A 72,089-nucleotide genomic window follows, 5' to 3' on the forward strand; every position below is an offset into this window, starting at 1 on the left:
GTAAATCCCAACAGCCCATAGTGGGTAAATCCCAACAGCCCATTGTGGGTAAATCCCAACAGCACAACAGCCCATAGTGTGTAAATCCCAACAGCCCAACAGCCCATAGTGTGTAAATCCCAACAGTCCAACAGCCCATAGTGTGTAAATCCCTACAGCCCAACAGCCCATAGTGTGTAAATCCCAACAGCCCAACAGCCCATAGTGTGTAAATCCCTACAGCCCCACAGCCCATGGTGTGTAAATCCCAACAGCCCATAGTGTGTAAATCCCAACAGCCCAACAGCCCATAGTGTGTAAATCCCAACAACCCAACAGCCCATGGTGTGTAAATCCCTACAGCCCAACAGCCCATGGTGTGTAAATCCCAACAGCCCAACAGCCCATGGTGTGTAAATCCCTACAGCCCAACAGCCCATGGTGTGTAAATCCCAACAGCCCAACAGCCCATAGTGTGTAAATCCCAAAAGCCCATGGTGTGTACATCCCAACAGCCCAACAGCCCTTGGTGTGTAAATCCCAACAGCCCAACAGCCCATGGTGTGTACATCCCAACAGCCCAACAGCCCATAGTGTGTAAATCCCTACAGCCCAACAGCCCATGGTGTGTAAATCCCAAAAGCCCATGGTGTGTACATCCCAACAGCCCAACAGCCCATGGTGTGTAAATCCCAACAGCCCAACAGCCCATGGTGTGTACATCCCAACAGCCCAACAGCCCATAGTGTGTAAATCCCTACAGACCAACAGCCCATGGTGTGTAAATCCCAACAGCCAATAGTGTGTAAATCCCAACAGCCCATAGCGTGTAAATCCCAACAGCCCATAGTGTGTAAATCCCAACAGCCTAACAGCCTGTGGTGTGTAAATCCCAACAGCACAACAGCCCATAGTGTGTAAAACCCAACAGCCTAACAGCCCATGGTGTGTAAATCCCAACAGCCCAACAGCCCATGGTGTGTAAATCCCAACAGCCCATAGTGGGTAAATCCCAACAGCCCATTGTGGGTAAATCCCAACAGCACAACAGCCCATGGTGTGTAAATCCCAACAGCCCATAGTGTGTAAATCCCTACAGCCCAACAGCCCATGGTGTGTAAATCCCAACAGCCCAACAGCCCATAGTGTGTAAATCCCAACAGCCCAACAGCCCATGGTGTGTAAATCCCTACAGCCCAACAGCCCATGGTGTGTAAATCCCAACAGCCCAACAGCCCATGGTGTGTAAATCCCTACAGCCCAACAGCCCATGGTGTGTAAATCCCAACAGTCCATGGTGTGTAAATCCCAACAGCCCAACAGCCCATTGTGTGTAAATCCCAACAGCCCATAATGTGTAAATCCCAACAGCTCATAGTGTGTAAATCCCTACAGCCCAACAGCCCATGGTGTGTAAATCCCTACAGCCCAACAGCCCATGGTGTGTAAATCCCAAAAGCCCATGGTGTGTACATCTCAACAGCCCAACAGCCCATGGTGTGTACATCCCAACAGCCCAAAAGCCCATGGTGTGTACATCCCAACAGCCCAAAAGCCCATGGTGTGTACATCCTAACTGCCCATGGTGTGTACATCCCAACAGCCCATGGTGTGTACATCCCAACAGCCCAACAGCCCATGGTGTGTAAATCCCTACAGCCCAACAGCCCATAGTGTGTAAATCCCTACAGCCCAACAGCCTATAGTGTGTAAATCCCTACAGCCCATGGTGTGTACATCCCAACAGCCCAACAGCCCATGGTGTGTAAATCCCTACAGCCCAACAGCCCATGGTGTGTAAATCCCAACAGCCCATGGTGTGTGAGGGAACACTCCCCACTTTCCTGGATGAGTGTGGCTCCAACAACTCTTGAGAAGCTCAACACCGTATGGTCATCAAATCATAGAGCAGTACAGCACAGAAACAGCCACTTTGGCCTATCTAGTCTGCTACGAACATTTAAACTGCCTAGTCCCATCGACCTGCACCTAGACCATCCATATCCCTCTCATCCATATACCGATCCAAATTTCTCTTCAATGTTGCAATCAACCCCTCATCCACCACTTCCACTGCAAGATCATTCCACACTCTCAACACCCTGAGAATGGTCCCCCTCATTGTTCCCTTAAACATTTCACCTTCACCTTTAACCCAGGTCCTCTAGTTGTAGTCTCACCCCACAGTAGAAAAAGCTAGCTTGCATTTACCCTATCTATACCAGTCATAATTTTGTACACCTCTATCAGATCTTTCCTTAATCTTCTGCATTCTGTGGAATGAAGCCCCAACCTATTCAATCTTCCCATATAACTCGGGTCCTCCAGTCACATCAACTGCTTTGTAAATCTGTTTTACATCCTTCCAGTACATCTTTCTGGTACCCTTCACCTGTCCCACTGAGGACAAGGGCAGTGAGGGGGAACACCTCAACCTGCAGGTTCACCTCCCAGTCACAGAGTAACTGGAGAAACTTATCACCTCTCCTTCATCACTACTCCATCCAAACCCTGGAAACCCCTTCCTACCAACCCTTTCCCCACACGGACTGGAGTGGGCTGGGGAGGCTTCAACACAAGGGCCATGAGTGATAAACCATGCAGACACAACCAGCCCTGAAAATGAATCATGACAACTCCCTCGTATTCACCAATTAAACATTACTGTCTTACAATTCACTAATTCCCAGCCTGGGGTCCTGTAGACGGCACTGTCTCAGTCCTGAGCTGACTGTGAACATTGAACTTTACTACACAGTGCATGACCTTTGACCCACAATGTTGTACTGACCTTTAACCTACTGATATTTAAAGAAAACCTGAGGGGAAATGTCTTCACTCGGAGGATGGTGAGAGTGTGGAATGAGCTGAGAGTACAAGTAGTGGACGTGTTCCAATGCAACATTTAGGAGAGGTTTGAATAGGTAAATGGATAGGAGGGGTACAAGGACTATGGTTGAAGTGTAGCTCGATGGGAGATGACAGACGACCAGCTTAGCGTGTACTAGGTAGGCCAAAAGGCCTGCTTCCATGCTGTGGTGCTTTAATCCTCTACAATTAATATAATATTTCCCTTTCACATCACCCTCCATTTTTCTATCATTCATGTGCCTATCTAAGAGTTTCTTAAATGTCCCTAATGTATCTGCCTCTACCATCAGAGTTGACATGGATAGGCGTTTTCTGTTGAGAGCAGGGGAGATTCAAACAAGAGGATATGAGTTGAGAGTTAGGGGGCAAACGTTTAAGGGTAACACGAAGAGGAATTTCTTTACTCAGAGTGGTAGCTGTGTGGAATGAGCTTCCAGTAGAAGTGGTAGAGGCAGGTTTGGTATTGTCATTTAAAGTAAAATTGGATAGGTATATGGACAGGAAAGGAATGGAGGGTCATGGGCTGAGTGTGGGTCAGTGGGACTAGGTGAGAGTGAGCATTCGGCACGGACTAGAAGGGCTGAGATAGCCTGTTTCCCTGCTGTAATTGTTATATGGTTATCACCCCTGGCAGGGTGTTCCACACACCCATCACCCTCTGTGTAAATACCTAACTCTGACATCCCTCCTATACTTTCCGCCAATCACACTAAAATTATGCCCCTCGTATTAGCCACTTCCACCCTGGGGAAAAGTCTCTGGCTGTCCACTTGATCTATGCCTTTATCATCTTGTACTCCTCTGTTTAGTCACCTCTTATCCTCCTTCATTCCAAAGAGAAAAACCCTAACTCACTCAACCTATCCTCATAAGACATGATCTCTAATCCAGGCAAATCTCCTGTGCATCATCTTGAAAGCTTCCACATCTTTCTTACAATGGGGTGACTCAAACTGAACACAGTATTCCAAATGTGGTCTAACCAGGGTTTTATAGAGCTGAAAATGGGTACCGAGGGAATGTCTGGGGTAAACTTTTCACACAGAGTGGTGGGTACGTGGAATGGGCTACCAGTAGCGGTGGTGGAAGTGAGTACAATGATGTCTTTTAAGACCCCCTTAGATAGGTACATGGAGCTTAGAAAAATCGAGGGCTATGTGGTAGGTTAATTCTAGACAGTTTCTAGAGTAGGTTATATGATTGCCACAACATTGTGGGCTGAAGGGCCTGTAATGTGCTGTAGATTTCTTTGTTCTATGTTCTATCTTCTATGCAACCTTACCTCATGGCCCTTCAACTCAATCCCCAGATGAATAAAGACAACAGTACATGCCTTCTTAACTATCCTGTCACTTTGAGGTATCTGTGGACCTGTACCCAAGATTCCCCTGTTCCTCCTCACTGTTAGGAATCCTGTTATTAACCTTGTACTCAGCCTTCAAGAATGATCTTCCAAAATGAATCACTTCACACTTTTCTGCTTTGAACCAATGTCACCTATGTCAACCTTCTACACTATAAGACGATTAGAACACATTTCAGCATGGCTGATCCAATTTTCCTCTCAGCTCCAATCTCTTGCCTTCTCCCCATATCCTTTCATGCCCTGACCAATCAAAAATCTAAGAACCACTGCCTTAACGATACATAAAGACTTGGCCTCCACAGCTGCCTGTGGCAACGAATTCCACAGATTCACCACTCTGGCTAAAGAAATAGCACCTCATTTCCATTCTAAAAGGACACCCTCTATTCTGAAGCTGGGTTCTCTGGTCTTAGACCCTCCTACCACAGGAATCATCCTTTCCGCATACACTCTATCAAGGCCTTTCACCATCAATAGGTTTCAATAAGGTCGCCCCTCATTCTCTGAATTCTAGTGAATACAGGCCCGGAGCCATCAACCATTCCTCATATGATAAGCCATTCATTCTGGAATCATTTTCACAAACCTCGTTTGAACTCTCTCTAGTTTCAGCACATCCTTTCTAAGGTAAGGGGCCCAAATCTGCTCACAATACTCCAAATGAGGCCTCACCAGTGCTTTTATATTCTAGACCTCTTGAAATGAATGCAAACATCACATTTGCCTTCCTCACCACAGACTCAATCTGCAAAGTAGCATTTAGGGAATCTTGCACGAGGTCTCCCAAGTCCCTTGGCATCTCAGTTTTCTGTATTTTCTCTCTTAGAAAGGTCAACTCTTTCATTTCTTCTACCAAAGTGCATGACCATACATTTCCCAACACCGTATTCCATTTGACATTTCTTTGCCCTTTCTCCTGATATATCAATCTAAGTCCTCTGTGACCTCTCTACTTCCTCAAAACTACCTGTCCCTCCTCATAGTTTCATATTATCTGCAAACTTTGCAACAAAGCCATCAATTCCATCATCCAAATAAATGACATGCATCATAAAAAGAATCAGTCCCAACACAGACCCCTGTGAAACACCTCTAGTCACTGGCAGCCAACCAGAAAAGGTTCCCTTTATTCCCACTCTTTGCCTTTTGCCAATCATCCACTCCTTTATCTATGCTAGAATTGTTCCTCTAATACCATGGGCTCGTACCTTGTTGAGCAGCCTCGTGTGTGACGCCTTGTCAAAGACCTTCTGAAAATCCAAACCCATCAACTGATTTTCCTTTGTCTATCCTGCTTGTTATTTAGAAACATAAAAACATAGAAAACCTACAGCACAATACAGGCCCTTCAGCCTACAATGCTGTGCGGAATATCAAGTCAAGTCAAGTCATGTACTTACTTTAGAAATTACCTAGGGTTACCCATGGCTTTCTATTTTCCTAAGCTCATCCAGGAATCTCTTAAAAGAACCTATCGTATCCACCTCCACCACCATCACCGGCAGCCCACTCCACACACCCATCACTCTCTGTGTCTAAAAAAAACCCAAAAAAACAAACTTACCCCTGACATCTCCTCTGTACCTACTTCCAAGCACCTTAAAACAGTGCCCTCTCATGTTAGCCATTTCAGCCCTGGGAAAAAGCCTCTGACTATCCACACGATTAACATCTCTGATCATCTTATACACCTCTATCAGGTTACCTCTCGTCCTCCGTTGCTCCAAGGAGAAAAGGCCAAGTTCACTCAATCTATTCTCATAGGGCATGCTCCCCTATCAAGGCAACATCCTTGTAAATCTCCTTAGCACACTTTCTATGGTTTCCACATCTTTCCTGTAGTGTTGACCAGAACTGAACACAGTACTCTAAGTGGGGTCTGACCAGGGTCCTATATAGCTGTAACATTACCTCTCGGCTCTTAAACTCAATTCCATGGTGGATGAAGGCCAATGCATACACCTTCTTAACCACAGAGTCAACCTGTACGGCAGCTTTGAGTGTCCTAAGGACTCGAACCCCAAGATCCCTCTGATCCTCCACACTGCCAAGAGTCTTACCATTAATACTCTATTCTGCCATCATATTTGATCTACTAAAATGAACCACTTCACACTTATCTGGGTTGAACTCCATCTGCCACTTCTCAGCCCAGTTTTGAATCTATATTGATGTCCCACTGTAACCTCTGACAGCCCTCCATACTATCTACAACACCTCCAACCTTTATGTCATCAGAAAATTTACTAACCCATCCCTTCACTTCTTCATCCAGGTCATTTATAAAAATCACAAAGAGTAGGGGCCCCAGAACAGATCCCTGAGGTACACCACTGGTCACCGACCTCCATGCAGAATATGACCCATCTACAACCACTCTGCCTTCTGTGGTCAAGCCAGTTCTGGATCCACAAAGCAATGTCCCCTTGGATCCCATGCCTCCTTACTTTCTCAATAAGCCTTGCATGGGGTACCTGGTCAAATGACTTGCTGAAATCCATATGCACTACTTCAAAGAATTCCAACAGATTTGCCAGGCGAGGCTTTCCCTTGAGGAAACCATGCTGATTACGGCCTATTTTATCATGTGCCTCCAGGTAACCTGCGACCTCATCCTCGGTAATTGACTCCAACATCTTCCCAACCACTGAGGTCAGACTAACTGCCCTATACGTATTTTCCTTTCTTCTGCCTCTCTCCCTTCTTGAAGACTGGAGTGACATTTGCAATTTTCCAGTCTCCTGAACCGTTCCAGAATCTGGTGATTCTTGAAAGCTGATTACTAAAGCCTCCACGATCTCTTCAGTCACAGAAGGCACAGTTTCAGAACTCTGGGGTGTACACCATCTGGTCCAGGTGTGTTATCTACCTTCAGACCTTTCAGAACTCTGGGGTGTACACCATCTGGTCCAGGTGACTAATCTACCTTCAGACTTTACAGTTTTCCCGGAACCTTCTCTCTCGTTATGGTAACTTCACACATTTTATGCCCTCTGACACTTGGAACTTCCACCATCCTGTTAGTGTCCTCCACAGAGAGACTGATGCCAAATACTTCTAAATAAATAAATAAATAAAACACAAAATGCTGGCAGAACTAAGCAGGCCAGACAGCATCTATGGGAGGAGGTAGTGAGGACATTTCGGGCTGAAACCCTTCATCAGGAGGAATAAATACTTATTCAGTTTGTTTGCTATTTCGTAGTCCTCATCACTACCTCTCCAGGATCATTTTCCAGCAGTCCACTACCCACTCTCACATCTTACACTTCCTGTATCTGAAAAAACTTTTGGCATTATTGGTATTCCATCTTAATGACATTTTTAGTTGCCTTCTGTTGGATTTAAAAGCTTCCCAATGCTCTAACTTTTCACTAATTTTTGCTCTGTTATATGCCCTTTCTTTGGCTTTTATGTTGTCTTTGACTTCTCTTGTTAGCCATGGTTGTGTCATCTTTCCTTTATACAATAGACAGTTGGTGCAGGAGTAGGCCATTTGGCCCTTCTAGCCAGCATTGCCATTCACAGTGATCATGGCTGATCATACACAATCAGTACCCTGTTCCTGCCCTCTCCCTATATCCCTTGACCCCACTATCTATAAGAACTCTCTCTTGAATGCATCCAGAGACTTGGCCTCCACTGCCTTCTGGGGCAGAGCATTCCACATATCCACCACTCTCTGGGTGAAAAAGTTTTTCTGCATCTCTGTTCTAAATGGCCTACCCCTTATTCTTAAACTGTGGCCTCGAGTTCTGGACTCACCCATCAGCGGGAACATGCTTCCTGCCTCCAGTGTGTCCAATCCCTTAATAATCTTATATGTTTCAATCAGATCCCCTCTGATCCTTCTAAATTCTAGTGTATACAAGCCCAGTCGCTCCAATCTTTCAACATTTGACAGTCCCACCATTCTGGGAATTAACCTTGTGAACCTACGCTGCACTCCCTCAATAGTAAGAATGTCCTTCCTCAAATTTGGAGACCAAAACTGCACACAATACTCCAGGTGGGGTCTCACCAGGGCCCTGTACAGCTGCAGAAGGACCTCTTTACTCCTATACTCAATTCCTCTTGTTATATAGGCCAGCATGCCATTAGCTTTCTTCACTGCCTTCTGTACCTGCATGCTTGCTTTCATTGACTGATGTACAAGAACACCTAGATCTCGTTGTACTTCCCCTTTTCCTAACTTGACTCCATTTAGATAGTAATCTGCCTTCCTGTTCTTGCCACCAAAGTGGATAACCTCACATTTATCCACATTAAACTGCATCTGCCATACATTTGCCCACTCACCCAACCTGTCCAAGTCACCCTGCATTCTCAATACATCCTCCTGACATTTCACACTGCCACCCAGCTTTGTGTCATCAGCAAATTTGCTAATGTTACTTTTAATCCCTTCATCTAAATCATTAATGTATATTGTAAACAGCTGCAGTCTCAGCACCGAACCTTGCGGTACCCCACTGGTCACAGCCTTCCATTCCGGAAGGGACCCGTTAATCGCTACTCTTTGTTTCCTGTCAGCCAGCCAATTTTCAATCCATGTCAGTACTCTGCCCCCAATACCATATGCCCTAATTTTGCCCACTAATCTCCTATGTGGGACTTTATCAAAGCTTTCTGGAAGTCCAGGTACACTACATCCACTGGCTCTCCCTTGTCCATTTTCGTAGTTACATCCTCAAAAAACTCCAGAAGATTAGTCAGGTATGATTTTCCCTTCATAAATCCATGCTGACTCGGACTGATCCTCCTACTGCTATCCAAATGTGTCGTAATTTCCTCTTTTATAATTGACTCCAGCGTCTTTCCCACCACTGACGTCAGGCTAACCGGTCTATAATTCCCTGTTTTCTCTCTCCTTCCTTTCTTAAAAAGTGGTACATTAGCCACCCTCCAATCAGCAGGAACTGTTCCTGAATCTATAGAACATTGGAAAATGATTACAAATGCATCCACGATTTCTAGAACCACCTCTTTAAGTACCCTGTGGTGCAGACCATCAGGTCCCGGGGACTTATCAGACTTCAGACTCAACAGTCTATCCAACACCGTTTCTTGCCTAATATAAATTTCCTTCAGTTCATCCTTCACCCTAGTTCCTTTGGCCACTATTACATCTGGGAGTTTGTTTGTGTCTTCCCTAGTGAAGACAGACCCAAAGTACCTGTTCAACTCGTCTGCCATTTCCTTGTTCCCCATAATAAATTCACCCGTTTCTGTCTTCAATGACCCAATTTTGGTCTTAACTATTTTTTTGCTATTCACATACCTAAAGAGGATGACCTCCCACATCATGCACGTAGCACACTAAATCAGCTTAGTGGTCATGTCTTCACCTTCTCTAATTGAGCCTGGCGTAGTCTCGTCCCTCAACCTCCTCGGCAAAAACTCTCGAGCCAAAGACTAGCACTTTTCACACCAGGCACTTCCCTCGACCAGGCAGTTCCCCGACAGCAATTCTTTAGCATACTTCTTCCTGTTTGGGATGTATATAACCTATGCCTTCCGAATTGCTTCCAGAAATTCCAGCCATCGCTGCTCTGCTGTCGTTCCTGGCAGTGTTCTTTTCCAATCAATTCTGGCCAACTCCTCTCTCATGTCTTAGCTTCTTCATTTGTAGATTGAATTTAGCTATCTACAACTCCACCGACATTTATTTCATCTGCAAACTTGCTAACACACCCTTCTACTTTCTCATCTAAGTCATTTCTAAAAATCATAAAGTGCAGGGGCCCTGATCAGATCCCTGCTGTGATGTTCACATCCAGGCAAGGCTTATGGAGAAAGTAAGGAGGCATGGGATCCAAGGGTAGCCCCCAACTCGCAGACCTGTCTTTTTCATTTGACCAGAGGTTTTAGCCAACCACCTACATTATTTATTCTGTCCCAAAGATGATCTGGATGTAAGAATGCCAGGCAATCACCTTTCACTGTTCAATACTAGTTCCACATTGGTTGGTTGAACTCTGCCATGGATAGTCCCAAGCCCAGCAGCAACCTCATCTTGTAAAAACCCAGAGCTACAGAAGCAAGAACAAAAGCTTCAGAGACCCCATTCCTGGGAGAGGAATGATAGAAGACATATGAAGTTGTGTAGTGAAGGAGGAAGCCACTGAGTCAATCAGCCCAGGACAGAGGACTCTGGTGACCTGCTGTTGGGAGCCTATGTCCAGCAGGGATGATGGGCTTTAGAAGAAGAAGAAGAATGTTTGTTTCTTGAATTACTGCATGAGAAACACCCCCATGACCTGCCTTACACTTGCTGCCTTGGTCTGCCCAAGGTGTCCCAGTGACCATGCTGTGAGCTTCACACATCCTCAATCTTGACCTCTCACTTTACCACCAAGAAGTATTTCTACAGCCAACATCACCTCTCTCATCTTTGCATTTGGACTCCCAGTTCTGAAATATCAACAGCACTGGGTCTCCAAGGAAACGCTTTTGATGTCATCACCTAGAGCTGTGAAAGCAATTCATTACCCATAATAACCTCTGTTGCCCATGGCAACCCATCACACGCCTTACCCATAATAACCATGCCGGTTATTCCCCATAGCAACTACAATCTCATGCTCTTGGTAGTAACCTGGGCACCCTGACACCAGCTGAGCCAAAGTTTGAGGATCTCCCTCACTTTGTTCTAGGGGTGGGAGTCAAAGGCCCAGGGTTACTGGCTATTCCTCCTCATACTCAATGGGCATGTGGGGGTGGAAACTATGTGCTCCCAGCCATTCCAGAGGCAAACACACATATGTCAGACATGGAGTCATGTGAGACATGGGGGTCACGTGTTGAACATTGGGTCACTTGTTGGGGTGATGGGGCATCTGTGGAGTGATACAATATTCCGAGTTATTACACCTTACGCCAAGTGTGGCTTCGCCACTGTCCTGGACAACTGCACCATGACATCCAAATTTCATACTCAGTGCTCTGACAGTGTTCTTCTTGCACAAGAACCCAGTGATATTGCTGGGAAAACCACATTTGGTTTGAACTACTGCTTCACAGGACTCCCATGTCAGTGTGGTGAGGAATTTGAGCTGCACTCTGAGAAAGGGGGCAATTCTAGACAACGGAAATGGAGCTCTCAGGATGGCTAGTATATCAGAGTGAGGCCAGAGACACTGTGATACAGATATCAGGGGACATGTTCCCCAATCTCCTTCACCCCATCATGCCTCTCTCAACTCCATCCCTCCCTGTTTTTCATCCCTTTCATCCTGCCCCTCTCTGTCCTCGTGCTCTACAGTCCTTGCATTCCCCCAACTTTCCTCTACCCCCACCTTCCCCTCCTCTACCTCTCGACCTCCCATGGCAACTCTCCCCATACTCCTTCCTCCTTTCTAGCCCACTCCCATCCCCTCCCCTCCCTCCCTCCCTGACTGATTTCCTCTCCTTTCTCCTACATGTCACTTCCCACATTCACTTCACCTCACTCCTGTCCCAAAACTTTTCAATTCTGCCCCTTCTTACTTCACTCTCTACAAATCCCCTTCCACATCTACAAACCCCCTTCCACGTCTAACGTGCAGTCAGCAGACTGACGGGCAAGACTGGAAGAAACTGCTGTCTGCTGCTCACTCCCCACAGTCAGCACCAATTCTGTGTGAGTGTCACGCTGGGCATCACTGAACGGACAGGAGTCTGTCAATAATCGCCACCCTGTCCTGCCAACTCTGCCCGGGGTGATCATGCTGGGCATCACTGAACGGACAGGAGTCTGTCAATACTCGCCACCCTGTCCTGCCAGCTCTGCCCGGGGTGATCACGCTGGGCATCACTGAACGGACAGGAGTTTGTCAATACTCGCCACCCTGTCCTGCCAGCTCTGCCCAGGGTGATCTTGCTGGGCATCGCTGAACAGACCAGGGTTCATTCACAATTACCACCTTGCCTCATCAAGTCCTTTAGACCCAACCTTCACCTCATTGGTCTACATGTTCCCCAAGGAGGTGGCACAGGGACGATGGAGTGAGTGGCCTTTAATATGGTGTAAGCAGGGAATGGGAGGGTGGTGTTGTGCAGTATCCCAGCAGTATGACAGAACCTTGGGCCAGCGAACTGGTCTGGAAACCCTCAGTTCAACTGCATCAGTGCTCATCAATCTGGGAATTAGTACAGTGCAGGAGATTTCATTCCTCTCTGTCCAACTAATCCCGAGGCATCAATCCTTTTTCTCCCGCAGCGGCAGCAGCCCTGCAGAAAGGTTTGAATTAATTCCTCCTTTCCAGGCTTGCCTATTTATCTGGCTGGCTGCATGTCAAATAAGGATTGATGTCACTGTTTAACAAATTTGTCCAAAAACAACGAGGAATTATTGGTGATGATTCACAGAAGATTTTCACATCCCATTCCGGGACTTCATTTTCTATCAAACGTCTCAGCTGAGGAACAGCCACTAAAGATGTTGTGATATATTGTGTCCCTGGGGACGAGTAGACTCAGAGCTCCATCAGCAAGCAGCCTGGGACTTCGACAAATACCCTCCTGGGACTGCACATCAAGCACAATGTCTCATGGTCCCAGAAACGTTGTACACAATCACCAAAACCTCTACCTTCTGAGGAGGCTGGAGAGATGTGGGCTATTCACATCATTCATTGGAGAATGTCCTAACATCAATGACTGGCACAGAATCCCACTGTAGACAGGAACACTCTATGACTGGCACAGAAACTGCACTGTAGACCAGAAGGCTTTACAGTGGGCACAGAAACCCACTGTAGACCGGAACACTCTATGACTGGCACAGAAACTGCACTGTAGACCAGAAGGCTTTTCAGTGGGCACAGAAACCCACTGTAGACTGGAACACTCTATGACTGGCACAGAAACCCACTGTAGACCGGAACACTCTATGACTGGCACAGAAACTGCACTGTAGACCAGAAGGCTTTTCAGTGGGCACAGAAACCCACTGTAGACCGGAACACTCTATGACTGGCACAGAAACCCACTGTAGACCGGAACACTCTATGACTGGCACAGAAACCCACTGTAGACCAGAAGGCTTTACAGTGGGTACAGAAACCCACTGTAGACCGGAACACTCTATGACTGGCACAGAAACTGCACTGTAGACAGGAAGGCTCTACAATGGGTAGTCAAAATTACCCAATGCATCACCGGCACCAGCCTATCCACCATCAAGAACATGTTTACAGAAAGGTGCCAGAAAAGAGACAGAGACATTATGAAGGATCCCACTGACTCGGCTCTTGGACTGTTTGACCCACTGCCATTAGGGAGGAGGCTACGTAGCATTCACACTTGGACCATGAGACTGAAAAGCAGTTCCTTTCCCTGAGCAGTATTGTTGAGAATGTGTGGGTATCTCATTAAAACCTATCCAATGTTGAAAGGCTTCGATAGAATGGATGTGGAGTGGAGGTTTCCTATAGAGGGGAAGTCTAGGACCAGAGGTACAATCTCAGAATAGTGGAACATCCATTTAAAATAGAAGTGAATTTCTTCAGCCAGATGGTGGTGAATTTTTGGAAGTCATTATTTCAGGCTGCTCTGGAGGTCAAGTCATTTGGTGTATTTAAGGCGGAGTTTGTTAGATTCTCGATAAGTCAGAGTTGGAAAAGTTAATGGGAGAAGGCAGAAGAATGGTGTTGAGGTAAGTGAATGGTGAATGGTTGAATGAATGAATGAATGAATGGGGAGAAGGCAGGAGAATGGTGTTGAGAGGTAAATGAATGGTGAATGGTTGAATGAATGAATGAATGAATGGGGAGAAGGCAGGAGAATGGTGTTGAGGTAAATGAATGGTGAATGGTTGAATGAATGGGGAGAAGGCAGGAGAATGGTGTTGAGAGGTAAATGAATGGTGAATGGTTGAATGGTTGAATGAATGGGGAGAAGGCAGGAGAATGGTGTTGAGAGGTAAATGAATGGTGAATGAATGAATGAATGGGGAGAAGGCAGGAGAATGGTGTTGAGAGGTAAATGAATGGTGAATGGTTGAATGAATGAATGAATGAATGGGGAGAAGGCAGGAGAATGGTGTTGAGAGGTAAATGAATGGTGAATGGTTGAATGGTTGAATGAATGGGGAGAAGGCAGGAGAATGGTGTTGAGAGGTAAATGAATGGTGAATGGTTGAATGAATGGGGAGAAGGCAGGAGAATGGTGTTGAGGTAAATGAATGGTGAATGGTTGAATGAATGGGGAGAAGGCAGGAGAATGGTGTTGAGAGGTAAATGAATGGTGAATGGTTGAATGAATGGGGAGAAGGCAGGAGAATGGTGTTGAGAGGTAAATGAATGGTGAATGGTTGAATGAATGGGGAGAAGGCAGGAGAATGGTGTTGAGAGGTAAATGAATGGTGAATGGTGAATGGTTGAATGAATGGGGAGAAGGCAGGAGAATGGTGTTGAGAGGTAAATGAATGGTGAATGGTTGAATGAATGGGGAGAAGGCAGGAGAATGGTGTTGAGAGGTGAATGAATGGTGAATGGTTGAATGAATGGGGAGAAGGCAGGAGAATGGTGTTGAGAGGTAAATGAACGGTGAAGCAGACTCGATGGGCTAAGCAGCCTAATTATACCCCTATGTCTTAGTCTGTTTGCACCTTGAATTTTTAGAAAATTCTAACTGGGGTTTGGGGTTTATGACCATACACTTCTTGATATTGTATTCCATCTGCCATTTCTTTGTTAATTCTCCTAATCTGTCTAAGTCCCTCTGTAAACTCTCTACTTCCTCAAAACTAGCTGCCATTTGACCTTTCTCTGTATTGTCTGAAAACTTTGCAATAAAGACATTAATTCTGTCATCCAAATCATTGACATATAATATAAAAAGAAGTGGTCCCAACAGAGACCCCTGTGGAACACCACTAGTTATCGACAGTCAGTCAAAAAAGCCTTCCTTTATTCCCCTTCTTTGCCTCCTGCCCATCAGCCAATGCCCTATGCATGTTAATATTTTTCCTGTAATACCGTGGGCTCAACTTGGTAAGCAGCCTCACGTGTGGAACTTTGTCAAAGGCCTTCTGAAAATCCAAGTGCAGTACATCCACTGATTCTCCTTTGCCTATCCTGCTTGTTATTTCTTGAAAGAATTCTAACTGGGGTTTGGGGTTTATGAATTTCTTTTCTGTGTGTGGGTGGGGGTGGGGGTTGATACCTTTTCTATCAATGACTCTCATGGCTTTTCTGTATTTTGTGACTATCTGGAGAAGATGAATATCAGAGTTGTGTAGTATATGCATACTTCAACAAGAAATGAACCTTAAGCCTTGTCAGGCAAGATTTTCCCTTAAGGAAACCATGCTGGCTAGACCTATTTTATCACGTGCCTCCAGGTACCTCAAAACCACATCCTCAACAATCGACTCCAACATCTTCCCAGCCAATGAGGTCAGGCTAACTGACCTGTAATTCCCTTTCTTCTGCCTCCCTCTCTTTTTGAAGGGTGGAGTGACTTCTGCAATCTTCTGGATCTGTACCAGAATCTAATGATTCTTGAAAGATCATTCCTAATGTTTCCACAACCTCTTCTGCCCCTCTTTCAGAACTTGAGGTTACACTATCTCACATATTTATATTTATTGTGTTTTAAAAATTATTATTATTATGTTCATTATCTTATTGTGTTTATTTTGTGCTGCATCAGATCTGGAGTAACAATTATTTCATTCTCCTGTACAGCTCACTCACCACCCAAACATTATCATTCAATAACCATGTTGTGCAGCTGGTTAATGTGATGTTCTCTCTCTGGGTTAAATCAACATGTTAGAAACATAGAAACACAGAAAATTTACAGCACAATACAGGCCCTTTGGCCCACAAAACTGTGCTGAGCATGTCCTTACCTTAGAAATTACCTAGGGCCCATAGCCCTCTATTTTTCTGAGCTCCATGTACCTGTCCAGGAGTCTCTTAAGAGACCGTATTGTATCCGCCTCCACCACCATTGCCAGTAGCCCATTCCATGCACTCACCACTCTCAGTGTAAAAACCCTACCCCTGACATCTTCTCTGTATCTACTGCACCTTAAACCTGTGCCCTCTCGTGTTAGCCATTCCAGCCCTGGGAAAAAGCCTCTGGTTATCCACATGATCAATGCCTCTTATCCTTAGCTAGTTTAATCTACAGAGATGTGTAGGTGAGGCATACATTGAGTGGACAGCCAGAGACTTTTCCCCAGGGAGGAAGTGCATAATATGAGGGGCATAATTTTAGTGTGATTAGAGGAAAGTATAGGAGGACATCAGAGAGAGTTTTTTTTCTACCCAGAATGGTGTGTGTGTGGAACACCCTTCCAGGGGCAGAGGCATTTACACTAGGGACATTTAAGAAAGATAGGCACAAAAATGATGGAAAAATGGAGGGCTATGTGAGAGGGATGGGTTAGATTGAATTTAGGGTGGGTTAAAAAGTTGGCACATTTGTCCTGAAGGGACTGTACTGTTCTATGTTCAATGGGTCAGCACAGACAATGTGGTGAATGGCCTGCACCTCTGACCACTGGTATGGCCAGTGGGTTTGCGGAGGGGCCCGTGTATGACTGGAACAGCGTAACACTCGCAGATTTCTACAGGTGTACATTCCGACCGGTCTTATAGCTGTCTGGTATGGGGGGGGGGGAGAGGGGGAGGCAGCAGTGCCTAGGATCAGAAAATCTGCAGAAAGTTGTCAGCCCAGCTAGCTCCATCCTGGTCACCAGCCTCCTCACCATCGAGGACACCTTCAAAAATGATACCTCAAAAAGTCAGCATTCATCATTAAGGACCCTCTTCTCATTGTTACCATCAGGAAGGAGCAACAGAACCCGAAGGCACACACTCAGTGTTTCAGGAACGTCTTCTTCCCTCCATCATCAGAATGGAGAATGAACCCACGAACATGACCTCACTATTTTCTTTGCTCGCTTTTTGCACTGCCTATTTCTTACCGTAATTAATGTTTTTTTAAAAATTCTGTACTGCAATGTACTGCTGCTGCAAAACAACAGATTTCACAACATATGCCTGTGATATTAGATATGATTCAGATTCAGATTCTGGTATGCTGGGCCCCGTGTCTGAGGGGGTACCAAGGCTGGCCCTGACCCCCCTCTCCTTCCCTGCTTCCACCTCACCTACTCTCTCACCCCTTGTGTTTATCTGCACATCCGGTGTGCTGTGGAACTAAAATACATTTCTGTGCTCTGGCTTGTGAGCCACTGACATTTATTAACTGTGACAAAACATAGGGACTCCATCACCACTGCACACAGATTCGCCTGCCAATTAGACCCCTCCACAGCAATTGGTCCCAATCTTGTGCAGCGGGGCCTCTGGTCACCACCCCCTGCCAACTGTGTGCTCATCAGAATGGGAAGAATTTTTTCCACTCGTAGAGAGAGAGAGAGAGAGAGAGAGAGAGAGGGAGACAGACACACACACACAAAGAACAGGAACTGTGTGTTATTTGTACATCTCATTTACTGCATCACTCCCGGGGCTGGCACAGGATACAGAGAAACCAGTGAGTGGAAACTAGTACAACAGCAGTCTAACCATCCCTCTCTCTCACAAGGTCAATGCTGTTTAATCCCCAATCATTAGTGGTGAATCTTTGAAATTTCAATCTGTTCTCAGTGATAACAGTTCCCGTCAGTAAACTGGTGTTACTTATCAGCGACGAGCAGGATGGGATGGAACAGGGGAGATCTCAGGGGTTCCGGACTCCAACCCAGAGATGTAGTAGACATACCAGTAACATCATGAAAGATCCCATCCACCTTGCTGATGGACTGTTTGGAGGAAGCTATATACTATCCACACCAGAACCACCGGTCTCAAAAACAGTTACTTCTCCAAGCCGAGCAGTTAGGCTCCACCCACTAGCACCCCCCAACCACCACTACTTTATCATTTCCTGTCAGACACTCCTGTGCCTAGTGTCACTTTATGGACTTACAGTTAATCTCTGTATGTAAGATATCCTATGTTTGTATATTTATTGTTTTATTTATTATTGTGTTCATTATCTTATTGTGTTGTTTATTTGTGCTGAATTGGATCTGGAGTAACAATTACTTTGTTTTCTTTTACACTTGTGTACTGGAAATGACATTGAACAAGCTTCAATCACGAATCAGACCTGTCTGCCCATGCAATGCCTAGCCTCAGAAAGGCCCTTCAGTCCATCATGTCTGTGGTGACCATCCCACTCACCTGCATTAAACCGTAGCCATCTGCTTCTGCACACTGGAGTTCCTGTCCTCTGAATTGTCCCTTCACTACAGCTCATCCTAGATACCAACTCCTCTGTGTGAAAGAATAACCCTTCAGCTTCCTCGCTCTCAGCATAAACCTTTAGGAAACAGACTCTGGCTGTCCTCAAACTATATTTTTCATATAATTTTACATCATCATGTTACCCCTCAGCATCCTTCTCTCCAGGGAAAACAGACCCAGCCTCTACCATCTCTCCTCGTAATTCAAACACATCAGCCCAGACAGCATCCTTGGGAATTACTTCTGCAGTCTACCCAATCAGTTCAGATTGGCAACAACATCTAGAAACATAGAAGAATAGAAACATAGAAAACCTAAAGCACAATACAGGCCCTTCGGCCTACAAAACTGTGCCGAACATGTCCCTACCTTAGAACCACCTAGGCTTTACCTATAGACCTCAATTTTTCTAAGCTCCATGTATGTGTCCATCCAGGACTCTCTTAAAAGACCCTATTGTATCCACCTCCACCACTGCCACCGGCAGCCCATTCCACACACTCACCACTCTCTGCGTACCACTGACATCTCCTCTGTACCTACTTCCAAGCACCTTAAAACTGTGCCCTCTTGGGCTAGCCATTTCAGCCCTGGAAAAAAGCCTCTGACTATCCACAAAATCAATGCCTCTCATTATCTTGTACACCTCTATCAGGACACCTCTCATCCTCCATCGCTCCAAGGAGAAAAGGCCGAGTTCACTCAACCTTTTCTCATAAGACATGCTCCCCAATCCAGGCAACATCCTTATCAATCTCCTTTGCACCCTTTCTATGGTTTCTGTGGTTCTCCTCCATGATATCCATCAGCACAGGGCACCACAAGGCTGTGTGCTTAGTCCCCTTCTCTACTCACTTTACACTTACAACTGTGAGGCTAAACACAGCTCCAATGCCCTTTACAAGAGAAAATCTGCAGATTCTGGAAATCAGAGCAACACACATGGCCTGAAACGTCGACTGTACTCTTTTCCACAGATGCTGCCTGGCCTGCTGAGACCCTTCAGCATTTTGTGTGTGTTGCTCCAATGCTGTATTTACATTTGCTGATGACATCACTGTTGTCAAATGACTACAACTCATGTTATTGATATTTATTGCCCATTTTTTATTTATTATTATTATTATTATTTGTTTTTAAAAATTTCTTCTTGTATTTGCAGATTGTTGTCTTTTGCACATCAGTTGTTCGTCCATCTTTGTTGTGTGTGGCTTTTCATTGATTCTATTGCGTTTCTTTGTACTTACTGTGAAAGCCCGCAAGAAAATGAATCTCATGGTAATCCATGGTGACATACATAGACTGTACATTGAACTTTGCACTTTGAACCTGCCCCACAGTGCGGTGACCAGAACTGCACGTAGTGTTCAAGTGTAGTCTCACCAGCAATATATACAACTGTAACATAACATCATAACACTCACGAACAAGAGAAAATCTGCAGATGCTGTAAATTCAAGCAATGCACACAAAACTGGAGGAACTCAGCAGGCCAGGCAGCATCTCAGAAAAGAGTACAGTCGATGTTTTGGGCTGAAACTCTTCAGCAGGACTACACCCAGTGCCTTGACCAGTGCAGACAAGAATACCAAAGGTCTTCTTCACTTCCCGATCTACCTGTGCCTCCACATTCAGGGAAAAGTACATGTAACCCACATTTTATCTGTTCTAGAATACTTCCTGGGGCCCTGGTTTAACTTCTTAAAATGCAACTCTTCTCACTTGTCTGAATTAAACTCCATCTGCCATTCACTTTCCTCATTGATCTGAGTTCTGCTGAAATCATAAACACTCTTCTTCACTGTCCACCCCACCCCCAATTCTGGTGTATTCTGCAAACTTACACAATTCATGCTGGTGAATTGTGGGCACGCTCTGTTGGCATCAGAAATGTGGTGACACTTGAGAGCTGGCAGCACAGTCATCGCTACTTGCTTAGACACAGAAGACACATTACTGTATGTTTTGATGTACATGTGACAAATAAAATCAATAAAGTTAATATTACAATTACAAAGTTTCCATCAGATTCTGACTCTGACGTCACCACTCCTCGGTTCACACTTCGTCAGTTGCAGATTAAAACTAATCCTAAGGCTGACACAGCAGCTCAGTGCTCAGCGCAATGCTTTAGAGTACCAGTGATGTGGGTCAAGTCCTGGAAATGACTGCAAAGGAGGTACACCTTCTCCCCGTGACCATATGGGTGCTCTGGTTTCCTCCCACAGTCCGAAGACGTACTGGTTGGTAGGTTAATTGGTCATTGAATATTGTCCTGTGATTAGATAAAGTTAAAGTCTGTCCTGAACCTTATAGGCTCATCAGGCTGGTGCTTATGCTGGTTTCCATGGCGTGAAGCGACTGAGAGTACCAGACTCCTGGATAGGACGCCAGTCTATCACGAAGTTAACCCCCAGCATTTTGCCGGTACCCATTTTCAGTTGGGTGGTTAAGTGCCTTGCTCAAGAAAACAACACATTGCCTGGGCTGGGGCTCGAACTCACGACCTTCGGATCACTAGGCTAACGCCTTAACCACACAGGACATTGAATATTGTTAAATCAGGGATTGCTGGCCAGTGGAGCCAGTGGCCACAAGGGCCTGTTCTATGCTGTATCTCAATAAAAAAATAAATAAATAAATATTAAGATTAGCTTTTTTTGCCACATCAAAGCATTGAGAGAAATGTGTTATTTTCATTAATGATCAACAGAATCTGAGGATGTGCTGGGGGCAGCCCACAAGTGTCACCATGCTTCAAGCCCCAACATAGCACGCCCACAATCCACTAGCCCCAACCCGTACGTCTTTGGAATGTGCGAGGAAATGGACTATACAGAGAAGTGGAGAACCTGGCAAAGATTTCTGGCACTCTTCAAGTATAAATAGATCTAGAACATTATAGAATATAGAACAGTACAGGCCCTTCGGCCCATAATGTTGTGACATTCCATTTAATCTACTCTAAGATCAATCTAACCCTTCCCTCCCACATAGCCCTCCAATTTTCTATCATCCGTGTAGCTATCTAAATGTCCTTAATGTATCTGCCTCTACCACCACCCTTGGCAGTGTGTTCCACTCATTCTAAAAATTCCTATCTCTGATATCCCCCCTATACTTTCCTTCAATCACCTTAAAATGTTGGTGTCCAAATCAGGAGTGTTTTGCAGGTTGGTAGAACACCTCAGATCCCCAACGTGTGAGCAACAGAGGTGTTGGAATTCCAATGTTTGTGTCCAACCTGCCTGTGGTCCACATGAAGACTGACCGTGTCAAGACAGAAAACGTGAATTGTGTGAGTGCTGATGTTTGTATCCAGTCTGAGTGAATCTCCTTCCCTCTCCCATCACTAGAGTCTCCTGTCTGTAGAGGCACTGTGGCTGTTGTAGAGTTAGGAGAGTCTGCCCAGGCTCTCTGCCCCGTCCAGCCACACCCCGCCCTGCTAAACTCTCAGCCCTGCTCCTCTCCTCAATCTGATGGGCTGGGACTTGTGTTTCACTGTTTAGTTATGTTACTTAGAGATACAGTGCAGAACTGAGCCGGCCACCCAGCAGACCGCCTGTTTAACCATAGCTTAATCACACAGCGATTTACAATAATCAATTAGCTGGCTAATCAATTGTATGCCTTTGGACTGAGGGAATAAACCGGAGCAGTCAGAGGAAACCCACGCGGCCATGGGGAGAATGTAAAACTCTGTACAGTAGTGCTGGAATCAAACTCCAAACACAGTTCCCCAAATTGTAATCATGTTGTGCAAATTGGTTCTTGTTGGGGACACTTACCCAGTTCCTCTCTCCACCCTGTCTGTCCCTGTCCATCAGAGTCTCTCCTGGGATCCTGACGGGGTTAGTATGAAGGTCCTTCACTACTGTGGAAAGGGTGAGCAGCTTCAGGTTCCTGGGTATCACATCTCTGGACCCAACATATCGATGCATTTACAAAGAAGGTATGACCATGGGGATATTTCATTAGGAGTTTGAGAAAAATTAGCACATTTCTACAGATGTACTGTGGAGAACATTCGAACTGGTTGCATCTCCGTCTAGTATGGAGGGGCCACTGCACAGGAACGGAAACAGTTACGGAAGGTTGCAAACGCTGTGAGCTCCATCACAGGCACCAGACTCCCAGCGTTGAGGACATCTTCAAAAGTGATGCCTCAAGAAGGCACGTCCATCATTAGGGACCCCCATCCACTAGGGCTGCCCTCAGGACACGAAGACTCACATTCAGTGTTTTTGGATCAGCTATTTCCAACCCCCACCCCACCATCTGATTTCTGAATAGACATTGAACCCATGAACACTAACTCACAATTTCGCTCTCGTTTGAACTACTTTTTTTATAAATTTCTTCTTGTAATTTATAGCATATTTTATAAATTGCACTGTATTGTTGCACAAAACAAATTTCATGACATGTTAGTGATTTTAAATCCTGTGGGAGAACCAGCAGCCACTGTTTAACTAGATTTGGAGAGGGCAAGCTGTACTCCCCACTCCCAGGAGTGAAAACCACTTCTGGTGACTGAGGGCCTCACACCCACACCCACACCCCCACACTGTGGGCACACCAGCCTGCGTCAATGCTGAAATTCCTCGCTGACAGATGATTGCCTGTCAGCCCGCTGCTCAAAGAGCAAACCGAAATCTTAATGAGATGAGAAACCTGTCAAGGAGAGAGAATAAGCAACACACGGCAGGATTGAGCTTCACAATTCTGGCTTTTATGCTGTTTGAGAATTCTCTTTTATGTAAGTGTAGAGAAACTGTGGCACACGCTGTCTCTCGCCGCATTGTTCCCACGTTTCCACCCCTGCCATTCCTTTCATGTCTACCTATTGCATCTTTCTTGTAGTCAATAATTCATTGCTCCCCCACACATCCACGGCTGCGGCCAATTAATAACGGAGCAGTGTTGCTGAGTTCAAGCCCTCCTCTACTTGCTTCCCATTTTGACGTTAAATTCTCTGTTGTCTTCTCCAAACATTATCATAATTTGGGCCAGGTCACAGTCTGGTTTATTATCACCAAGTTGTGAAATTGTTATTTTGCTGCAGTACTACAGTGCAAAAACAGAAAAATTACTACATTAATAAAGTGCAAAAGACCAGAATTGAGGCAGAGTTGATGAACTGTTCAGAAGTCCGCTGGTGAAGGGAAGGAAACTGATCCCTCCAGCTGACCTCCTACCTCAGCAATACTTCCCTACCCTGTCCCCATCTCCATCGCATTCCTCGCTGCCCAGTAATTCACTGATCTGCCTTTCGTGGGATAAGCTGAGTGATTGAGTTCCACTGCCTCTGGGGAGACAGGATTCCAAAGATTCATCATCCTCCTCAAATCGAGAAGGTTCTCATTATCTCAATGAGATTAGATTAGTTAAATCGCTTTATTATCATATACACCAGGGTGCAATGCAATTCCTTGCCTCATGAAGCTGACAGAGTGAACAGTCTACATGGTAACAGTATATACACAAAGTAATACATTGCTGCGCATCTACAGAACTCTCCATCCATGTGTCTTAAATGTCCCTATCTGCCTCTACCACCACCCCAGGAGGAAGTTCCACGCAGCCACCACCCTCTGTGTAAAACCCTTATCTCTGACATCCCCATCTCTACTTTCCTCCAATCTCCTTAAAATTATGCCTATTTGTATTAGCGATTTCCACCCTGGAAAGTCTCTGGCTGTCCACTTGATCCATGCCCTTATCATCTCGTACACCTCTATGATCGTGTGCATAGTCAGAGGCTTTTTCCAGGGCTGAAATGGCTAACACAAGAGGGCACAGTTTTAAGGTGCTTGGAAGTAGGTACAGAGGAGATGTCAGGGGTGGGTTTTTTTACGCAGAGACTGGTGAATGCGAGGAATAGGCTTCTGGAGGCAGTGGTGGAGGCGGAAACAATAGGGTCTTTTAAGAGACTCCTGGATGGATACATGGAGCTTAGAAAAATAGAGGGCTATGGGTAATCCTAGGTAGTTCTCAGGTAAGGACATGTTTGGCACAGCTTTGTGGGCCGAAAGGCCTGTATTGTGCTGTAGGTTTTCTATGTTTCTATGTTTCTAAGAAGTCACCTCTCATCTTCCTTTGCTCTAAAGAGAAAAACCTTAGCTAGCTCATATGTTCATCATAAGATGTGCTTTCTAATCCAGGCATGTTCCTGGTTAATCTCTTCTCCACCCTCTTTAAAGCTTCCATATCCTTCCTATAATGTGACCAGAACTGAACACAATACTCTAAGAGTGGTGTAACCAGAGTTTATAAACATTACCTCATGGCTCTAAAACTCAATCCCTGTCTAATGAAGCCAACACAGAATACACCTCTTAACCACTCTATCAACATGTGTGGCAACTTTGAGGGATCTATGGATATGGAACCCAAGATCCCTCAGTTTCTCCACACCGCTAAGAATCCTGCCATTAACCCCGCATCCTGCCTTGATGTTTGACCTTCCAAAGTGAATCGCTTTACACTTTTCTGGGTTGAACTCTATCTGCCCAAGCTCCCAGTTCTACTTACTGTCAAAGTCCTGTTGTAACCTGCAACAATCTTCAATATTATCCACAACACCCTCAGCCTTCGCGTCATCTGCAGAATTACTCACCCAACTTTCCACTTCCTTATCCAAGTCACTTAGAAAAATCATAAAGAGCAGGGGTCCCAGAACAGATTCCTATGGACCACCACTGGTCACAGATCTCCAGACAAAATATACTCCAATGACAACCACCCTTTGCCTTCTATGGGCATTCTCTATCAACGTAGCCAAGTTTCTCTGGATACTATGCCTCCTGACTTTCTGAATGAGTCCACCATGATAAAGAAATAGAACCATAGAAAAGAACAGCTCAGGAACAGGCCCTTCAGCCCATCTAGTCAGTGCCAAACCATTTAAACTGCCCACTCCCATCAACCTGCACCAGGAACATAGCCCTCTATAGCCCTACCATCCATGTACCTATCCAAACTTCCTTTAAATGTTGAAGTTGAGCTTGCATGCACCACTTTGCTGGCAGCTCATACCAAACTCTCCCGAACCTCTGAGTGAAGAAGTTTCCCCTCATGTTCCCCTTAAACTTTTCATCTTTAACCCTTAGGCATGACTTCTGGTTGTAGTCCCACCTAACCTCAGTGGAAAAGCCTGCTTGCATTTACCCTATCTATTCCCCTCATAATTTTGTATACCTCTATCAAATCTTCTCTCACTCTTATAGTACATATTATTTAGTATAAACTACATAAATTGCACATTGCACATTTAGGCGGAGACTTAACGTAAAGATTTTTACTCCTCATGAAGGAGGTAGGTGATAAAGTCAATTCAATTACATTCCAAGGAATAAAGTCCTAATCTATTAAATCTTTCCGAATAACTCAGGTCCTCCAGACCTGGCAACATCTTTGTGGATTTCCTCTGTACTCTTTCAACGTCTTTCCTGTAGGTAGTTGACCAACACTACACACATTACTCCAAATTAGGCCTCACCAATGTCTTACCCAACTTCAACATAACATCCCAACTCAATGCTTTGATTTATGACAACCAATGTTCCAAAAACTTTCTTAACAACCCTATCTACCTATGATGCCACAGTCAATAAATTATAGACCAGCAATCCCAGATCCTTTGCTCTACCTCACTCCTGAATACCCTACAGTTCACTGTATGTCAAATGCCTTGCTAAAGTCCATGTAATTTGCACCACATCCACTGGTCTCCCTTCATCAATGTGCTTTATCACATCCTCAATCAGGCTCTTGCAGAATGACCTGCCCTTCTTAAAGCCATGTCTTAGTCCCTTTGCACCTTGAATTTGTAGAAAATTGTCTATGCTTTTATCTTTCTACTGAAGTGCATGACCATATAATTCCTGGTACTGTAGTCCATCTGCTGTTTCTTTGCCAATTTTCCTAATCTGTCTAAGTCCTTCTGTTACCTCTCTACTTCCTCAAAACTATCTGCCCCTCTACCGATCTTTGGATTGTCTGCATACTTTGCAAAAAAGACTCAATTCTGTCATGTAAATAATTGACATATAATGTAAAAAGAACCGGTCCCAACACAGATCCCTGTGGAACACCATTAGTCACTGGCAGCCAGTCAAAAAAGTCTCCCTTTATTCCCCTTCTTTGCCTCCTGCTAATCAACCACCGCTTTATCTATGCTAGCATTTATCCTGAGTTGTATAGTATATGCATACTTCAACAATAAATGAACCTTAAGCCTTGTCAGGCAAGATTTTCCCTTAAGGAAACCATGCTGGCTAGACCTATTTTATCATGTGCCTCCAGGTACCTCAAAACCACATCCTCAACAATCGACTCCAACATCTTCCCAGTCAATGAGGTCAGGCTAACTGGCCTGTAATTCCCTTTCTTCTGCCTCCCTCTCTTTTTGAAGGGTGGAGTGACTTCTGCAATCTTCTGGATCTGTACCAGAATCTAATGATTCTTGAAAGATCATTCTTAATGTTTCCACAACCTCTTCTGCCCCTCTTTCAGAACTTGAGGTTACATTATCTCACATATTTATATTTATTGTGTTTTAAAAATTATTATTATGTTCATGATCTTATTATGCCTTATGCCTTACAAGACGTGAAACGAAAGACGCGCCACTCCTCACACAGACAGTAGGTGGCCGTTAACTCACAAGGAGTTCATCTGCCCTTTGACAGGTTTTGCTTTCAGTTCTGCTGGGTGCCGATACACCCTCCTCCCTGGTTAACCGAAATGCAGCAGGGGATGCTGACAACCCGACCTGAGACAGGTAGTACTGGGCTATGTGGTACTAGTAGCAAGGCAAGACCTTGACCTGACTGTGCCCGACGCCAGCCCCCTAGGCCTGAGTCAACGTAGTAGTAGTAGTAGTAGTCATTATCTTATTGTGTTTATTTTGTGCTGCATCAGATCTGGAGTAACAATTATTTCATTCTCCTGTACTGCTCACTCACCACCCAAACATTATCATTCAATAACCATGTTGTGCGGCTGGTTACTGTGATGTTCTCTCTCTGGGTTACATCAACATGTTAGAAACATAGAAACACAGAATATCTTTAGCACAATACAGGCCCTTTGGCCCACAAAGCTGTGCTGAACATGTATTACTTTAGAAATTACCTAGGGTTACCCATAGCCCTCTATTTTTCTGAGCTCCATATACCAGTCCAGGAGTCTCTTAAAAGACCCTATCGAATCCGCCTCCACCATTGTCACCGGCAGCCCATTCCACGCAGTCACCACTCTCTGCGTAAAAAACATAACCCGATATCTCCTCTGTATCTACTTCCAAGCACTTTAAAACTGTGCCCTCCTGTGCTAGCCATTTCAACCGTGGGAAAAAACCTCTGACTATCCACATGATCAATGCCTCTCATCATTAGCTAGTTTAATCCACAGTGGTGGGTAGACAAGGCATACTTTGAGTGGACAGCCAGAGACTTTCCCCCAGAGAGGAAATGGCTAATACGAGGGGCATAATTTTAGTGTGATTGGAGGAAAGTATAGGAGGGATGTCAAAGATGGGTTTTCAACACAGAGAGTGGTGTGTGTGTGGAACACCCTGCCAGGGGTAATGGTAGAGGCAGATACATTAGGGACATTTAAGAAACTCTTAGATAGGCACATGAATGATAGAAAAATGGAGGGTGATGTGAAAGGGAAATATTATATTAATTGTAGAGGATTAAAGCACCACAGCATGGAAGCAGGCCTTTTGGCCTACCTAGTACATGCTAAGCTGGTCGTCTGTCATCTCCCATCGAGCTACACTTCAACCATAGTCCTTGTACCCCTCCCATCCATTTACCTATTCAAACCTCTCCTAAATGTTGCATTGGAACACGTCCACTACTTGTACTCTCAGCTCATTCCACACTCTCACCATCCTCCGAGTGAAGACATTTCCCCTCAGGTTTTCTTTAAATATCAGTAGGTTAAAGGTCAGTACAACATTGTGGGTCAAAGGTCATGCACTGTGTAGTAAAGTTCAATGTTCACAGTCAGCTCAGGACTGAGACAGTGGCGTCTACAGGACCCCAGGCTGGGACTTAGTGAATTGTAAGACAGTAATGTTTAATTGGTGAATACGAGGGAGTTGTCATGATTCATTTTCAGGGCTGGTTGTGTCTGCATGGTTTATTCCTCATGGCCCTTGTGTTGAAGCCTCCTCCCCAGCCCACTCCAGTCCGTGTGGGGAAAGGGTTGGTAGGAAGGGGTTTCCAGGGTTTGGATGGAGTAGTGATGAAGGAGAGGTGATAAGTTTCTCCAGTTACTCTGTGACTGGGAGGTGAACCTGCAGGTTGAGGTGTTCCCCCTCACTGCCCTTGTCCTCAGTGGGACAGGTGAAGGCTTCGGAAGGGGCTCTCAGAGTAGCCTCAGCAAATAACTGTGGTGAATTCTGTAGATGGTGCAGACTGCAGCCACACTATGGGCCAGTGGTAGAGAGAGAGAGATAGAGTGATTGAACACTTTGCATGGAAGCAGGCCCTTTGGCCCATCTAGTCCATGCTGAGCTAGTCCCATCAACCTGCACCAGGACCATCAGCGAGTGACGTCAGCGTCGAGCGCACACTTTAAAAGGCAGGACTTCTTTTCAGAGTGGTCATTTGAATCGGGAGTAAGTTACAGCTTGTGATTCAGCTGGGAGCTCAGAGAATTCGACCGTGTAGGTAGGATTTAAGCCTACCTGATCAATACCTGTGGAGGAGGGGGAACTGCGCAGGCGCGAGTGATGTCAGCGTCGAGCGCGCACTTTAAAAGGCAGGACTTCTTGTCAGAGCGGGCAGCGGAGTCCATGGAAGCAGAGTCCTGGGCTTTGGCTAAGTGGGCTTCGGCGTAAGGGGACTTCGGTAAGCCTGTGTGATTGCTCGCTGAGGGGAAGAAGGTAAGGTCGCTAGGTGCTTTTTAGACATTCTATTAATTCAGTTCAGGTATGGGGGAGACAGTCAGAGCAGTGGTGTGCTCCGTATGCAGTATGTGGGAGGTCAGGGTCAACACAGTTGTCCCTGATGACCACACCTGCAAGAGGTGCGTCCAGCTGCAGCTCCTATCAGCCCGAGTTAGGGAGTTGGAGCAGGAGCTGGATGAACTACGGATCATTCAGGAGGTGGAGGCAGAGATAGATAAGAGTTATTGGGAGGTAGTCACACCAAAGAACCAAGATTTAGGCAGATGGGTGACGGTCCAGAGAGGCAGGGGGAGCAGGCAGAGAGAGCAGAGCACCCCTGCGGCCATTCCCATTAACAATAAGTATACCGTACTGGATACTGTTGATGGGGATGACCTACCAGGAATGAGTTGCAGTGGTCCTGCCTCTGGCACAGAGGTTGAACCCTCAACTAGAAAGGGGAGGAGGGAAGAGAAGAGAGCGATAGTTTTAGGGGATTCTATAGTCAGGGGGGCAGATAGGAGATTTTGTGTGGCAGATCGGGAGTCTCGGATGGTATGTTGCCTCCCTGGTGCCAGGGTCCGGGACATCTCAGATCGGGTGCAGGCTATTCTTGAGAATGAGGGCATGAACCCAGATGTAGTGGTCCATGTAGGAACCAATGATGTAGGTAAGGTGAGTGAGGGGATCCTGCTTAGAGAGTTCAGGGAGTTAGGAGTGAAGCTGAAAGGCGGGACCTCCAGGGTGACAATCTCTGGATTGCTACCTGTGCCACGTGCGAGTGAGGCGAAGAATAGAATGATTATGCACATTAATACGAGGCTGAGAGCATGGTGCAGGAAGGAAGGGTTCAGGTGTTTGGATAATTGGTCTTTGTTCCAGGGACATTGGGATCTGTTTCGAAGGGATGGTCTACATCTGAACCGGAGGGGTACTAACATTCTTGCAGGAGTGTTTGCCTGTGCTGCTCTGGGGGGTTTAATCTAGATGTGCAGGGGGCAGGGATCCAGATCCAGAGGGTTGGTCAGAAGGAGCATGGGGTTAAATGTGTAGAAGGTTTGGGTGATCTTGAGAAGTCATCAAAATTCAGGGTGCAATTAGCCCGATGGAAGTTCAAGGAGCTGGGTTAGGTACAGTAGACAGTGTTTTAAGCAAAGAGAGGAGGAATGGGCTAAGAATTCTATACTTGAATGCACGTAGTGTCAGAAATAAGACAGATGAGCTTGAAGCTCAGATGAAAATGGGGAACTACGATATTGTTGGGATAACGGAGACATGGCCTCAAGGGGATCAGGCCTGGGAATTGAGTGTACCAGGGTATACATGCTATCGTAGAGACAGAAATATGGGAATAGGGGTTGGGGTGGCCCTGTTGGTGAGGAATGACATTCAGTCCTTAGCAAGAGGTGACTTGGGAACAGGGGAAGTAGAGTCTGTGTGGATTGAGCTGAGGAACAGTAAGGGTAAAAAGACCTTAATGGGTGTTGTGTACAGGCCCCCAAACAGTAGCATGGATATTGGGTACAAGTTGATTAGGGAGTTAACATTGGCATGTGCTAAAGGTAATGCAGTCATTATGGGAGATTTCAACATGCAGGTGAACTGGGAGAATCAGGTAGGTGCTGGACTCCAGGATAGGGAGTTTGTGGAGTGTCTAAGGGATGTATTTTTGGAACAGCTTGTGCTTGAGCCAACCAGGAACGAGGCTATTTTGGACTTGGTGATGTGTAATGAACAGGAATTGATAAGTGATCTTGAAGTAAAGGAGCCATTAGGAAGTAGTGATCATAACATGATAAGTTTTTATCTACAATTTGAGAGGGATAAGGGCAGATCAGAGATGTCAGTGTTGCAATTAAATAAAGGAGACTACGGAGCCATGAGGGAAGAGCTGGCCAAAGTTAAATGGGCGGATGCCCTGGCAGGAAAGACAGTGGATCAGCAGTGGCAGATATTCTTGGGGATAATACAAAAGATGAAAAAGCAGTTCATTCCAATGAGAAGGAAGGATTCAAAGAGGGGGAAGGGGCTACAGTGGTTGACAAAGGAAGTCAGAGATTGTATAGCATTAAAGAAAAAGAAGTATGACAGGGCTAAGATGAGTGGGAATACAGATGATTGGGAAAGTTTTAAGGAACAGCAGATCTTAACTAAAAAAGCAATACGGAGAGAAAAAAATCAGGTATGAGCTCAGTCTAGCCAGGAATATAAAAGGAGATAGCAAAAGCTTTTTTAGCTATGTGAAGAGAAAGAAGATAGTTAAGAACAATGTTGGCCCCTTGAAGAATGAATTGGGAGAAATTGTTATGGGAAACAGGGAAATGGCAACAGAATTTAATGCGTACTTTAGATCTGTTTTCACCAGGGAGGACACAAGCAATCTCCCAGATGTATGGATGGGCCAGGGTCATAAGATATCAGAGGAATTGAGACAGATTGACATTAGGAAAGAAACTGTGATGAGTAGACTGGTAGGACTGAAGGCTAATAAATCCCCGGGTCCAGATGGTCTGCATCCGAGGGTTCTAAATGAGGTGGCTCAGGAAATTGCGGATGCATTGGTAATCATTTTCTAATGTTCCTTAGATTCAGGATCAGTTCCTGAAGATTGGAGAGTGGCTAATGTTATCCCACTTTTCAAGAAGGGAGGGAAGGAGAAAACGGAGAACTATCGCCCTGTTAGTCTAACGTCAGTCGTGGGGAAGATGCTTGAGTCCATTATTAAGGACGAAATAGTGGCACATCTTGATGGCAGTAATAGGATTAGGCCGAGCCAGAATGGATTTACCAAGGGCAAATCATGCTTGACTAATCTGTTGGAGTTTTTTGAGGGTGTAACAAGGATGTTAGACGAGGGTAAGCCAGTGGATGTTGTGTACCTAGATTTGCAGAAGGCATTCGATAAGGTGCCATATAGGAGATTGGTGAGTAAAATCAGAGCTCATGGCATTGGGGGCAGGGTTTCAACATGGATAGAAAACTGGTTGGCAGATAGAAAGCAAAGGGTAGTAGTGAATGGGTGTTTCTCGGACTGGCTGGAGGTGACTAGTGGGGTACCACAGGGCTCTGTATTGGGACCACAGCTCTTTACGATTTATGTCAATGATTTAGATGAGGGCATTGAAAACTATATCAGCAAGTTTGTTGACGATACTAAACTGGGTGGCAGTGTAACATGCGAAGAGGACGTTAGGAGAATACAGGGAGACTTGGATAGGCTGGGTGAGTGGGCAGATACTTGGCAGATGTCATTCAATGTGAATAAATGTGAAGTTATCCACTTTGGAAGCAGGAACAAGAGGGCAGAGTATTGTCTGAACGGTGTAGAGTTAGGTAAGGGAGAAATGCAAAGAGACCTAGGAGTCCTAGTTCACCAGTCAATGAAGGTGAATGAGCAAGTGCAACAGGCAGTGAAGAGGGCAAATGGAATGTTGGCCTTTGTTACAAGGGGAATTGAGTACAAGAGCAAGGATGTCCTTTTGCATTTGTACAGGGCCCTGGTGAGACCACACCTGGAATATTGTGTACAGTTTTGGTCTCCAGGTTTAAGGAAGGACATTCTGGCAATTGAGGAAGTGCAGCGTAGATTCACTAGGTTGATTCCTGGGATGGCAGGGCTGTCTTACGCAGAGAGATTGGAGAGATTGGGCTTGTACACGCTGGAATTGAGGAGATTGAGAGGGGATCTGATTGAAACGTTTAAGATAATTAAAGGATTTGATAGGATTGAGGCAGGAAATATGTTCCAGATGTTGGGAGAGTCCAGTACCAGTGGGCATGGATTGAGAATAAGAGGTCAGTTATTTAAAACAGAGTTGAGGAAGAGCTTCTTCTCCCAGAGAGTTGTGGAGGTGTGGAATGCACTGCCTCGGAAGATGGTGGAGGCCAATTCTCTGGATGCTTTCAAGAAGGAGCTAGATAGATATCTGATGGATAGGGGAATCAAGGGATATGGGGACAAGGCAGGGACTGGGTATTGATAGTGAATGATCAGCCATGATCTCAGAATGGCAGTGCAGACTCGAGGGGCCGAATGGTCTACTTCTGCACCTATTGTCTATTGTCTATTGACCATAGCCCTCCATACCCCTCCCCATTCATATACCTATCCAAACTTCCCTTAAATATTGTAATTGGACCTGTATCTATCATTTTTGCTGGCAGCTCACTCCACACTCTCACCACCCTCTGAGTGAAGAGTTTCTCCCTCAGGTTCCCATTGAATATTTCACCTTCACCCTTAACTCATGACCTCTAATTGTAGATTCAACCAACCTCAGTGGAATAAGCCTGTTTGCATTTACCCTCTCTCTATCCCTCATAACGTTGTATACTTCTAGCAAATCTCCACTCATTCTTCTACACTCCAGGGAATAAAGTCTTAACCTGTTCAACTTTTCCCTATAACTCAGGTCCAGCAAAATTCTTGTAAATTTTCTCGGTACTCTTTCAACCTTATTTACATTTTTCCTGAATGTAGGTACCCAAAACTGGACTCCATACTCCAAATTAGGCCTCACCAATGTCTTATACAAATTCAACATAACATCCTATCTCCTGATAAATGAAAGCCAATGTGCCAATAGCTTCCTTTACGATTTTATCTACCTATGTTGCCACTTCCAAGTATTTCTGGAATAAATAAATAAATAAATTCCCAGATTTACTTTGCTTCAGTATTCACCAGTGAAAAAGACCTTGGCAACTGTTGAATGGACTGAAATACTTGAGTGTATGAACAGTAGGAAAGAGAAGTTCTGGAGCTTTTCAAAGCTATTAAGTTAATTATGTTGCTGGGTCTGGATGTGATATAACCCAGGCAACTGTGGGAAGCGAGGGAGGAGATTGCTTAGCCTCTAGCAATGATCTTTGCATCATCAATAGGGACAGAAGAAGTACTAGAGGATTGGAAGGTTGCAAACGTTGTTTCCTTGTTCAAGAAAGGGAGTAGAATTAACCCAGGAATTTATAGACTAGTAAGTCTTACTTCAGTGGTGGGCAAGTTCCCCGATGCGTACCAGGTGGAGCCCTGCCCCCACCTCGGTTACTCAGACCACATCTCTGTTTTGCTAATCCCAGCATACAGACCGCTCGTCAGGCGCTCCAGACCAGTTCAGAAGCAGTTGAAAACCTGGCCAGCAGGAGCCATCTCTGCTCTTCAAGACTGCTTTGAGCACACAGACTGGCACATGTTCAGGGAGGCTGCAACCGATGGCGACTCTACCAACTTAGAGGAGCACACAGCATCAGTGACCAGCTACATCAGCAAGTGCATTGATGATGTTACTCTGTCCAAGACCATCACTATACGTGCCAACCAGAAGCCATGGATGACCGCAGAGGTGCGTGCGCTGCTGAGGACCCATGACTCCGCCTTCAGAGCAGGCGACAAGGCAGCTCTAACAACAGCAAGGGCCAAACTGTCCCGAGCCACCAGAGGGGCAAAGCACGCACACGCCCAGTGAATCCACAGCCGCTTCCAGGACAGCGGCGACACGAGGCGCATGTGGAAGGGCATCCAGGACATGACCAATTACAGGACAACATCACCTGACTGTGCAGGTGATGCCTCCCTCCCAGATGCGCTGAACAATTTCTACGCCCGGTTTGAAGCAGAAAATGATGTGGCGGTGAGGAAGTCCACCCCTCCTCCAAATGCCCAGGTGCTGTGTCACACCGTGGCCGTTGTGAGGAGAACCTTGTGCAGGGTCAACCCACAGAAGGCTGCTGGACCAGACAATATTCCTGGTAGAGTGCTCAGAGGATGTGCAGACCAGCTAGCAGATGTTCTCACCGACATCTTCAACATCTCCCTGAGCAGCGTCACCATTCCAACATGCTTCAAGGCCATCACCATCGTCCCCATGCCGAAGAAGTCTTCAGTGTCCTGCCTAAGTGACTACCGTCCCGTTGCACTTACATCCATCATCATGAAGTGTTTCACGAGGCTCGTCATGAGGCATATCAAGACCCTACTGCCCCCTCACTGGACCCCCTGCAGTTTGCGTACCGTCCCAACCACTCAACGGATGACGCCATTGCCATCACCCTCCACCTGGCCAAAAAAGACACATACGTTCGTCTGCTGTTCACAGACTTCAGTTCAGCATTCAATGCAATCATCCCTCAGAAACTGATTGGAAAGATGAGCCTACTGGGCCTGAACACCTCCCTCTGCAACTGGATCCTAGACTTCCTGACTGGGAGACCTCAGTCAGTCCGGATCGGGAGCAGCATCTCCAACACCATCACACTGAGCACTGGGGCTCCCCAGGGTTGTGTGCTCAGTCCACTGCTGTTCACTCTGCTGACCCACGACTGTGCTACAACACACAGCTCGAACCACATCATCAAGTTCGCCGATGACATGACCGTGGTGGGTCTCATCAGCAAGAACAATGAGTCAGCTTACAGAGAGGAGGTGCAGCAGCTAACGGACTGTTGCAGAGCCAACAACCTGTCTCTGAATGTGACCAGGACAAAAGAGATGGTTGTTGACTTCAGGAGGGCACAGAGCACCCATTCCCTGCTGAACATCGACGGTTCCTCAGTAAAGATCGTTAAGAGCACCAAATTTCTTGGTGTTCACCTGACGGAGAATCTCGCCTGGTCCCTCAACACCAGCTCCATAGCAAAGAAAGCCCAGCAGCATCTCTAATTTCTGCGAAGGCTGAGGAAAGTCCATCTCCCACCCCCCATCCTCATCACATTCTACAGGGGTTGTATTAAGAGCATCCTGAACAGCTGCATCACTGCCTGGTTCGGAAATTGCACCATCTCAGATCGCAAGACCCTGCAGCGGATAGTGAGGTCAGCTGAGAAGATCATTGGGGTCTCTCTTCCTGCCATTACGGACATTTACATTACACACTGCATATGTAAAGGAAACAGCATTACGAAGGACCCCACGCACCCCTCATACAAACTCTTCTCCCTCCTGCCATCTGGGAAAAGGCACTGAAGCATTCGGGCTCTCACGACCAGACTATGTAACAGTTTCTTCCCCCAAGCCATCAGACTCCTCAATATCCAGCGCCTGGACTGACATCTTACTGCCTATTGTCTTGTTTATTATTTATTGTAATGCCTGCACTGTTTTGTGCACTTTATGCAGTCCTGGGTAGGTCTGTAGTCTAGAGTAGTTTTTTTTTCTGTATTGTTTTTTATGTAGTTCAGTCTAGTTTTTGTACTGTGCCATGTAACACCATGATCCTGAAAAAATGTCGTCTCGTTTTTACTGCGTACTGTACCAGCAGTTATGGTCGAAATGACAATAAAAAGTGACTTGACTTGACTTGACTTGACGTTGTTGGCGAAGATCCTGAGAGGCAGGACTTATGAGCATTTGGCGAAACAAAATCTGATTCAGGATAGTCAGCCTGGCTTTGTCAAGGGCAGGTCATGCTTTGTGAACCTGATAGAATTCTTTGAGGATGTAACAAAGCACAATGATGAAGGTAGAGCAGTGGATGTGGTGTATATGGATTTCAGTAGGACACTTGATAAGGTTCCCCATGCGAATTTCATTCAGAAAGTAATGAGGCTTGGGATCCAAGGAGACCTTGCTTTGTGAATCCAGAATTGGCTTGCCCATGGAAGGCAAAGGGTGGTTGTGGATGGTTCGTATTCTGCATGGAGTTTGGTGACCAGTGGTGTTCAGCAGGAATTTGTTCTGGGACCCCTTCTCTTTGTGATTTTTATAAATGATCTGGAAGAGGAAGTAGACGGGTGGGTTAGTAAGTCTTCTGATCGTACCAAAAGTGTTGTTGATAGTCTGGAAAGTTGTCAGAGGTTACAGAGGGACATCGATAGGAAGAAGAACTGGCTAGCTGAGAAGTGGCAGATGGAGTTCAACCCAGATAAGTGTGAAGTGGTTCATTTCAGTAGGTCAAATATGAAGACAGAATATAAAATTCATGTTAAGACTCTTGGCAGTGTGGAGGATCAGTGATATCTTGGAGTCAATGTCCCTAGGACACTCAAAGCTGCTACACAAGTTGGCAGTGTTGTTAAGAAGATGTATGGTGTGTTGGCCTTCATCAACTGAGTTCAAGAGCCTTGAGGTAATGTTACAGCTATATAAGACCTAGATGAGAACCCACTTGGACTACTGTGTTCAGTTCTGGTCTCCTCACTACAGGAAGGATGTGGATGCTATAGAGAGAGTGCAGAGGAGATTTACAAGGATGTTGTCTGGTTTGGAGAGCATGCCTTATGAGAATAGGTTGAGTGAACTTGGAGCGGCAGAGGATCAGAGGTGAAGATGATCTTGTGGATAGCCAGAAGCTTTTTTCCAGGGCTGAAATGGCTAACATGAAGGGCTTAGTTTTAAGATGCTTGGAAGTCGCTAAGTTTTTTACAGAGAGAGTGGTGGGTGCATGGAGTGCACTGCTAGTGAAGGTGGTAGAGGCAGATACAATGTCTTTTAAGAGACTCTTTGATAGGTACATGCGGCTTAGAAAAATTGAGGGCTCTGCAGTAGGGAAATTCTAGGCAGTTTCTAGAGTAGGTTACATGGTCAAGACAACATTGTGGGCTGAAGGGCCTGTAATGTGCTGTGGATTTCTATGCTTCTATCCCTCTGTTCCACGACATTCTTCAGTGCCCCACAGCTCAACGTTTAAACCCTATCCGGACTTGACCTCACAAAGTGCAACACCTCACACTTGTCTGCATTAAATTCCGGACGTTTAGTGGGTTGGAAGGAGAGAGGGTGTTTACTGGCATGCATGTGATTTTAATCAGGAGGGTTGCCTTGTTCATCATGGTTTAAGACATTTGTGTAATAGTACAAGACATTGATGAGGCCTAACGTGTGCTATTGTGTCCAGGTTTGATCACCTACATACCGGAAAGATGTAAATCAGATTTACAAAGATGTTGCTGTGACTGGAGGACCTGAGTTATAAGGGAAGATTAAATAGGTTGGAGCTTCATTCCCTAGAACACAAAAGATTGAGGAAAGATCTGATAGAGGTGTACAAAATTATGATGGGTATAGATAGGGTTTATGCAAGCTAGCTTTTTCTGCTGTGGGGTGAGACTACAACTAGAAGTCATGGGTTAAGGGTGAAAGGTGAAATGTTTAAGGGAAAAATGAGGGGGACCTTTCAGAGGGAGTTGAGAGTATGGAATGAACTGTTTACAATTTACATTGATGATTTGGAAGAGGGGACTGAGAGTAGTGTAGCAAAGTTTGCTGATGACACTAAACTGAGTGAAAAAGCAAATTGTACAGAAGATATGGAGAGTCGACAGAGGGATATAGATAGGTTAAGTGAGTGGGCCAAGGTCTGGCAGATGGAATACAACATTGGTAAATGCGAGATTTCCACTTTGGAAGGAATAATAGAAGAGCAGATTATTATTTAAATGGTGAAAGATTGCAGCATGCTTTTGTGCAGAGGGACTTGGGAGTGCTTGTGCATGAATTGCAAAAAAGTTGGCTTGCAGGTACAACAGACTATTAAGAAGGAAAACAGAATGTTGAGTTCTGAGCAGGGAGGTCATGCTGCAACTGTACAGGGTACTGGTGAGGCCGCACCTGGAGTACTGTGTGCAGTTCTGGTCTCCATACTTGAGGAAGGACATACTGGCTTTGGAAGCAGTGCAGAGGAGGTTCACCGGGTTGATTCCAGGGATGAAGGGGTTAACCTATGAGGAGAGATTGAGCCACCTGAGACTATACTCTCTGGAATTCAGAAGAATGAGAGGGGATCTTATAGAAAAATACACCATTTTGAGAGGGATAGATAAGATAGTAGGAAAGTTGTTTCCATTGGTAGGTGAGACTAGAACTAGAGGACATTGCCTCAAGATTCAGGGGAGAAGATTTAGGACGGAGATGAGGAGAGTGGTGAATCTGTGGAATTCTCTGCCCAGGGAAGCAGCTGAGGCTGCTTCGCTAAATATATTTAAGATACAGTTAGACAGATTTTTACACAACAGGGGAATTAAGGGTTATGGGGAAAAGACAGGTCGATGGAACTGAGTTTACGGACAGATCAGCCATGATCTTATTGAATGGTGGGGCAGGCTCAATGGGCCAGATGGCCTACTCCTGCTCCTATTTCTTATGTTACGTTCTTATGATCTTGCAGTGGAAGTGGTGGATGAGGGGTTGATTGCAACATTGAAGAGAAATTTGGATCGGTATATGGATGAGAGGGATATGGATGGTCTAGGTGCAGATCAATGGGACTAGGCAGTTTAAATGTTCGTAACAGACTAGATAGGCCAAAGTGGCTGTTTCTGTGCTGTACTGCTCTATGATTTGATGACCATACGGTGTTGAGCTTCTCAAGAGTTGTTGGAGCCACACTCATCCAGGAAAGTGGGGAGTGTTCCCTCACACACCATGGGCTGTTGGGATTTACACACCATGGGCTGTTGGGCTGTTGGGATTTACACACCATGGGCTGTTGGGCTGTAGGGATTTACACACCATGGGCTGTTGGGATTTACACACCATGGGCTGTTGGGATGTACACACCATGGGCTGTTGGGATTTACACACCATGTGCTGTTGGGATTTACACACCATGGGTTGTTGGGATTTACACACTATGGGCTGTTGGGATTTACACACCATGGGCTGTTGGGATTTACACACCATGGGCTGTTGGGAAGTACACACCATGGGCTGTTGGGATTTACACATTATGGGCTGTTGGGATTTACACACTATGGGCTGTTGGGATGTACACACCATGGGCTGTTGGGATTTACACACCATGGGCTGTTGGGCTGTTGGGATGTACACACCATGGGCTTTTGGGATTTACACACTATGGGCTGTTGGGCTGTAGGGATTTACACACTATGGGCTGTTGGGCTGTTGAGCTGTTGGGATTTACACACTATGGGCTGTTGGGCTGTAGGGATGTACGCACCATGGGCTGTTAGGATGTACACACCATGGGCTGTAGGGATTTACACACTATGGGCTGTTGGGCTGCTGGGATTTACACACTATGGGCTGTTGGGCTGTTGGGATTTACACACCATGGGCTGTTGGGCTGTTGGGATTTACACACTATGGGCTGTTGGGATTTACACACCATGGGCTGTTGGGCTGTTGGGATTTACACACTATGGGCTGTTGGGATTTACACACCATGGGCTGTTGGGCTGTTGGGATTTACACACCATGGGCTGTTGGGATTTACACACCATGGGCTGTTGTGCTGTTGGGATTTACACACTATGGGCTGGCGTTGTACACACTATGGGCTGTTGGGCTGTTGGGATTTACACACCATGGGCTGTTGGGATGTACACACCATGGGCTTTTGGGATTTACACATTATGGGCTTTTGGACTGTAGGGATTTACACACTATGGGCTGTTGGGCTGTAGGGATTTACACACCATGGGCTGTTGGGCTGTAGGGATTTACACACCATGGGCTGTTGGGCTGTTGGGATGTACACACCATGGGCTGTAGGGATTTACACACTATAGGCTGTTGGGCTGTAGGGATTTACACACCATGGGCTGTTGGGATTTACACACCATGGGCTGTTGGGCTGTAGGGATTTACACACCATGGGCTGTTGGGCTGTTGGGATTTACACACCATGGGCTGTTGGGCTGTTGGGATTTACACACCATGGGCTGTTGGGCTGTTGGGATTTACACACTATGGGCTGTTGGGATTTACACACCATGGGCTGTTGGGCTGTAGGGATTTACACACCATGGGCTGTTGGGCTGTTGGGATTTACACACTATGGGCTGTTGGGCTGTTGGGATTTACACACTATGGGCTGTTGGGCTGTAGGATTTACACACCATGGGCTGTTGTGCTGTTGGGATTTACCCACAATGGGCTGTTGGGATTTACCCACTATGGGCTGTTGGGATTTACACATCATGGGCTTTTGGGATTTACACACCATGGGCTGTTGGGCTGTAGGGATTTACACACCATGGGCTGTTGGGCTGTAGGGATTTACACACTATGAGCTGTTGGGATTTACACATTATGGGCTGTTGGGATTTACACACAATGGGCTGTTGGGCTGTTGGGATTTACACACCATGGGCTGTTGGGATTTACACACCATGGGCTGTTGGGCTGTAGGGATTTACACACCATGGGCTGTTGGGCTGTAGGGATTTACACACCATGGGCTGTTGGGCTGTTGGGATTTACACACCATGGGCTGTTGGGCTGTAGGGATTTACACACCATGGGCTGTTGGGCTGTTGGGATTTACACACCATGGGCTGTTGGGCTGTAGGGATTTACACACCATGGGCTGTTGGGCTGTTGGGATTTACACACTATGGGCTGTTGGGCTGTAGGATTTACACACCATGGGCTGTTGTGCTGTTGGGATTTACCCACAATGGGCTGTTGGGATTTACCCACTATGGGCTGTTGGGATTTACACACCATGGGCTGTTGGGATTTACACACTATGGGCTGTTGGGCTGTTGGGATTTACACACCATGGGCTGTTAGGCTGTTGGGTTTTACACACTATGGGCTGTTGTGCTGTTGGGATTTACACACCACAGGCTGTTAGGCTGTTGGGATTTACACACTATGGGCTGTTGGGATTTACACGCTATGGGCTGTTGGGATTTACACACTATGGGCTGTTGGGATTTACACACCATGGGCTGTTGGGCTGTAGGGATTTACACACTATGGGCTGTTGGGATGTACACACCATGGGCTGTTGGGCTGTTGGGATGTACACACCATGGGCTGTTGGGCTGTTGGGATTTACACACCATGTGCTGTTGGGCTGTTGGGATGTACACACCATGGGCTTTTGGGATTTACACACTATGGGCTGTTGGGCTGTAGGGATTTACACACTATGGGCTGTTGAGCTGTTGGGATTTACACTATGGGCTGTTGGGCTGTAGGGATGTACGCACCATGGGCTGTTAGGATGTACACACCATGGGCTGTAGGGATTTACACACTATGGGCTGTTGGGATTTACACACTATGGGCTGTTGGGCTGTAGGGATTTACACACTATGGGCTGTTGGGATGTACACACCATGGGCTGTTGGGCTGTAGGGATTTACACACTATGGGCTGTTGGGATTTACACACCATGGGCTGTGGGGCTGCAGGGATTTACACACTATGGGCTGTTGGGCTGTAGGGATTTACACACTATGGGCTGTTGGGATGTACACACCATGGGCTGTTGGGCTGTAGGGATTTACACACTATGGGCTGTTGGGATTTACACACCATGGGCTGTGGGGCTGCAGGGATTTACACACTATGGGCTGTTGGGCTGTAGGGATTTACACACTATGGGCTGTTGTGATTTACACACTATGGGCTGTTGGGATTTGAATCTCTCACAACATTATTCCCAACCCCTGACCTGCTCCTGGACATTTTGGATTTCTGAGGATGAACCAGCTGAGGCTTTGGCCGGGAGCCTCGGCTGCGGTAAAGCCATGGAAATCTTTACAGAGGCATACAGGAGTGAGGTATACAGGCAGTTGAGTGGTATCACAACAATAGCCTTGCACTCAACATCAGTAAGACCAAGGAACTGGTGGTGAATTTCCTTGGTGGTGAACTTCAGAAAAGGGAAGTCAATGGAACACATAACAGTTGTCATTGAGGTATCAGAAGTGAAAGGGTGAGCAGTTTTCAAGTTCTTGGGTGTCAACATCTCTGAAATTCTATCCTGGACAAAACATATTGATGCAATTACAGATAAGGCGTAACAGTGACTACATTTCTGGTCACCGTTTGTGTACAGTTCTGGTCACCGAATTATAGGAAAGATATCAATAAATTAGAGAGAGTGCAGAGACGATTTACTAGGATGTTACCTGGGCTTCAGCACTTAAGTTACAGAGAAAGGTTGAACAAGTTAGGTCTCTATTCATTGGAGCGTAGAAGGTTGAGGGGGGATTTGATCGAGGTATTTAAAATTTTGAGTGGGATAGATAGAGTTGACGTGAATAGGCTGTTTCCATTGAGAGTAGGAGAGATTCAAACAAGAGGACATGATTTGAGAGTTAGGGGGCAGAAGTTTAAGGGAAACACGAGGGGGTATTTCTTTACTCAGAGAGTGATAGCTGTGTGGAATGAGCTTCCTGTAGAAGTAGTAGAGGCCAGTTCAGTTGTGTCATTTAAGGTAAAATTGGGTAGGTATATGGACAGGAAAGGAGTGGAGGGTTATGGGCTGAGTGCGGGTAGGTGGGACTAGGTGAGAGTAAGAGTTCGGCACGGACTAGGAGGGCCGAGATGGCCTGTTTCCGTGCTGTGATTGTTATCTGGTTATATGGTTATATTTCATTCAGAGTTTGAGGAGATTTGGAATGTCATCAAAGACTCTTGCAAATTTCCACAGATGTGCTGTGGCAATCATTCTAAATGGTACGCAGAGGCCACTGCACAGGAACGTAAAAGCTGCAGAGAGTTGTAAACTCGGACAGCTCCTTCATGGGCACTGCCATCGAGGGCATCTTCCACGGGCGATGCCTTTAAAAGTCAGCATCCATCATTCAGGAGCCCCATCACCCAGGGCATGTCCTCTTCTCATTGCTACCTTGAAGAAGCAGGCACAGGAGTGTGAAGACACAGAATGTTTTAGGAACAGCTTCTTCCCCATCACCATAAGGTTTCAGAATGGACAATGAGCCCAGAACAACAAATTTCATGACATGAGCCCGAGATAGTAAACCTGATTCTGATTCTGAATGTGAGGTCATGGTTGAAGTAGGGTCAAGAATGCAGGTGTGGATGACAGAAGGTCAGGATCAGTTGTGACAAGGATGTAGGGAAACTACAGAGAGAGGTTTTTAGATTACATGAGTGGACAAAGATCTGACAAACAGGGACAACGTAGGAGGATGTGAAACATTCTATTTCAGAGATAAAATAAAAGATTACTCATGATCAAAATGGAGTGAGGTTATGGGGCTTGGAGAGAGAGTACAGGAGAATGGTCTCAACACATTTTGCATACAGTTCTGGTTGCCTCATTACAGGAAGGACGTGGAAGCTTTAGAGAGGGTGCAGAGATTTACCAGGATGCTGCCTGGATTAGAGAGGATGCAGAGGAGATTTACCAGGATGCTGCCTGGATTAGAGAGGGTGCATAGGAGATTTACCAGGATGCTGCCTGGATTAGAGAGGGTGCAGAGGAGATTTACCAGGATGCTGCCTGGATTAGAGAGGGTGCAGAGGAGATTTACCAGGATGCTGCCTGGATTAGAGAGGGTGCAGAGGAGATTTACCAGGATGCTGCCTGGATTAGAGAGGGGGCAGAGATTTACCAGGATGCTGCCTGGATTAGAGAGGGTGCAGAGGAGATTTACCAGGATGCTGCCTGGATTAGAGAGGGTGCAGAGGAGATTTACCAGGATGCTGCCTGGATTAGAGAGCACTTATGAGGAAGGGTTGAGCAAGCTAGAGCTTTTCGCTGGAGCGGGTGAGAGGTGACTTGATAGAGGTGTACAAGATGATGAGGCATGGATCGAGTGAACAGCCAGGGTCATTTCCAGAGCAAATTAATACCAGGAGGGATAATTTTAAGGTGATTTGAGGAAGTTGTAAGGGGAATGTCAGAGGTGGGTTTTTTTTAAAACACACAGTGGTGGGTGTGTGGAACACCCTACCAGGGCTGGTAGTGGTTGCAGGTACATTCGGGACACTTAAGAGATTCTTAGATGGCACATGGATGATAGAAAAATGGAGGCTACATGGGAGGGAAGGGTTAGATTGATCTTGGTTGGCACAGGCTGGTGGGCTGAAGGGCCTGTAGTGTACTGCACTGTTCTGTGATCTATGTTCAGGCACAGTGAAGGGGAGAGGATAAAAACCAAAAGATATCGGAGCAAACTTAGGCTATTTTGTCCATTGAGTCCGCTCTACCATTCCATCATGGCTGATTTATTATCCCTCTCAACCTCATTCTCCTGTCTTCCTCCTGTAACCTTTGACACTCTGACTAATCAAGAACCTATCAACCTCTGCTTTAAATATATGCTTTAAAGATTGAAAGTGTACCCACCTCTACCACTTCTCCTGGGATGTTGTTAATGCAAAACAAATATTTAACTGTCTGCTTCGGTGAATATGTGATAAATAAATTAATCTGAATCAGAATATTGTGTTCAGTTCTGATCATCTTATTAGAAGGACATGGAACCCTGCCGAATTGTGCCCCCGATCAAATTCTGCTCCCACTCCATCTGCAGGTTTGCAGATGACTCCACCGTGGTGGGCCATATCTCTAATAATGATGAGTTGAAATACAGGAAGAAATAGAGAGCGCAGTGATGTGTTGTCATGACAACAACGATTCCCTCAATGTCAGCAAAACAGAAGAGGTGGTCCTTGATGTTAGGAAGGTTGTGGGGGGGGGGGGGTATGGGGGAGAAGATGGTACTCATGCTCCTGTTTTTATCAACAGTGCTAAGGACAAGAGGGTTGAGAGCCTCGAGTTCCAGGGAGTGAACCCCACCAATAGCCTGTGATGACCGGAAAGCCCACCAACACCTCTGTTTCCTCAGGAGGCTAAAGGAATTTAGCATATCCCCTTTGACCCTCACAAAACTTTATTGCTGTACCATAGAAAGTATCCTTTCTGCACGCATCACGACTCCTGGCTGTGACTACGAAAAACTGTAGAGTTGTGGACACAGCTCAGAACGTCACAAAAAACGACCTCACCTCCATGGACTTCTCACTGTCTGAGAAAAAACTCACCCACCCTGGACACTCTCTCTCCTCCCCTCACCCTTGGACAGAAGGTACAACATGAATGCACGTACCATCGTGCTCAGGACAGCTTCTATACAACTTTCATAAGATGATTGAACAAAGTTCAAAGTAAATATATGTCACCATGTACAACGCTGAGATTCATTTTCTTGTGGGCATACACAATAAATCTAAGAACCAATGAAAGACCAATCCAACAGGGTGGTCAACCAGTGTGCAAAAGACAACAAATTGTACAAATACAAAAAGAAAGAAGGAACGTTCTCTTGTAGGGCAAAGTAAACCCTTGACCTCTCAAGCTACCTCATTATGACCTTGCACCTCATTGTCTGCCTCTACTTCAGTTTCTCTGTAATTGTCTTACTGCGTTCTACTTCAACCCAATATGAAATTCTTTAATCTGTATAAATAGTATAAAATGCTTTTCACTGTATCTCAGCATGTTTCGTAATAAAAAACAACTTTCTAATTTTAAATTTGCCTTTAAATCTTCCTCCCTGACCTTAACCACATGCCCCATAGTCTCAGATGACCTCCTGGTCCGTGCAGTGAGTGAACTCCAATCTTGACAGCTGGGAGATCACCCTGTGATCAGCACGAAGTGGATAAACTTCTGACTGGAGTGGGCGCCAGTGACTGAGTTCAATCAGAATCTTATGCAAATTAAAGGATTATTATTAATCCTGACTAATTAAGTCATTATCATCAAAACTAAAGGCAGTGGAAATTATAATTTGGACTTAATTCAGAGAATGTTTTACATAATTAATTAATATCTAAAAAATATTAATTTGTACAAAGCTGAGTCTAGTGCCATTAAAGACAGCGTTACACCCTGCCAGATATTGGCAAGTACAGAGATAGAAGCCCAAAGCCTAAAGGTCGAACAATTAAAGTTGGCATGTCTGGAGACAGAGGCTTCAAGCCTGGAGGTAGAAGCCCCTGAGTCAGATTGTCTGGAGGTTGGAGGCCAGTTGTCTATGGGTCTGTGAGTCCAAGGCCATGGGGAGTTATAGGTACTGTATCTGGATTAAACTCTTGCCATTTCTCAGCCCACATCTGCAATTGATGTATATTGTGCTGTATTCTTTACCAGGCCTCTACACTATCCACAACTGCACCAATCTTGGTATCATCTGCAAACTTGCTACGTTATCATCCAGATCATGTTTACACATTGCAAACAGCAGATCCCTGAGGAAATCTACTATTTGACAAACTTGATGGAGTACCAACACAGAGGCTGTTTACAAGAAGGACCAGAGTCACCTCCACTTCCTGAGGAGACTGAGGTCCTTTGGAGTGTGCAGGCCTCTCCCTCTGGTACTGGACTCTCCCAGCATCTGGAACATATTTCCTGCCTCTATCTTGTCCAATCCTTTAATAATCCTATATGTTGCAATCAGATTCCCTCTCAATCTCCTTAATTCCAGCGTGTACAAGCCCAGTCTCTCTAACCTCTCTGCGTAGGACAGTCCAGACATCCCAGAAATTAACCTCGTGAATTTACGCTGCACTTCCTCTATAGCCAGGATGTCCTTCCTTAACTCTGGAGACCAAAACTGTACACAATACTCCAGGTGTGATCTCAGCAGGGCCCTGTACAAATGCAAGAGGATTTCCTTGCTCTTGTACTCAATTCCCTTTGTAATAAAGGCCAACATTCCATTAGCCTTCTTCACTGCCTGCTGCACTTGCTCATTCACCTTCAGTGACTGATGAACAAGGACTCCTAGATCTCTTTGTATTTCTCCCTTACCTAACTCTACACCGTTCAGATAATAATCTGCCTTCCTGTTCTTACTCCCAAAGTGGATAAGCTCAGACTTATTCACATTAAACGTCATCTGCCAAGTATCTGCCCACTCACTCAGCCTATCCAAGTCACCCTGAATTCTTCTAACATCCTCATCACATGTCACACTGCCACCCAGCTTAGTATCATCAGCAAACTTGCTGATGTTATTCTCAATGCCTTCATCTAAATCGTTGATGTAAATCGTAAACAGCTGTGGTCCCAATACCGAGCCCTGTGGCACCCCACTAGTCATCACCTGCCATTCCGAGAAACACCCATTCACCGTTACCCTTTGCTTTCTATCTGCCAACCAGTTTTCTATCCATGTCAATATCTTCCCCCCCAATGCCATGAGCTCTGATTTTACCCACCAATCTCTTATGTGGGACCTTATCAAATGCCTTCTGAAAATTGAGGTACACTACATCCACTGGATCTCCCTTGTCTAACTTCCTGCTTACATCCTCGAAAAACTCCAATAGATCAGTCAAACATGATTTGCCCTTGGTAAATCCATGCTGGCTCGGCCCAATCCTATCACTGCTATCTAGATATGCCACTATTTCATCTTTAATAATGGACTCCAGCATCTTCCTCACTACTGATGTTAGGCTGACAGGTCGATAGTTCTCTGTTTTCTCCCTCCCTCCTTTCTTAAAAAGTGGGATAACATTAGCCATTCTCCAATCCTCAGGAACTGATCCTGAATCTAAGGAACATTGGAAAATGATTACAAATGCATCCACATGGGCCACCTCCTTTAGTACTCTAGGATGCAGACCATCTGGACCTGGGGATTTGTCAGCCTTCGGTCCCATCAGTCCACTCATCACCATTTCCTTCCTAATGTCAATCTGTTTCATTTCCTCTGTTACCCTATGTCCTTGGCCCATCCATACATCTGGGAGATTGCTTGTGTCTTCCCTAGTAAAGACAGATCTAAAATACTTATTAAATTCTTCTGCCATTTCTCTGTTTCCCATAACCATTTCACCCAATTCATTCTTCAAGGGCCCAACATTGTTAACTATCTTCTTTCTCTTCACATACCTAAAAAGCTTTTGCTATCTTCCTTTATATTCCTGGCTAGCTTGCGTTCGTACCTCATTTTTTCTCCCCGTATTGCCTTTTTAGTTAAGTTCTGTTCCTTAAAAATTTCCCAATCATCTGTCCTCCCACTCACCTTAGCTCTGTCATACTTCCTTTTTTTTTAATGCTATGCAATCTCTGACTTCCTTTGTCAACCACTGTGGCCCCTTCCCCCTCTTTGAATCCTTCCTTCTCCGGGGTATGAACTGATTTTGCCCCTTGTGCTTTATTCCCAAGAATACCTGCCATTGCTGTTCCACTGTCTTTTCTGCTAGGATATCCGTCCAGTTAACTTTGGCCAGCTCCTCCCTCATGGCTCCATAGTCTTCCCTGTTCAACTGCAACACTGACACCTCCGATCTGCCCTTATCCTTCTCAAATTGCAGATAAAAACTTATCATATTATGGTCATTACCTTCTAATGGATTCTTTACTTCAAGATCGCTTATCAAATCCTGTTCATTACACAAGACTAAATCCAGAATAGCCTTGTCCCTGGTCAGCTCTCGTACAAGCTGTTCCAAGAATACATCCCGTAGGCATTCTACAAACTCCCTATCCTGGGGTCCAGCACCAATCTGATTCTCCCAGTTCAACTGCATGTTGAAATCCCCCATAACTACTGCGACATTACCTTTGCCACATGCCAATGTTAACTCCCTATTCAACATGCACCCAATATCCATGCTACTGTTTGGTGGCCTGTAGACAACACCCATTGGGGTCTTTTTGCCCTTACTGTTCCTCAGTTCTATCCACACAGACTCTACTTCTCCTGATCCTATGTCCCCCCTTGCAAAGGACTGAATCTCATTCCTCACCAACAGGGCCACCCCACCCCCTCTGCCCACATTTCTGTCCCTACATAGCATGTATACCCTTGTACATTCATTTCCCAGGTCTGATCTCCCTGCAGCTATGTCTCCATTATCCCAACAACATCATAGTTACCCATTCGCACCTGGGCTTCAAGCTCATCCGCCTTATTTCTGACACTTTGTGCATTCAGATATAGAATTTTTAGCCCATTTCTCCTCTCTCTGTTTAAATCGCTGCCTGTTGTGCTTAACCCAGCTCCCCAGACTCCCATCGGGCTATACACCCCTTGAATTTTGTTGTCCTTCCTAAATTTACTTATTCTTTCTGCACATTTAACTCCATGTTCCGTCAGACCATCCGTCTGTACATGTGCCCTCCTTATCACTTGTTCCACCTCACCTTTCTCTACTACACACTTAATATTCTGGAACCGTGTCGTCCCCACCTGTCCTTTATTCTTCATCTCACTATCCTCTCTCGCATTCTGGATCCCTGCCCCCTGCAAATTTAGTTTAAACCCCCTCGAGAAGCACTAGCAAACTTCCCTGCAAGAATGTTAGTACCGCTCCAGTTCAGGTGTAAACTGTCCCATCGGAACAGATCCCACCTTCCCTGGAACAAAGCCCAATTATCTAAAAACCTGAGGCCCTCCCTCCTGCACCATCCTCTCAGCCACGTATTAATCTGTATAATCCTTCTGTTCCTTGCCTCACTCGCACGTGGCACAGGTAGCAATCCTGAGATTGTTACCCTAGAGGTCCTGCCCTTCAGCTTCACACCTAGCTCCCTGAACTCCCTACGCAGGACCCCCTCACTCATCCTACCCATGTCATTGGTCCCTACATGGACCACAACATCTGGATTCTTGCTCTCCCGCTCGAGAATAACCTGCACCCGATCTGAGATGTCCCGGACCCCGGCACGAGGGAGGCAACATACCATCCGAGACTCCCGATCTTCCCCACAAAATCTCCTATCTGCCCCCCTGACTATAGAATCCCCTATCACTACTGCTCTCTTCTCTTCCCTCCTCTCCTTCCTAGTCGAGGGTCCAATCTCAGTGCCAGAGACAGGACCACCGCAACTTGTTCCTGGTAGGTCATCCCCATCAACAGTATCCAAAACGGTATACTTATTGTTGCTGGGAACGGCCACAGGGGTGCTCTGCACTCTCTGTCTGCTCCCCCTTGCCTCTCCTGACTGTCACCCATTTGCCTACCTCCTGTCTGTTCATTACTCCCTAATGCGAGTAGTCAGGGCATCAAAGGTTATGGTGAGAAGATGGGGGAATGGGACTGAAGGGGAGATTGGATCAGCTCATGATGAAATGGCGGAGCAGACTTGATGGGCCAAATGGCTGACTTCTGCTCCTTTGTCTTATGATCTTATGGTCTCATGTACCTTCGGCAGCAATTTAATCCTTGAGTCAGTGGGATAGGTCTCTGTCATCTTTGTACATCTGGGCTCTGCAACTTTTCCTCATTCTTCTTTACAAACTGCTCAAGCTCAATTGGATTGAGGTCTGGTCTCTGACGTGGCCACTCCAGGACATTAACTTGTTTTTAAGCCATTCCTGTTTGGCTATGGCTTTATGCTTGGGGTCATTGACTTGCTGGAAAACAAATCTTCTCCCAAGTCTCAGTTCTCTTGCAGACGGCATCAGGTTTTCCTCCAGGATTTCCCTGTATTTTGCTGCATTTGTTTTACCCTCTGCCTTCACAAGCCTTCCAGGGCCTGCTGCAGTGAAGCATCCCCACAGCATGATGCAGCCATCACCGTGCTTCACGGTAGGGATGGTGTGTTTTTGATGATGTGCTGTGTTTGGCTTAGGCCAAACATAGAGTTTAGTCTGTCTGATGGCCAAAAAGCTCAAATTTTTGTTTCATCAGACTATATGAGCATCTTCCAGTTGACATCAGAGTCTCCCACATACCGTCTGGCAAACTCCAGCTGAGATTTCATGTGAGTTTTATCAATAGTGGCTTTCTCTTTGCCACTGTCCCATTAAGCTGTGACTGGTGAAGTGCCGAGGTAACAGTTGTTGTATGTGCAGACTCTCCCATCTCAGCCACTGAAGCTTGTAACTCCTTCAGAGTTGTCATGGGTCTCTTGGTGGCTGTAATGCACACAAAATGCTGGAGGAACTCAGCAGGCCAGGCAACATCTATGGAAAAGAGTAGTCGATGTCCCTTCAGAGTCCTGCTGAAGGGTCTCGGCCTGAAATGTCGACTGTACTTTTTTCGGTAGAAGCTGCATGGCCTGCTGAGTTCCTCCAGCACTTTGTGTGTGTCTTGCTGTGGCTTGCTCACTCAATGCTCATTAGTGTTCGAACTCCAGCTGTCCCAATTCCCTTTCGAGCACAAAAAAGTGGCCTTCATTATCTCTCTTCTGACTGGAAGAGCCCTGGCCTGGGCCACCGTGCATTAGGATGGATAAGTCCCCGGGGCCTGACAGAATATTCCCCAGGCTGCTCCATGAGGCAAGGGAAGAGATTGCTGAACCTCTGGCTAGGATCTTTATGTCCTCATTGTCCATTGGAATGATACCGGAGGATTAGAGGGAGGCGAATGTTGTCCCCTTGTTCAAAAAAGGTAGTAGGGATAGTCCAGGTAATTACAGACCAGTGAGCCTTATGTCTGTGGTGGGAAAGCTGTTGGAAAAGATTCTTAGAGATAGGATCTATGGGCATTTAGAGAATCATGGTCTGATCAGGGACAGTAAGCATGGCTTTGTGAAGGGCAGATCGTGCTTAACAAGCCTGATAGAGTTCTTTGAGGAGGTGACCAGGCATATAGATGAGGGTAGTGCAGTGGATGTGATCTACATGGATTTTAGTAAGGCATTTGACAAGGTTCCACACAGTAGGCTTATTCAGAAAGTCAGAAGGCATGGGATCCAGGGAAGTTTAGCCAGGTGGATTCAGAATTGGCTTGCCTGCAGAAGGCAGAGGGTTGTAGTGGAGGGAGTACATTCAGATTGGAGGGTTGTGACTAGTGGTGTCCCACAAGGATCTGTTCTGGGACCTCTACTTTTTGTGATTTTTATTAATGACCTGGATGTGGAGGTAGAAGGGTGGGTTGGCAAGTTTGCAGATGACACAAAGGTTGGTGGTGTTGTAGATGGTGTGGAGGATTGTCGAAGATTGCAGAGAGACATTGATAGGATGCAGAAGTGGGCTGAGAAGTGGCAGATGGAGTTCAACCCGGAGAAGTGTGAGGTGGTACACTTTGGAAGGACAAACTCCAAGGCAGAGTAGAAAGTAAATGGCAGGATACTTGGTAGTGTGGAGGAGCAGAGGGATCTGGGGGTACATGTCCACAGATCCCTGAAAGTTGCTTCACAGGTAGATAGGGTAGTTAAGAAAGCTTATGGGGTGTTAGCTTTCATCAGTCGAGGGATAGAGTTTAAGAGACACGATGTACTGATGCAGCTCTATAAAACTCTAGTTAGGCCACACGTGGAGTACTGTGTCCAGTTCTGGTCACCTCAGTATAGGAAGGATGTGGAAGCATTGGAAAGGGTACAGAGGAGATTTAGCAGGATGCTGCCTAGTTCAGAGAGTATGGATTATGATCAGAGATTAAGGGAGCTAGGGCTTTACTCTTTGGAGAGAAGGAGGATGAGAGGAGACATGATAGAGATGTACAAGATATTAAGAGGAATAGACAGAGTGGACAGCCAGTGCCTCTTCCCCAGGGCACCACTGCTCAGTACAAGAGGACATGGCTTGAAGGTAAGGGGAGGGAAGTTCAAGGGGGATATTAGAGGAAGGTTTTTCACTCAGAGTGGTTGGTGCGTGGAATGCACTGCCCGAGTCAGTGGTGGAGGCAGATACACTAGTGAAGTTTAAGAGACTACTAGACAGGTATATGGAGGAATTTAAGGTGAGGGGTTATATGGGAGGCAGGGATTGAGGGTCGGCACAACATTGTGGGCTGAAGGGCCTGTAATGTGCTGTACTGTTCTATGTTCTATGAATGCAGGTGGGAGATTTGTTCAGATTCAGAGGAATTCAGAATGTTCCGTCAGACCGCCAGAGCCAGCCAAGCCTCAGAGAGGAATCAGCAGCGTGGATGGTCAGCGGCCAACTACTCCCTGGAGTTTCGGACCTTGGCCCAAGGGGGTGGCTGGAACAGGGAGGCCTTGGCCACTCGATACCATCATAGACTCCGAGATGAACTGAAGGATGTCCTTGCCTTGGAAGAGCCAGTCAAGGACTTAGAAATTCTGATCGATCCATCTATTCGTCTCAATAATCATCTGGCAGAGTGTAAGTGGGGCTACATCAAGAGGTCAAAGAGGGCTAGCTTGAGCCCGGCCTCAATGCATTTTAGTTCCAAGCCCCACTCTCAGACCATGACCAGCCTGTTTCCTGCTCAGGATCCCACTGAGCCCATGCAAATCGGCCGTATAAGAATCTCCGCCCATGAGAGGTTCTGTCGTTGGAGTCGAGGTTGCTGTTATTAATGCGGGGAAGCAGGTCTCATGCCGGCTGAATGCCTGAAGCTGCAGCTGTCAGGCGAACTGTTTGGACCGTCCGGTGTCAGGAGGACTGTGAGAGTTCAGCCACTACCCCCAGCCTCAGATTTTGGTGTCATGCTGAAGGTGGAGATCTCCTGGGATACAAACCAAGAAGTGAATGGCTTTTGGACTCTGGAGCAGTAGGAAATTTCATAGACTTGGAAAATTCCCAGTGACCCAACACTCCGCTGCAGGTGTTGATCCAGCCCACACTGGCAATGTTTTGGACGGTTGTCTGCTTGGTTCTGGGCAGATCTGGAGCAGACACCGGTTTTGCGGATGAGGATAGAGGATCATGTGGAGACATTAGTTTCCCTATCATTGAGTCTCCTCACATACCCAGTCCCAGAAAAACCTTTCCATGAACTGGCAGGAGGGGAGGATCATTGTATGGTCCAGTCGCTGCAAGAAGATATGTTTTCGGTTTGGTGTCCCAGCCCCCAGAATCAACCGAGACCAGCAGCTGACGAGGGGCAGACTTCTGTTCGGTGTTCCTGGAGGCTTCAGGAAACCCAGCCCTGTCTCCTGGGCAGACAATCTGCTCCATTCAACAGGCTCATGTGAGTCCTGACCCTGTCCAGTCAGGGGTGTGCTGGAACTAAATCTCTAGTTCAGGAGAAAGCTAGGGAGGTGCCCATGCAGTCTGGAAGGGCTCCAGTTGCCAGATCCTGTCTAAGGGGAGGCCTTCAATACAGACACCCTTGGAGCCTAGTGCAGGGAGCACAAGGACCATTGGACGTGCCTCACTGCCAATATCTGAGGAGACTGATGAGGATTTGGACTGTGATTTAGCCTCTTTTCTCACTAAAGACTCTTGTGGATCTATGGAGGAGTCATCCTCAGATGGAAGTTTGGAGGTAATTGCATTAATCACACCACTGCCTGAGAAGGTTCAGGAGTAATCCTTGGAGGAAGGTTCTGAGGTAATTGCAGCATCCGAGCCAGTAGAAATCTCTTCCACCTACAAGGATTTGGAAGAGGTCTTCAGCAAGGGAAAGGCCTTGAATCTTCCACCACACGACCCTACGACCGTAGTATAGATCTACTGCCTGCTACTTGTCCTCCACGGGGTCGATTATACGCACTCTCAGGCTCGGAGAGAAGTGCTGTGGAAGAGGATATAAAGGAGGCTCTTTCCCTGGGATTTCATTTGGCCTTCCAGTACTGGATTCTTTTTCATACAAAAAAGGCCGGGAGCATGCAGCCATGTATTGATTACTGATGACTGAGTCGCATAATGGTCAAGAATCGTTACCTTCTTCCACTCATGAACAATGCTTTTGAGATTCTCCAAGAGTATTCCTGAAGCTAGACTTGTGGAATGCAAAAAATCTGTCTCTCATACAGAAGAGTGGTGAGTGGGAAGTGGCATTCAACACACCAACCGGGCACTGTGAGTATCTGGTCATGCTCTTCAGCCTTGTGAATGCACCAGCAATTTTCCAGGCCTGTATAAATGACGTGTTCTGGGATGCTCTTCATAAGTACTTCTTTGTCTACTAAGACAACATCCTAATTTTCTCAAAGTCATGTCAGAGACAACCTAAAGGGGCTTCTTGATCATCAACTTTTTGTCAAACTGGAGAAGTCCAAATTTCACCTAACCACCATTTTGTTTTTAGGCTTCATCTCTCAGGGCGATCTCAAGATGGACCTTAGGAAGACCCAGGCATTTGAAGATTGGCCCCCACCATCCAGTGTGAAACAAATCCAACAATTCCTGGGAACACACACAAAATGCTGGTGGAACGCAACAGGCCAGGCAGAATCTATAGGGAGAAGCGCCTGGCGAAGGGTCAGGCCTGATGAAGGGTCTCGGCCCGAAACGTCGACAGCGCTTCTCCCTATAGATGCTGCCTGGCCTGTTGTGTTCCACCAGCATTTTGTGTGTGTTGCTTGAATTTCCAGCATCTGCAGATTTCTTTGTGTTTGCCAACAATTCTTGGGATTTGCCAACTTTTACCGAAAGTTCATCAGAAATTTCAGATCAGCGGTGGCTCCGCTGAAGACACTAATCAAGAGATCCATGGCCTCTTTGTTTGAACTACCAAAGCGGAGGCTGCCTTTGCAGAGCTCAAACAGTGGCCCACAGCAGCTCCCATTTTGGTTCTACCTAAACCAGACCTTCCCTTTATCGTGGTGGTAGTCACCTTGGACATTGGAGAGGGTGCAGTGTTGTCTCAACGGACACCTTAGGACAATAAACTGCACCTTTGTGCATTCTTTCTCAGGCGGCTATCCTTGGCAGAGGTGAACTATGACATTGGATATTGGGAGATTCTTGCAGTTAAGTTAGCTTTGGAGGAATGGTATCACTGGCTAAAAGTGCACTGGTTTGATAGACCACAAGAATCTGGTTTATATTCAGGAGGCTAAGAGACTGGATTCCAGACAAGCCAGGTGGTCTTTGATCTTTAAGTGCTTTAATTTCACTCTGGCCTATCGACCAGGGTCAAAGAATCAGAAGCCAGATGCCGTGTCCCATCAGTTAGATGAATCAGAATGAGAAGAGCAGCCTACCACCATTTTGTTCCAATCCAAGGTGATAGTGCCAACTTGTCAAAGCCCAAGTGGAAGTGAAGGTTCTGAAGTATGGTCCTCTGGGTTGGCTGTTCCATCTGGTTCCAGGTAATTCATTTATTGAGAATAAGCACGCAACCAGGGATTTCCAGGGCCCTCGAGTTTATCGAGGAGGCATTGGTGGCCCAGAATGATGAAGGAAATTTGGCAGTTTTTTTGCAGTCATGTGAGGTGTGCGCCTGGAACAAAGTGCCCTGATCCTGACCACAAGGGTTTCTCCAAACCTTACCTTTTCTGGACAGACCATGGGCATACATCTCCATGGACTTTGACGCTGATCCTCCTCCTTCTAAGGGGAAGATCATTATCCTGGTAATTGTGGATCTTTTTTTGAAAGTGTGCAAAGTCATTGCCTTGGACAGACTGCCATCTGTGGTAGAGATGACTGAAATTGTCCTGCACTAGGTCTTCATGATCCATGGCTTTCAGTGGACATTGTGTTGGATTGCGATCCATCATTCATGTCAGGATTCTGGAGGGCATTTTGCAAACTTATTGGGGAAACAGTGAGTCTTTCCTCTGGGTTTCACCCACAGTGCAATGGCCAAATGCAGCAGGTGAACCAAGATATGTGATGTACCCAAGATCCTTGGACAGTGGTGAAGACACAGTAAAAATGTTCACACACAGATCCAGAGCAGAGCTTGAAAAACCCAGTTTCCATAAAAGAGAGGTACCCTCTAGCAAAGCGGTCATCATCAGATTGTCTAGCTCACAGCTTTGGTTCAACAGGAGGAGGCAAGGTAAGTAGCTAAGTTTATTTCTTATTTCATTCTTGAAAATATAAGGGATATGTCTGCGTGGCCAGTGTTCTGGGCGTCACATGTGTGATTTTCAGGGGCTCCAAGCCTCCCGATGGCCACATCAGCACCAGGTGCATCAAGATGCAGCTCCTTAGGGACTGTTTTAGGAACTGGAGCTGCAGCTCAGTGACCTTTGGCTTATTAGGGAAAGTGAGGCAGTGATAGACAGGAGTTACATGGAGTTAGTCATCCCAAGTCTACAGGAGTCAGACAAATCAGTGGCAGTCAGGAGAGGGAGGGGGAACACCAGAGAGTGGAGAGCATCCTTGTGGCCCTCCATCCTCAACACGAAGTATGCCATTTTGAGTACAGTTGGTGGGGGCGAACGACCTAGCTGGGGGAAGCAACAGCCGCCATGCTTCAGGCACTGAGTCTGGCCCTGAGGCTCAGAAGGGCAGGAAACTGAAGAGGATGGCAGCAGTACTAGGGGATCTATAAATAGGGGGGCAGATAGGTGATTCTGTGGATGCGAAAAAGAAGCATGGATGGGAATTTGTCTCACTGGTGCCAGGGTCTGCGATGTTTCTGAATGCATCCACAAGATCCTTAAAAGGGAGGATGAGCAGACAGAGGTCGTGGTACATATTGGTACCAATAACATAGGTAGAAAAAGGGAGGAGGTCCCGAAAACAAAATACAAGGAGTGAGGAAGGAAGCTGAGAAGCAGGACCTCAAGGGTAGGAAACTTGGAATTGCTCCCTATGCCACATGACAGCGAAGATGGGAATAGAATGAGGTGGCAGATAAACGAGTTAAATTGTATCACAGAGTCAAAATTCAAAAGGGCAAAGAATGCAGGACTGAAGGTAAATGAACTCGTGGTGCAATTGAGATTGGTTGGTATGACACTGTGAGTATCACTGAGTCATGGCTGAAAGGTCATAGTTGGGAGCTTAACATCAAAGGATATACTCTGTATTGAAAGGACAGACAGGAAGGCAGAGGTGGTGGCGTGGCTCTGTTGTTAACAGATAGAATTACATCTTTAGAAAGAGATGACAGGGTCAGAAAATGTTGAATCTTTGTGAGTGGAGTGAAGAAACTGCAAAGGTAAAAAAAAACATTATTGGAATCGTATATCGGCCTCCAAATAGTAGCCAAGATGAGGAGTTGAAATTGGAAAGGGAGCTGGAAAAGGCATGCAATAACAGTAATGTCACAATTGTAATAGGGAACTTCAGTATGCAAGGTGATTGGGAAAATCAGGTTGGTGTCGGGTCACAAGAGAGGGAATTTGTTGAAAGCCTATGAGATGGCTTTTTAGAGCAGGTTGTGCTTGAGCCTATTCGGGAAAAGGCCATCTTAGATAGGGTGTGGTGTAATAACCCAGATCTATTTGGAAGCTCAAGGTAAAGGAACCCTTAGGAGACAGTGATCATAATATGATTGAATTCATACTGCAGTTTAAGAGGGAGAAGCAAAAGTCAGATTTATCAGTAACGCATTAGAATAGAGGAAATTACAGAGGCATGGGGAAGAGCTTAGCCAGGTGGATTAGAGGGGATACTGATGGGGATGACGACAGAGCTGAGGCAGCTGAAGTCTCTGGGAACAGTCCACAAGACACAGGATAGAGAAATCTCACAGAAGAAGTTGTTCTCAAATGACAGGGGTAGGTAACCATGGCTGACAAAGAAAGTTACGGAATGCATAAAAGCCAAGGAAAGAATGTGGAAGGTAGCAAAATTCAGTGGGAAGCTGCATGATTAGTAAGTTTTTAAAATCTAATCAAAGACAATTGAAAAGCTATAAGAAGGGAAACGATCAAATATGAAGACAAACTAGCTAATCATATAAAGCAGAATACCAAAAAAATTTTCAGCTATATAAAGAGTAAAATGGAGGTGAGGGTTGATATTGGACCACTGGAAAATGATGCTGGTGAGGTAGTAATGGGGGACAAAGATATGGCAGATGAACTTAATGGGTACTTTGCATCTGTCTTTGCTGTGAAAGACACTAGTAATGTGCCAGAGGGCCATGAGTGTCAGGGAGCAGGAGTGAGTGTCATTGCTATTACAAAGGAAAAAGTGCCAGGCAAACCCATGGTATTACAGGAAAGATTCTAGCAGTGGCTGGTTCACAGGAGGCAAAGAGTGGGAATAAAGGGAGTGTTTTCTGACTGGCTGCCGATGACTAGTGGTGTTCTGTGTAACACAGGGGTCTGTGTTGGGAATGCTTCTTTTTACATTGTATGTCAATGATTTGAATGATGGAATTGACGGCTTTGAGCAAAGTTTGCAGACGATATGAAGATAGGCGGAGGGGCAGGTAGTTTTGTGCATGTAGCAAGGCTACAGTGGGACTTACATAGATTAAGAGAATGGGCAAAGACATGGCAGATGGAATACAGTGTCAGGAAGTGTATGGTCCTGCAATTTGGTAGAAGAAGTTAAAGGGTTGATTATTTTCTAAATGGAGAGAAAATACAAAAAATTGAGGCGCAAAGCGACTTGGAAATCCTTGTGCAGGATTCTAAAGGTTAATTTGCAGGTTGAGTCTGTGATGAGGAAGGCAAATGCAATGTAAGAATGCATTTCAAGAGAACTAGGATATATAAGCAAGGATGTAATGTTGAAAATTTGTAAAGCACTGGTGAGGCCTCACTTTGAGTATTGTGAGTAGGTTTTGGGCCCTAATTTGGGCCCTAAGACCAGAGGACACAGCCCTAGAATAGAACAGCTTCCTTTTATAACAGAGATGAGGAGGAATTTCTTGAGCCAGTGAGAGGTGAATCTGTGGAATTCTCTGCTACAGGCAGCTGAAGAGGCCAAGTTTCATGTGTGTGTATGTATACATACATATATAAGGCAGAGTTTGATTAGATTTTTGGTTGTTCAGGGATGTTGTGGATGACATGATATGGGGAGAAGGCAGTAGACTGGGGCTGAGAGGGGATTGGTTCAGACATGATGAAATGGCAGAGCAGACTCAATGGGACAAATGGCCTAATTTTGCTTCTATATCTTTTGGTTTTATGGTCTTCTGAAGGGTGGTGGGAGCTACTGATCCAAACCGAGCAGCAGGAACAGCAGCACTGGCTAAGTGGACTGAATGGCCTGCCTGGGTGCAGAGCATTTGTAGGTAGTGGGTCAGTGAGAAATGTTCTACCCAAAGGAAGTGGATTTGGTTTACAGGTCAAGTGCTGGGAGAAGGAGTTAATAAGGAAGGGTGAACGTGGGCTAGGTGGATGTGATGAACAGAATGGACTGGTTCCATGCTCAAATTCTCTGTGCTTCAATGACTGTAAAGTTCTCAGACTCTTTGTCACAATAATCGCAGTGTACTTATGCAAAGGGCTCTCGTTGGCCACTTCCAAATCTGTAAGGAGTTCTTTACTGGCTTGACTCAGTAATCTTGGCCAATAGAATCAGTGTTCTGTGCTTTATGCAAACTGGGTCATTGCCCAAAATTTTGGCAGTCACCCGTGCTGACACAACAAAATCTTCAGTGTGAAGCTCTTCCAGAATTTGTGTTCTCAGCATACCTTGTATGCCAACTTTGTTGCCCTGCACATGGAGATCTGCTTTGCTAACAGTACTCAGTCTCAGGTTGGAAAAGGCCTCCAATCTTAATTTGAACTTTTACCTGATCCCCTCCACTATTTCAAAGTTTTCCTGTGATCTGTGACCCTCGGCCATCTGCTAGATGATCACCTATATGCCTCCAGTCTCCAATAGACTAGCAATCAATCAGACTCACAATTATAAACAAAGAAAATCTGCAGATGCTGGAAATCCAAGCAACACGCACAAAATACTGGAAGAATTCATCAAGTCAGGCAGCATCTATAGAAAAAAGTACAGTCGATGTTTCAGGCCGAGGCCCTTCAGCAAGACTGGAGATAAAGGTGGGAAGGTCAGTCTTACTTTGCTTCCTCATTTTTTTTCCAGACTTCCAATTAAACTGGAGATCTGTGTCTCTGTTAAACTGGTGATCTGTGTCTCTGTTAAACTGGTGATCTGTGTCTCTGTTAAACTGGAGATCGGTGTCTCTGTTAGACTGGTGATTGGTGTCTCTGTTAGACTGGAGATCTGTGTCTCTGTTAGACTGGAGATCTGTGTCTCTGTTAGACTGGAGATTGGTGTCTGTTAGACTGGAGATCTGTGTCTCTGTTAGACTGGAGATCAGTGTCTCTGTTAGACTGGAGATCAGTGTCTCTGTTAGACTGGAGATCTGTGTCTCTGTTAAGCTGGAGATCTGTGTCTCTGTTAGACTGGTGATCGGTGTCTCTGTTAGACTGGAGATTGGTGTCTGTTAGACTGGTGATCTGTGTCTCTGTTAGACTGGTGATCTGTGTCTCTGTTAGACTGGAGATTGGTGTCTGTTAAACTGGAGATCTGTGTCTCTGTTAAGCTGGAGATCTGTGTCTCTGTTAGACTGGTGATCTGTGTCTCTGTTAGACTAGAGATCAGTGTCTCTGTTAGACTGGAGATCTGTGTCTCTGTTAAACTGGAGATCGGTGTCTCTGTTAGACTGGTGATCGGTGTCTCTGTTAGACTGGAGATCTGTGTCTCTGTTAAACTGGAGATCGGTGTCTCTGTTAGACTGGAGATCGGTGTCTCTGTTAGACTGGTGATCGGTGTCTCTGTTAGACTGGAGATCTGTGTCTCTGTTAAACTGGAGATCGGTGTCTCTGTTAGACTGGTGATCGGTGTCTCTGTTAGACTGGAGATCTGTGTCTCTGTTAAACTGGAGATCTGTGTCTCTGTTAGACTGGAGATCAGTGTCTCTGTTAGACTGGAGATCTGTGTCTCTGTTAAACTGGAGATCTGTGTCTCTGTTAGACTGGAGATTGGTGTCTCTGTTAGACTGGAGATCTGTGTCTCTGTTAGACTGGAGATCTGTGTCTCTGTTAGACTGGAGATCTGTGTCTCTGTTAGACTGGAGATTGGTGTCTGTTAGACTGGTGATCTGTGTCTCTGTTAAACTGGAGATCGGTGTCTCTGTTAGACTGGAGATTGGTGTCTGTTAGACTGGAGATCAGTGTCTCTGTTAGACTGGAGATTGGTGTCTGTTAGACTGGAGATCGGTGTCTCTGTTAGACTGGAGATCGGTGTCTCTGTTAGACTGGAGATTGGTGTCTGTTAGACTGGAGATCAGTGTCTCTGTTAGACTGGAGATTGGTGTCTCTGTTAGACTGGAGATCAGTGTCTCTGTTAGACTGGAGATCGGTGTCTCTGTTAGACTGGTGATCTGTGTCTCTGTTAGACTGGAGATTGGTGTCTGTTAGACTGGAGATCAGTGTCTCTGTTAGACTGGTGATCTGTGTCTCTGTTAGACTGGAGATTGGTGTCTGTTAAACTGGAGATCTGTGTCTCTGTTAAGCTGGAGATCTGTGTCTCTGTTAGACTGGAGATCTGTGTCTCTGTTAAACTGGAGATCGGTGTCTCTGTTAGACTGGAGATCAGTGTCTCTGTTAGACTGGAGATCAGTGTCTCTGTTAGACTGGAGATCTGTGTCTCTGTTAAACTGGAGATCTGTGTCTCTGTTAGACTGGAGATTGGTGTCTCTGTTAGACTGGAGATCTGTGTCTCTGTTAGACTGGAGATCAGTGTCTCTGTTAGACTGGAGATCAGTGTCTCTGTTAGACTGGAGATCTGTGTCTCTGTTAAACTGGAGATCTGTGTCTCTGTTAGACTGGAGATTGGTGTCTCTGTTAGACTGGAGATCTGTGTCTCTGTTAGACTGGAGATCAGTGTCTCTGTTAGACTGGAGATCAGTGTCTCTGTTAGACTGGAGATCTGTGTCTCTGTTAAACTGGAGATCTGTGTCTCTGTTAGACTGGAGATTGGTTTCTCTGTTAGACTGGAGATCTGTGTCTCTGTTAGACTAGAGATCAGTGTCTCTGTTAAACTGGAGATCTGTGTCTCTGTTAAACTGGAGATCGGTGTCTCTGTTAGATTGGAGATTGGTGTCTCTGTTAGACTGGATATCGGTGTCTCTATTAAACTGAAGATCGGTGTCTCTGTTAAACTGGTGATTGGTGTCTCTGTTAGACTGGTGATTGGTGTCTCTGTTAGACTGGTGATTGGTGTCTCTGTTAGACTGGAGATCGGTGTCTCTGTTAGACTGGAGATTGGTGTCTTTTTTAAACTGGAGATCGGTGTCTCTGTTAGAATGGTGATCTGTGCCTCTGTTAAACTGGTGATCTGGGTATCCAGCTACAGCTTCTAACAATCCATGTTAAGGAGATGGAATTGGAAGTGGATGAACTTCCAATCATTTGGGAGGCTGTGAGGTAGGCCATATAGAGAGGTAGGAAACAATCAGAAAGGGGAAAGGGGATACGGAACCAGTATTGAGTACCCCTGTTCCCATACCCCTGAACAACAGGAATATCACTTTGGATACTGTTGGGGGGGTGAGCTTATAGACAAAAGTCACAGTAGTTGGGTCTCTGGCACTGAGTCTGCGTCTCAGGAGCAGAATTTGGCCATCCTGCCCATTGAGTCTGCTCCACCATTCATCATGGCTGATCCTTTTGTCTCCTCCTCAACCCTCGTTCCTGACCTTATCAAGAACCTATCAATCTCTGCCATAAATACAGCCAACAACCTGGCCTCCACAGCTGCACGTGGCAACAAATTCCCCAAATTCACCACCTTCTGGCTAAAGAAATTTCTCTGCATCTCTGTTTTGAAAGGACGCCCCTCTATCCTGAGGCTGTGCCCTCTTGTCCTAGACTCTCTCACCATGGGAAACATCCTTTCCACATCAACTCTGTGAAGGCCTTTCAACATTTGCAAGGTAGGTTTAACTGTGTTATTTGCGGCCAGGAGGAAGTATGTGTGTGAGGCCAGTTTTCTGTGCTCGGTGTCAGATGTGGGAGGTCCTGGAGACTCCCAGCCTCCCGGACGTCCACATCTGCACCCAGTGTGTCGAGCTACAGCTCCTAAGAGACCGTTAGGGAACTGGAGATGCAGCTCAATGACCTTCACCTGGTCAGGGAGAGTGAGGAGGTGAAAGAAACAAGTTACAGGCAGGTGGTCACACCGGGGCCACGGGAGACAGACAAGTTGGTCACAGTCAGGAGGGGGAAGGGGAAGAGTCAAGGTACTAGAGAGTACCCCTGTGGCTGTACTCCTTGACAATAATTACTCCTGTTTCAGTACTGCCTGCCTGGGGGAAGCAACAATGGCCGTGCCTCCGGCACAGAGTCTGGCCCTGTGGCTCAGAAGGGAAGGGAAAGGAAGGGAAGGCAGCAGTGATAGGGAACTCTATAGTTAGGGGTTCAGACGATTCTGTGGACACAGGAAAGAAACTCAGATGGTAGTTTGCCTCCCAGGTGCCAGGGTCCGGGATGTTTCAGATAACGTCCAAGATATCTTGCAGTGGGAGGGAGAACAGCCAGAGGTCATGGTACATATTGGTACCAATGACATAGGTAGGAAAAGGGAAGAGGTCCTGAAAAAAGACTACAGGGAGTTAGGAAGAAAATTGAGAAGCAGGACCACAAAGGTAGTAATCTTGGGATTACTTCCTGTGCCACGTGACAGTGAGTATGGGAATAGAATGAGGTGGATGATAAATGTATGGCTGAGGGATTGGAGCAGGGAGCAGGGAATCAGATTTAAAAACATAGAAACATAGAAAATCTACAGCACAATACAGGGCCATCGGCCCACAAAGTTGTACCGAACATGTCCCTACCTTAGAAATTACTAGGCTTACCTATAGCCCTCTATTTTACTAAGCTCCATGTACCTATCTAAAAGTCTCTTAAAAGACCCTATCGTATCTGCCTCCACCACTGTTGCCGGCAGCCCAACGGCAGCAATGATTCAATTTCTGGATCATTGGGACCTCTTTTGGGGCAGGTCTGACCTGTACACAAAGGATGGGTTGCATTTGAATCGCAAGGGGACCAATATCCTGACAGGGAGGTTAGCTATGGCTACTGGGGAGAGTTTAAACTAGAATTGTTGGGGGGTGGGAACCACTGAAGAGACTGGGGAAGAGGAGGTTGACTCACAAACAGAGAAAGCTTGAAGACAATGTGAGAGGGATGATAGGGAGGAGATAGAAAAGGGACGTGCTCAGACCAAAGGTTTATGTCTATTTTAACACAAGGAGTGTTGTGAACAAAGCGGATGAGCTTAGAGCGTGGATCAGTACTGGGAGATATGATGCGGTGGCCATTTCAGAGACTTGGATGGCTCAGGGACAGGAATGGTTACTTCAAGTGCCGGGTTTTAGATGTTTCAGAAAGGACAGGGAGGGAGGCAAAAGAGTTGGGGGTGTGGCACTGTTGATCAGAGATAGTGTCACGGCTGCAGAAAAGGTGGATGTCCTGGAGGGATTGTCTACGGAGTCTCTGTGGGTGGAGGTCAAGAATAGGAAGGGGTCAATAACTTTACTGGGTGTTTTTTATAGGCCGCCCAATAGTAACAGGGATATCGAGGAGCAGATAGGGAAACATCCTGTAAAGGTGTAATAATAACAGAGTTGTCGTGATGGGAGATTTTAATTTCCCAAATATCGATTGGCATCTCCCTAGAGCAAGGGGTTTTGATAGGATGGAGTTTGTTAGGAGTGTTCAGGAAGGTTTCTTGACACAATATGTAGATAAGCCTACAAAAGGAGAGGCTATTCTTGATTTGTTATTGGGAAATGAACCTGGTCAGGTGTCAGATCTCTCAGTGGGAGAGCATTTTGGAAACAGTGATCATAATTCTATCTCCTTTACAATAGCATTGGATGGAGATAGGAACAGACAGGTTAGAAAAGTGCTTAACTGGAGTAAGGGGAGTTATGAGGCTATCAGGCAGGAAATTGGAAGCTTAAACTGGAAGCAGATGTTCTCAGGGAAAAGTACGGAACATATGTGGCAAATATTCAGGGAATATTTGTGTGGAGTTCTGCATAGGTACATTCCAATGAGACAGGGAAGTTAAGGTAGGGTACAGGAACCGTGGTGTACAATGGCTGTAATAAATCTAGTCAAGAAGAAAAGAAAAGCTCACAAAAGATTCAGAGAGCTAGGTAATGTTAGAGATCTAGAAAATTATAAGGCTAACAGGAAGGAGCTTAAGAATGAAATTAGGAGAGCCAGAAGGGGCCATGAGAAGGCCTTGGCAGACAGGATTAAGGAAAACCCCAAGGCATTCCACAAGTATGTGAAGAGCAAGAGGATAAGACGTGGAAGAATAGGCCCTATCAAGTGTGACAGTGGGAAAGTGTGTATGGAACCGGAGGAAATAGCAGAGGTACTTAATGAATACTTTACTTTAGAATTCACTATGGAAAAGGATTTTGGTGATTGTAGTGATGATTTGCAGCAGACTGAAAAGCTTGAGCATGTAGATATTAAGAAAGAGGATATGCTGGAACTTTTGGAAATCATCGTTGGATAAGTCACTGGGACTGGATGAGATGCACCCTAAATTAACCTACTTGTCTCCTACCGCTCAGGTTATTACTAACTCCCAAATTTCTAAGCCCTTTAAATTACAGTGGGGAACTAGACAAGGTTGTCCTCTTAGTCCTTTACTTTTTGCTTTAGCTATAGAACCCTAAGCAATAGCATTTTGAGAATCTAAGGACATTTCTGGTATACTAAGGGAAGGTATGTCTCATAAAATTTCATTATATGCTGATGATATTTTACTTTTTATCTCTAACACTGAAACTTCTTTACCTTTAGTTCTTTCTTTAATCTCCCAGTTTAGTTCTTTTTAAGGATATAAGCTGAACCTACATAAAAGTGAGCTATTTCCTTTAAATGACCTAATGTCATCAAATGCCAAATTTCCGTTCCAAGTTGTTACTTTGTTACAATTTCATATCTAAGTGTAATAATTACTAAAAACTTCAAGAATTTATTTAAAGAAAACTTAAACCCCTTATTGAATTATGTGAAAAAGACGCTTTCTAAGTGGTCCCCTCTTTCTTTGTCCCTAATTGGCCAAATTAATTCAATTAAAATGAAGATTCTTCCTAAATTTTTATATCTTTTTCAGGCCTTACTTATTTTTATTCCTAAGACGTACTTTGATTTTTTAGATTCAATTTTAATCTCTTATATTTGGAATAATAAACAAGCTCATTTAAGTAAAGTTTACTTGCAAATAAATAAAGAGATGGGTGGACTAGCCCTACTCAATTTTAGGTTTTACTATTGGGCTGCCAATATAAGGGATATTACTTTCTGGTCCTATTATATTTATCGTAAAGATTGCCCATCATGGGTCTCCTTAGAAGTTAATTCTGTAAAAAATTCCTCTTTTGTCTCTCTTCTTGGATCATACTCTTCTTTTTCAGCAAATAAAACAACAGACAACATAATTGTTAAGCAAACTTTAAGGATCTGGTCTCAATTTAGAAAATTTTTTGGTTTAGCGAATTTTTCATTATCATCTCCCATTCTCCTTAATTATTTTTTTATCCCATGACTGATAAAGTCTTTAAAGATTGTGATGAACTAGGTATTAAATGTTTTTGGGACCTGTTTATCTCAGGATCTCTTGCTTCATTTGACCAATTGTCAAATAAATTTGCACTCCCAATAACACATTTTTACAGATACCTTCAAATTAGAGATTTTCTATGTTTTCAATTAGCTACTTTTCCTATAGGTCCTGATAAAAATTTACAGGATGATCATTTAGTCCCACTCCCCTACCTTCTCATCATAACCTTTGATGCCCTGGCTACTCGGATACCTATCAATCTCTGCCTTAAATACACCCAATGACTTGGCCTACACTGCCCCCCGTGGCAACAAATTCCACAGATTCACCACCCTCTGGTTAAAAAAATTTCTTCACATCTCTGTTCTGAATGGGCACCCTTCAATTGTTAAGTCATGCCCTCTTGTACTAGACTCCCCCACCATGGGAAACAACTTTGTCACATCCACTCTGTCCATGCCTTTCAACATTCGAAATGTTTCTATGTGGTCCCCCCTCATTCTTCTAAACTCCAAGGAGTACAGTCCAAGAGCAGTCAAACGTTCCTCATGTGTTAACCCTCTCATTCCTGGAATCATTCTAGTGAATCTTCTCTGAAGCCTCTCCAACATCAGCACATCCTTTCTTAGATAAGGAGCCCAAAACTGCATACAGTATTCCAAGTGAGGTCTTACCAGTGCCTTATAGAGCCACAACATCACATTCCTGCTCCTATACTCTATTCCTCTAGAAATGAATGCCAACATTGTATTCGCTTTCTTCACCACCGACTCAACCTGGAGGTTGACCTTAAGGGTATCCTGCACGAGGACTCCCAAGTCCTGTTGCACCTCAGAAATTTGAATTCTCTCCCCATTTAAATAATAGTCTGCCCGTTTATTTCTTCTACCAAAGTGCATGAATATACACTTTCCGACATTGTAATTCATCTGCAATTTCTTTGCCCATTCCCCCAATCTATCCAAGTTTCTCTGCAGACTCTCTGTTTCCTCAGCACTACCGGCCCCTCCACCTATTTTTGTAAACTTAGCAAACTTAGCCACAAACCCATCTACTCCATAATCCAAATCATTGATATACAACATAAAAAGGAGCAGCCCCAACACGGACCCCTGTGGAACACCACTGGTAACAGGCAGCCAACCAGAATGGGATCCCTTTATTCCCACTCTCTGTTTCCTGCCAATCAGCCAATGTTCTATCCATGTATGTAACTTTCCCGTAATTCCATGGGCTCTTAACTTGTTTAGTAGCCTCATGTGTGGCACCTTGTCAAAGGCCTTCTGAAAATCCAAATACACAACATCCACTGCATCTCCCTTGTCTAGCCTACTTGTAATTTCCTCAAAAAATTGCAATAGGTCTGTCAGGCAGGATTTTCCTTTAAGGAAACCATGTTGAGTTCTGCCTATCTTGTCATATGTCTCCAGGTACTCCGTAACCTCATCCTTGACAATCGACTCCAACAACTTCCCAACCACCGATGTCAAGCTAACGGGTCAATGATTTCCGTTTTGCTTCCTTGCCCCCTTCTTAAATAACAGAATGACATTTGCAATCTTCCAGTCCTCCAGAACCATACCAGAACCTACTGACTTTTGAAAGATCATTGTTAATGCCTCCGCAATCTCCACTGCTACTTCCTTCAGAACACGAGGGTGCATTCCATCTGGTCCAGGAGATTTATCTACCCTTAGACTATTCAGCTTCCTGAGTACTTTCTCTGTCGTAATTGTGACTGCGCACACTTCTCTTCCCTGACACCCTTGAGTGTCCGGTATACTGCTCATGTCTTCCTCAGTGAAGACTGAATCAAAATACTCGTTCAGTTCCTCTGCCATCTCCTCATCTCCCATTACAATTTCTCCAGCATCATTTTCTGTTGGTCCTATATCTACTCTCACCTGTCTTTTACTCTTTGTATACTTGAATAAGCCTTTAGTCTCCTCTTTGATATTATTTGCTAGTTCATCTAGTTTGCTATTATTTGCTAGTTCATATGAAAGCTTCCTTGCATAGTTCATCTTTTCCCTCTTAATGACCTTCCTAGTTTCCTTTTGTAAGCTTTTAAAAACTTCCCAATCCTCTGTTTTCCCACTAATTTTTGCTTCCTTTTATACCCTCTCCTTTGCTTTTACTTTGGCTTTGACATCTCTTGCCAGCCAAAGTTGCATCCTTTTTCCATTCGAAAATTTCTTCTTTTTTGGAATATATCTATCTTGCTCCTTCCTCACTTCTTGCATAAACTCCAGCCACTGCTGCTCTGCCGTCCTTCCTGTTAGTGTCCCTTTCCAGTCAACCTTGGCCAGTTCCCCTCTCATGTCACTGTAATTTCCTTTACTCCACTGAAATACCGACACATCGGATTTCGGCTTCTCTTTCTCAAATTTCACAGTGAACTCAATCATGTTATGATCACTTTTTCCTAAGGGTTCCTTAACCTCAATCTCTCTAATCACCTCTGGTTCATTGCACAATACCGAATCCAGTACAGCCGATCCCCTAGTGGGCTCAACAACAAGCTGTTCTGAAAAGCCATCTCGTAGACATTCTACAAATTCTCTCTCTTGAGATCCAGTGCCGACCTGATTTTCCCAATCCACTCACATGTTAAAATCCCCCACAATTATCGTAACACTGCCCTTGTGGTAAGCCTTTTGAATTTCCTGTGTAATTTGTAGTCCACATCACTGCAGCTGTTTGGAGGCCTGTAGATAACTGCCATCAGGGTCCTTTTACCCCAGCGATTTCTAAGCTCAACCCATAAAGATTCTGCACCTTCCGAACCTATGTCACCTCTTCCTAATGATTTAATATAATTTCTTACCAATAAAGCCACACCACCCCCTCTACCTACCTGCCTATCCTTCCGATACACCGTGTCTCCTTGGACGTTCAGCTCCCAGAGACATGCATCCTTTAGCCACGTCTCAGTGATGGCCACAACATCATACCTGCCAATCTGTAACTGTACAAGATCATCCACCTTATTCCTTATGCTGTGTGTGTGTTTAAGTATAACACCTTAAGTCCAGTATTTGGTATTTTTTGCTTTATTGCACTGCAACTCATCCCAATGGCTGCAAATTTTCCCCATCACCTGCCTGTCCTTCCTGACATCTTTACTGCTCACTATCTGAGATTTATCTCTGTTTTCTCCCTCCTCCACTCTATCATTCTGGTTCCCATCACCCTGCCAAATTAGTTTAAACTCTCCCTAACAGCTCTATTAAACATTCCCACTAGGATATTGGTCCCCTTCAGCTTCAGAAGTAACCCCTCCTTATTGAACAGGTCATACTTCCCCCAGAAGAGATCCCAATGATCCAAGAATCTGAAGCCCTGCCCCCTGCCCCAGTCTCTCAGCCACACATTCATCTGCCTGATCCTACTACTCTTGCCCTCGCTAGCACGTGGCACGGGTAGCAATCCTGAGATTACTACCCTGGAGGTCCTGCTTCTCAGCTTCCTTCCTAACTCCCGGAAATCTCTCTTCAGGACCTCCTCCCTTTTCCTCTCTATGCCATTGGTTCCAACATGTACCAAGACAGCTGGCTGCTCGCCCTCTCCCTTCAGAATATTCTGGACCCGATCCACGACATCCCGTACCCTGGCACCTGGGAGGCAACACACCATGAGGGTATCTCTACCAGGCTCACAGAATCTCCTGTCTGTTCCCCTGACTATGGAATCCCCTATGACTACCGCATTCCTCTACTCCCTCCTTCCCCCCAGCACAACATCGCCAGGCTCAGTGCCTGAGACCCGGTCACCGTGGCCGTCCCCTGTCAAGTCATCTCCCTCAACAGCATCCAAAACGATATACTTGTTGCTGACGGAGGCAGCCACAGGGGTGCTCTCCACTATCCGGGCATTTCCCTTCCCTCTCCTGACAGTCACCCAGTTTTCTGACCCCTGTAGCCTTGGGATGCCTACCTCCCTGTAGCTCCTGTCTATCACCTCTTCACTT

Source organism: Hypanus sabinus, chromosome 15 (assembly GCF_030144855.1).
Source record: "Hypanus sabinus isolate sHypSab1 chromosome 15, sHypSab1.hap1, whole genome shotgun sequence".
In the NCBI taxonomy this organism is placed as follows: Eukaryota; Metazoa; Chordata; class Chondrichthyes; order Myliobatiformes; family Dasyatidae; genus Hypanus; species Hypanus sabinus.